We start from the raw sequence: 71126 nt of genomic DNA on the forward strand, positions 1-71126 counted from the left end.
GAATATCTGTTTCAATAAATCAGTGAACCAGGTTGCTCTAGCAAAGTCACAGAGGTCATGCTAGCTCTTTTGCGTGTAGGAATAACCCTCCTTAAGGATTCTCGTCAGCTGGAAGGGTCGTCTCCTCATGGCTGCTGGCCGTCGAGTTCTCATCAGATGCGTCCTCACAGCCATGCCCATGTTCACCATCATAATTCTTCATGCTCCAAAGAATTTTTTTCAAGGAGGTTGACAAGGCGCGTTGGCGGTTCCTATGGGATGGGGACAAGGAGCTTACTGGAGGCCACCGCAAGGAGAACTAGCGAAAGGTGTGCTCGCCGCTGCTATAGGGAGGTCTTGGCATACATGATCTGGCTAAGTTCAGCTGTGCGTTGCGCCTGCGGTGGCTTTGGCTTGCCTGGCGGCAACCAAACCGGTCCTAGGATGGGACTCTGGCACCGTGCGACGATGCTGATCACGCTCTCTTCGCCTCCGTCGCGCAGTCAATATCGACAATGGCACCATGACCCTGTTCTAGCATTGCTGCTACATTGGTGGGGTTATGCCCCGCACATCCCACCCCTGCCTTGTTCAAGCATGCTAGGAAGAAGAATAATGACGGTGGCGCAGCTCTACTGGACAACTCTTGGGTCAGTGACCTCTCTCACGGGAATGTTGTTGCCCTAGTTCACGAGTCCATTCACCGTTGGAGGGTGCTCAACAGTGCCATGATCACTTTGTAGACGGGAATGCAAGACACAATCATATGGAATGCGGCTGCCTTCGGCGAGTACTCTGCCCGATCTGCTTACACTATGTGATTCCCGCAAACAAATTAGTGCACCTACAAGACCATTCTCTGGAAAAAGCCTGGACGTCGGGGAAGACAAAAATATTCTCTTGGCTGCTTCACCAGGATCGCCTATGGTGCAATAACATCGACGCAGCTGGATCAATGAATATTTCCGCCGCTTCTGCATGAGAAAATCTTGAATCTTTAGTTCATTTGTTTTAGAGCTGCAACATGTCCGTGTCCATCTAGAACTAGGCAACTCTCTGGAAAGGATGTAGTGCGTTGCGTCAAGACATCTAGGCTGCATCAAGCAACACCACTACATAGTATGAACCATCACCAAGCAAAGCGATCTATGTAGCAAGACAAGGGATCAAATCCATGGTCATCCTAATTTGCTGGGACATAATACTGGAGTTAAACAACGACATTTATAGAGGAAATGTCCCCTCTATCACAAACGTGATTAGGGCTTTCAGGTCAAATCTAGAGCGTTGGTGCCTTGCGCGCGTCAAATGCATTAAGAGTTCATTCAGAGATTTGCTGTCAGATTATCCATTTAGCAGTCGGTCTAATGGCTTCTTTCATCACTTGTTTCATGCTATTCTCCTAAATCAATGAATGTGGATAGGATGCTGGATCTTCCAAAAAAATATGCCATTTTTCTCTCTTCGTAGAAAAAAAATGAAGGCTAAGAGCATCTCCAACAACATTTCTATTTTTGGCCACATGGCGTATTTAGGCACAGGAGGGCAAAAATCGGCCTCCAACAACTGCCCAATCATGAAAGAAATTCAATTTTTTTGGGCTGCCCAAAAAAGAGGCTCCTCGTGCAACAAATATAGGGCAGTCGGGCGGCTGCCCAGAAACGCGAGGCTACTTCCGAACACCCGCCCGTGGCCAGAAACCCTCAGATCCACCCGCCCGGGCGGCCTCGCGCCATGGTTGGCTCCTCCTACCCCGCTGCCGACCTCGATATACTCGTCGCGACTCCCGCCCTATTTTAGGGCAACGGTTGGAGCAACTTTGCCCTATTTCGTGCCAAAAAAACATTCTTGTGCTCTATTACAGGGCTGCTCTCGGAGACGGCACTTGCTCGTGCAAAAAAAAAGCGTTTTATGCCCTTATTTTTTTACTCTATCATGTTTCTTTTTCAAGAAAAAAAAAGAGATTGGTGTTGGAGGTGCTCTGAATTCCACTTCCACTCCCCCTGTGGAGAGCGAGACAGAGCTAGGGTCCGACTCGACCACAGGTCCCCGAACGGGCCGGCCCTTTTCCCTTCTTCTTGCGGCAGAAGGCAGCGCCAATAAACGCATCGGCGCCGTCAAGTCCCCCAGCCGAGGTCACACAAGCCCGCACCTGCACCCGCACAACAGAGACCCAGAGCAGGCGACACACCGCCCAGGCCCAGCTCCAGCTCCGGCGAGATCTCCGGCGACCCTTCGAGATGAGCCGCGGATCGGGCGCGGGCTACGACCGCCACATCACCATCTTCTCCCCCGAGGGCCGCCTCTACCAAGTCGGTGCGTGCCTCCCCAAACCCTAGCTTTCCTCCCCCCTAGTAGATCTGCGGGGGCGCCTGGCCCTCGATTCGTGCGGCGTCTGATCCGTCCGCCTGGTGTGCGCAGAGTACGCGTTCAAGGCGGTCAAGTCGGCGGGGGTCACCTCGATCGGCGTCCGCGGCAAGGACTCCGTCTGCGTCGTCACCCAGAAGAAAGTCCCGGTGAGTCGCCGTCCGCCCCCCCGGCCGATCCCAGCTCTCGCGCCGCCGTTGCTGGCCCGAGGAGCTTGCGAATTCGACCGCGCCCGATTTGTTTACTGCCGATACCTGAGAGGTTTACCTGTATGTATACCTGATGAAAGGCTGAATTTTTTTTGCCCCTGTGATGTGCTTCTGGTTGCAGGACAAGTTGCTGGATGACACCAGCATCACGCACCTCTTCTCGATTACCAAGTACACCGGCTTGCTTGCCACCGGCCTCACAGGTTTGGTCACTGTGCCTTGTTTTAGTATATATGCACTGTGTGATACTGATGTATTGTGACAGTAAACTGAATTCGTTTTAGATAACGGCGATGAATGGTTTGTTCTTTGCGAGTTGGTGATGGATGCTTGCTTTTGTGTGTGTTAGCTTTTGGTGATTTGATAATCTCTAGTACTAGCATTTTTGACACTTTGGAAGTAGACCACCATCATACTGTGACTGTCTGTGTTTTACTGTGCTTTCTTTTAGTACCGATGTACTGTAAGTAAATTCAATTATAGTCTTGTAGATAACGATGATGGATGTGTTTTTCTTTGTAAATTGATGAGTGAGGTTTGCTTTTCTGCTTGTTGGGCTTTCTGATTTGGTGATCTCGAATAGTATTTGCGAGTTGGCCAAAATAGACTCACCCCCAACTGTGGTTGTAGCTACGATATGAGCGCAGATAATCTGATGCTCTAGTGAAATTAAACTAAGCTTATGTAGGATTCTGTATTGGATTGTAGTAATCTGTATTTGTGAGAGCTGATGGTCAAATGTGGGACCATTTTACATGTGTCATGATAGGCTGGAAACAGTTTTCATTCTTGCAGGATCTGGACATGTTTTACTCTTAAGAGATAATCCCAAATCTTCTTGATTTCTTGTGTAAAGAATGGGACTTAAGGTTATTTTCCAGTGTCATATTGCTTGCTCTTGCCCAAAGGGCTATTAATAATAACCAGAGAAACAGTGGAGGGCTTTGCTAGTTGTTTATATTTTGGACGAGATACTGGATAGTGTATACTTATATTGGTATGTCTACTCTGTTCTAATTTCTACCCTTGAAAAATCTGGTATTTGTTTGACAGCCAATATTTTGGCATGTCAAGTCGCAGTGTTGTAGCATCAGATATCACCCACTACCCTTTCTTTCCTTGTGAGTGTGATGTAATTAGGGTTCTTTCTTCCTTGTTAGTGTGATATGATATGGGCCCTTTCTTTCCTTGCTAGTGTGATATGATTAGGGTTAGGCCTTCAGATTACTGTATTTACTTACACTCATTCCTTCTGCTGTTCATTGATGTTGAATATCCTTTTTTTTTTGTTTCCCAGCTGATGCGAGGTCCTTGGTCTCCCAAGCAAGAAATGAAGCAGCTGAGTTCCGTAAAAAATGGGGATACGAGATGCCTGTGGATGTATTAGCAAAATGGTATCACACCTTATCCTTATCTGAGTTCCTTTTTGAGTTACCGAAGTGGCAGCTATAACACTGCATGTTTGATTAATATTTCAGGATAGCAGACAAAGCACAAATATACACGCAGCATGCGTACATGAGACCCCTTGGTGTAGGTTAGTACTATCACATTTACATCTGTTAGTACTATGATGTTGTAGTGTTAGACCAATTAGCTTAATGCCTATTGCCCACCATAATCATTTTCTTTGGTATGTTCTTCAGTTGCCATGGTCTTGGGTTATGATGAAGAGAAAAATGCTCAGCTCTTCAAGTGTGACCCCGCAGGTCACTTCTTTGGACACAAGGTATACAGTAATTTTCTGCACTGCACTATATTATTCCTCAATTCTATACCCAGCCAAATGCTTAATCTTTGTCTTATGTGTAGCAAACCACTAACAAGTTCTTGTTTTTCAGGCAACTAGTGCCGGACTGAAGGAGCAGGAAGCAATAAATTTTCTGGAGAAGAAAATGAAGGATAGCCCACAGTTCACATATGACGAAACTGTTCAGGTAAATGCACTTCTCCTCTCAGGCAAACAACAGGCTCTGAACTAGGGTGTTCTTATATTACTGAAGCTGATTCATTCTTAGCTTGAAGAGATATTTTGTGCTCTTTCCTTTTGGTACTCTCCACTAATATTTTATCATGTGCTCTCAGATTGCAATTTCTGCATTGCAATCTGTTCTGCAGGAAGATTTCAAGGCTACCGAGATCGAGGTAAATTCACAAGTCCCCTTTTTTCAAGTTAAAATTTCTGTTCTGCAATGTGTGGTGTTTATATCAATACCTTGTGATCGGCAGGTCGGTGTTGTGAGGAAAGAAGACCGTGTCTTCCGGTCGCTCACGACAGAGGAGATTGATCAGCACCTAACAGCCATTAGCGAGCGCGACTGAGCTATGAGACTGTAGCTGTCAATGCACCATAAACTGTTATTTTGTTTCATAGCCAGCTAAGAAACATTCAGTGAATCATTTCATGTGTAGCAAGAAAGACGGGCATCCACTCTGCCATGTATTAGTTGGATCATCCTTTGTGTGGTTGAATTTGCTACGGTTTAATTTGATGTTGCTGGCAGTTGCATGTTTGGGCTATTTCTATCGTCTTAACCTGTCTCAGATTATGTGGTGCCGCAACGGATTTTGAGATTCAAGTTTGGTCATCAATTTAGCCAAGGAAATAACCGTTATGGTCTTGCAATCTTTATTTACTTAGATTAGAAAACACTGCCACCTGCCGAGGTATAATATGGTTATATTTATAAGTCACTATTATCCTAAGCCCAAACTTCCATTTTTCTACTACTTTTCCCTCTGTGATTGTTGTGTAACAAGTGAGTTTCTATAATGTTTGTTTGGCATACCCCCACCAAACCCAGTGACCTTTCAAGTTGTGGTTTTGCACTGTTTACTTATAGGTGAGTTTCAGGTTTTGCGATGTGTACTTATAGTTGAGACTGTTACCCAAGTTGTGGTTTTGCAATCTTCGCTTAGAAAAGAAGTGAATAAACGTCCCAACCTGCAAATATACAAATGCATCTACAAAGACAAGCAAGTGGACGCTTTATCCAGCTCCACTCCCCGGAGCACTCCCTCCACACCTCCCTGATGGGTTGGTGGTCCGTGGTGGCTTGGTCCGGCAGGGTCTTCAGGATGCTCTGGGCTTGCGCGCTGGCGGTGCTTCGGCTAGTTACTGGGAGGTGTAGCAAGTGGCAACTGCTGCTCCGGTTTGGTGGTGGTGTGTTGGAGACGCCGTCTCCGGCATAGGTGCTCGGCTCCCCGACGAAAGTCATGCTTGACCTCGGTCTGGGCTGGTGGCGAATGACGCCTTTGGGTGTGATTTTTTCTTGTTGGAGGCGCCATCGAGGGGATCCGACACTTCTCCCCGCTTCAAGTTCTTATCTCCCGGCGAAAACCGTGTGCAATGGTGGCGTCATTGGTGTCATTACTTTGTTGGAAGCATTGCCTTGGAGTCAAGTCTGATACAGAGAGCACTTGGTTAGTGGTGGTGCGGTGGATCTGAAGTGGGCAATGTTTGGTGAGCTTGGAGCCGTTGGTGGTGCATCCGTCTGGGGCCGGTCGTTCGGTCGACGGGAGTGCAGCAGGTGCACCCCTTGGTGGCATGTCCGTCGGGGGCGATGGTGGTGGGCACTTGGACCACACACGACTTGCATGCAGCGCCAGGCGAGTCACATTGGGCGCCCTCTTGTGATCGGAGAGGCACATGTTCGCTCCTCTTTCGTCGGACATGTCGTCTCTCTCCGGTGACGGTGATGTTGTCTAACGTGCTCGTGGCGGCCTTGTCCAAGACGACTGAGCAGTGCTCTCTGGCGAGATTGAAGCGAAGTCGAAGTCATCGAGCCGTGTGCCCGATGGGATGTACGATGACGCTGCTTTTGTCTCTCAGTTCGTGTTGTGTCGGCCATTAGGCGTTCGTGTATGTCCTGTTGTGCTCTTTGTAAAGGTTTTAGCTCGGTTTTCCTTAATTAACCGAGCATCGGTTTCTTTACCGCTTCCTCTTAATGAATCATAGCAGCTCTCCTGCTATCCCTAAAAAAACAAGAGAAGCATCTCCCTCCCCCGGCGGACGGCGAGCCGGCCGGTGATTGCAAGAACACACGGCATGAACAATGCTTACTTAGGATTGAGTTGAAACTGTTACCCAAAACAACTGAACAAACGTCGTACAAGCCAAACGACTCAAAAGAAACTTGCAGGGGCTCGCTCCCCGGCGACCAGCATCTCCTTCATCGCCTCGGCGGACCTACCTAACCCTCCGGCGACGGGCGGCCCGCCGGTGTAGTCCATGAGACAGTCAAGGTGAAGAAGCACATCGTAGGCGCGCATGGCCAGCCGCCCCTCCCTCGGCCTCGGCTCCTCGATGCTCCGCTGGCCCGTGAGAGGAAGCTCTCGAAGTCGTCCATCCACACCCACACTCCTGTGTTTTGATTTTCGGCCAAAAAAGTGGATTTCGGCCGAATTTCGGCCATCTCGGCCTGGGGTGAAAAGTATATTAGGCCGAAATTGCTTAAATTTGGCAAATTTTGGTCAAATTTAAGTCAAATTGCAGTCAAATTTTGGTCAAATTTCAGCCGAAATTTTTGAAATTGGCCGAAATTCGGCCATCTCGGCCTAGGGCGAAAAAAAGCTCAAACCGAAAATCAAAACACAGCCACACTCTCATGCACGCCGCGTCCTTGGCCGAGTCCGCCGAGTCGTCCCTGCGCTCAACAATGGCGGACGGGCCGAAGAGGCCGGCCACCGTCCCCGCCCGCCACGCGCGTCTCGGCACCCCCTCCAAGCAGACCCGCACCCTGTGGAACAGCCTCTCCGCCCTCGCCCGCCGGAGCCGAGTCCACGGGGAGAGCATGAAGGAGGCGCGCCCGAGCAGGAGCGGCCCTTGCAGCCCCATCGCCTCATTGCGGGTGGACGCGTCCCGGAAGACCACCAGGAACTCGCCGGGTCCCAGGGCCGACGCCTCGACCGCCCCTTCTTCCACCCCGAAGCGCGCGGCCCAGGCGCGCGCCACCTTCGACGGCTCCGGCTCCGGCTCCGATTGGAACCCGACGATGACCGCCACAGCCCTGCGGCGAACCAGGTCCCGCTCTTCCGTCGCCATGGCCGCGGCGCGCGGTGCCAGTGTAACACCCCGGATATGATTTGCCCAATATGTACTCCAACTCTTGCCGTTTCCGGCGTTAAGTTATTTTATTTTCTCGGGTTCGGGTTTTTGTCTCCGTGTGTTGTTGTCGTTGTCATGCATCTCATATCATGTCATCATGTGCATTGCATTTGCATACGTGTTCATCTCATGCATTCGAGCATTTTCCCTGTTGTCCGTTTTGCATTCCGGCGCTTCATTCTCCTCCGGTGGTCATTTCTACCTTTCTTTCGTGTATGGGGATTAAACATGTCCGGATTGGACCGAGACTTGCCAAGCGGCCTTGGTTTACTACCGGTAGACCGCCTGTCAAATTTCGTACCATTTGGACTTTCGTTTGATGCTCCAATGGTTAACCGAGGGACCGAAAAGGCCTCGTGTGTGTTGCAGCCCAACACCCCTCCAAGTTGGCTCAAAACCCACCAAAACCCTCTCCATCATCTAGAGCGTTCGATCAGGATCGCGTGGCCGAAAACCGCACTTCATTTGGACTCTCCTAGCTCCCTCTATGCCTATATAAAGACCCTCTCCTCAAAATTCGCGGATCCCCTCTTCCAAACCCTAGCCCCGCTCCATCCGCGCGGCCGGACAACGTCCGGGCCGCACCGGACACGTCCGCCCGATCCGTCGCCGCCAATCCCGCGCTGCCACATGGCGGGAACCGCCCCACATCGCCGCCAGCGCCGCCGGCCCGCGAGGCCCGCCGCGGGCCCCCGAGCCCACTCCCTCCGCGCCGCCCGAGCCTGCCCCGTCCCCGCCCGAGCCGGCAGGCTCCTCTGCCCAATGCCGCCGTGCGCCATTGCCGGCCTCACCGCGCCGGCGAGGCTCCGCCGCCCGAACCGGCCACTGCTCCGCCGCCCGACGCCCCGTGGCCTGCGTCCCTCACCGCCGCTGTCCGCCTCCTCTCCATCCTCGTCCGACTCCGCTGGCCACCGTGGCCACGAACTCCGGCCACCTCGCCCACCGGCGTCATCCCCGCTCCGGCGACCTCCGATTCCGGCAAACCTCGTAAAACGCGCCCGGCCAGATCTGGATCCGGATCTTGCCTCGGTTGACTTTTCGTCCCTAACCCTAAATATTTGGCTATGTTCATCGCATCGTAACTTTGCATCCGTAGCTCCGTTTTGGGCATATAGCATATCGAAATGTTCGCCTCAGAGAGCATATCATTTCATCTCACTGCATTATTTTCATTTGAGTTTATCTTGATGCCCGAAATGCTGTTAGAAGAATGCTATTTGAGATAATTGTCAGATCTGCTGCTCCAATTAGATATTTGTCATTTTTGCCATGATTATTGTGTGCATGATATGTCCCTGAGCTCTACATGAGTTTTGTTATATGTTTTGCCATCTATCCAGAGGTGCAACCCATGTATTTTTGTGATGTGTGTGGTGACTAGCACAAGCTTGCAAAGTGGAGCATTCGTTAATGCTGATTTCAGGGACTTAGCATTTCCACTAAGTCCTTGGACTGTTTATCTCATTATGCCATACGTTCATGTTGTTTGAGTTTGCACGTGGTTGATTGTGTCCTTGTTGCTTGTTCGTCTTGTTTGGGTAGAGCCGGGAGATGAGTTTGCTAACGAGGAGCCCATTGAGTTTGCTTTCGAGGGTCCAGTCAACTCTGACAACTTTGCAGGCAAGATGATCATACCTCAAAATTACTACTATCTTTGCTTTGCTAGATGCTCGCTCTTTTGCTATGCCTATGCTACGATGCCTACCACTTGCTTATCATGCCCCTCAAATTGCCATGTCAAACCTCTAACCCACCATGTCCTAGCAAATCGTTGATTGGCTATGTTACCGCTTTGCTCAGCCCCTCTTATAGCGTTGCTAGTTGCAGGTGAAGATTGGAGGACGTTCCTTGTTGGAACATTATTTACTTGTTGGGATATCATTATATTATCTTGTTATCTTCATGCATCTATGTACTTGGTAAAGGGTGGAAAGCTCGGCCTCTCGCCTGGTGTTTTGTTCCACTCTTGCCGCCCTAGTTTCCGTCATACCGGTGTTATGTTCCCGGATTTTGTGTTCCTTACGCGGTTGGGTGATAATGGGAACTCCTTGATAGTTCGCCTTGATTAAAGCTTTTCCAGCAATTCCCATCCTTGGTTTTACCATTTGCCACCTAGCCTATTTTTCCCTTGGGTTTCCGGAGCCCGAGGGTCATCTTATTTTAGCCCCCCCTGGGCCAGTGCTCCTCTGAGTGTTGGTCCAACCGAGCGATGTCCGGGGCTACCAGGGGCAACTCTGGGCTAGCCTACCCGACGTCTGGCTCATCTGAGTGTGCCCTGAGAACGAGATATGTGCAGCTCCTATCGGGATTTGTCGGCACATTCGGGCGGTGTTGCTGGATTTGTTTTAACTTGTCGAAGTGTCTTGTAGAACCGAGATACCGAGCCTGATCGGAATGTCTCGGGAGGAGGTTTATTCCTTCGTTGACCGTGAGAGCTTGTCATGGGCTAAGTTGGGACTCCCCTGCAGGGATTTGAACTTTCGAAAGCCGTGACCACGGTTATGGGCAGATGGGAATTTGTTAATGTCCGGTTGTAGATAACTTGAACCTTAACTTAATTAAAATGAATCAACAGTGTGAGTTACCGTGATGGTCTCTTCTCGGCGGAGTCTGGGAAGTGAACACGGTGTTGGAGTAATGCTTGCCGCAAGTTGCTCTCTAGTTATTCGTTCGCGCTTTGCCTCCTCTTCTCGCTCTTTTTTGCGAACAGATTAGCCACCATATATGCCTCACATATTTACCTTACCTTACCCATATTTACCTTACCTTACCCATAAGCTTAAATAGTCTTGATCGCGAGGGTGCGAGATTGCTGAGTCCCTGTGGCTCACAGATTACTTCCAAACCAGATGCAGGGCCTGATGATTCCGTTCCAGATGACGCGCTTGAGCTCAAGTGGGAGTTCGACGAGGACTCACGCCGTTACTACGTGTCTTTGCCTGATGATCATTAGTGGTGCCCAGTTGGGATGATCGGGACCGTGTCGCATGTTGGGTTGTTCATTTATTTTGGTGCCGTAGTCGGGCCATGAGTGTTTGAATGTTGTAATGCTATTTATGTACTTGATTGACGTGGCGAGTGTAAGCCAACTATGTATCTCCCCTTTTATTATCTATATTACATGGGATGTTGTGAAGATTGCCTAACTTGCGACATTGCTTTCAATGCGGTTATGCCTCTAAGTCGTGCCTCGACACGTGGGAGCTATAGCCGCATCGAGGACGTAGAGTTTTGACTCTTCTCTTCTGAAATTTCACTAAAAAAAATTTTTAGGATCACGCGGGTATCTTGGAATCGTTCCGATGGTTTTGTGACGAGAACATTGTTCTTGGTGCCTCCTGTCTTTAGGGGTTGTGGAAGTGTCCTGGGGAGTTGAGCTCTGAGGTGTTGTCGTCACAAATTTATCGTTGCAGTTCTGGAATACCTGAGTTTAGTACGTCGACATCGAAAATCTCTTTTATGCAGTTCGTTGGTGAGATAACCTCGACGCCACCCAGTACTGGGGCGGGAGTTCGGGACTATCGCCATAACTTGTATAATGGATGCTTTTCGAAGGTTGAGGTAGATGGTTTCCGAAGTTTTTCTCGGTTATGTGTTGAAGGATGGATACAGCTGTATGTAGGATTGCTAGATTTGGGTGAGATATTATGCTTCCCCTGTATCCCCAACACCTGATTGCATAACCGGAAAGGTTCAGGAGTTTCATAGGTGGGAATTCTTGTAGCTCTAGTTCTTCTTCCACAGATATTTGGTTTGAGATTGGGATTTCTTACCGAGTATTCGTTCTTGATCCGTACCTTGTTGATTTATTCCTCTACCTAAATTCTAAGTGGCTTCTCAATTTATGGATATGTGACCATTTCAAGTGGAATGCATTCGTTCTTATGTTCGGATGTGAAGACTTTATGTTGCAATTTCAACCCGTTTGGTTCAGCTTCATTTTATCTGTCAATGTGCTAACGGTTGTCACCCTCTTCAGGATGGCTCCCGCTAAGAGCACCAATCAGAATCAGAATCAGGATCCGCCACCACCTCCACCTCCTCCGGAGGCATGGCAAGCTGTGATGGCCGCAACCAATGCAAACACGCAGTTGATCATGCAAATTCTTCAAGAGCGCAATCATGCGAACCAAGGCAACCAAGGCAACAATTAGAATCACTTTGCTACACTCAACCAGTTCCTTGCTAACGGGCCAAAGACTTTCAGCAATTGTGTTGAGGCAACTGATGCTGACGATTGGCTCATGGATCTGTGCAAGCATTTTGAGTGCAGTAACGTCAGGCCTGAGGACTTCGTCAAGTTCGCTTCCTTCCAACTCAAAGACCAAGCTGCAGAATGGTTCCAGCAGTACAAGGATTCCAGAGGAGGCCGTGTGATTACCTGGGATGAATTCCGTCAAGACTTCAAAGCTCATCATATTCCTCAGAGCGTGGTTGAGAGCAAGCGTGAGGAATTCCGCAACCTGAAGCAAGGCTCTTTGTCTGTCTATGACTACAACAAGTTGTTTCAGAAGCTCGCCCGCTTTGCTAAGTAGGACGTCCCTGACGAGAAGAGCATGATATACCAGTTCAGGGGTGGTCTCAGAGAAGAAATCCAGCAAGCTCTTGTTCTCTTTGAGCCCTTGAGATACGATGAGTTCTACAACATTGCATTGAAGCAAGAGGCCGCTCAACTGAGGTGTGATGCTTCCAAGAAGCGAGTCAGAGATGCTACTCCTTCTTCCTCTACTCAAGTGGCCAAGCAGCAGAAGTATTGGCTTCCTCCTCCTCCGTTCCGTCAGCCGTATCAGCAGAAGAGCAAAGGTGGCAGTGGATCTTCCCACCCACCCAACCCTGGCTTTCAGAACAAGACTTCGTCTCAAGCTCCAAGATCGAGTGCTCCGTATCACCGTCCGCTTTCAGAGGTCACGTGCAACAAGTGCCAACAGAAGGGTCACTATGCCAACAAATGCTTCAATCAGAGGCGTCTCCCTCCTCCTCCTCCTGTGAGATCGGCAAGTACAGCTATGGTTAAGCATAACACCAAGTCCGCCAAGGTCAACTTGATGAATGCAGCTCAGGCAGAGGACTCGTCAGATGTCATCATGGGTAACCTTCCTGTTAATGATATTCCTGCAAAAGTTCTTTTTGACACTGGTGCATCACATTGTTTCATCTCGAGACCATTTGTTTCTAAGCATGAGTTGCCTTTACAAGATTTGCCTAGACAGTTATCTGTTGTTTCTCCGGGTAAATTCATGAATGCAAGCGCTATCGCCCCGGATGTTACTATCACGTTGGGCGACTACAAGTTTCTTTATTCTCTGGTGGTTCTTGGCAACTCGGATATTGATCTTATTCTCAGAATGGATTGGCTTTCTAAGCACAAGGCGCATCTTGATTGTGCTGCCAGGCAGATTCAATTGAATCATTCGTCTGAGGATGTAATTGTCTTTGGCACTCGTGATAATACAATCCGTCTGTTTTCTCTCAATGAGAAGGGTGAACTGGATGCTATCTCGCAAATTCCAGTCGTTTGCGAGTATCAAGACGTCTTTCCAGAAGAGCTTCCAGGAATGCCTCCGCACCGGCCAGTTGAATTCGTCATCGATCTTGAGCCTGGCACGGAACCGGTTTGCAAGCGTCCTTATAAGCTCGGACCTGAAGAGTTGAAGGAGCTGAAGAAGCAACTCGATGTTCAAGAGAGAATGGGCCTCATCCGACCTAGTTCTTCTCCGTGGGGTTGTGGTGTTCTTTTTGTGAAGAAGAAGGATGGAACGGACCGAATTTGTGTTGACTACCATCCATTGAACAAGAAGACTATCAAGAACAAATACCCACTTCCCAACATCAACGAGCTGTTCGAACAACTCAAAGGTGCCCAAGTATTCTCCAAGCTTGATCTCGGTATGGGTTATCATCAGATTCGAATCCGTGAGAAAGATATTCCCAAGACGGCTTTCAAGACAAGCTTTGGTTCATATGAATACACTGTCATGTCTTTTGGCCTCGTCAACGCTCCTCCGACTTTCTCTCGCATGATGAACTTCATCTTCAACGCCTACACCAATGACTTCGTTTTGGTCTATCTCGACGACATTCAGGTCTTTTCGAAGAACAAGAAAGATCATGCCAAGCACTTGCGTTTGGTACTCGATAAGCTAAGGGAACACCAGTTCTACGCCAAGTTCTCCAAGTGCGAATTTTGGCTCGATGAGGTTCTTTATCTTGGTCATATCATCTCTGCCAAGGGCATTGCGGTGAATCCTGAGAAGGTGTCTGCAATTGTGAATTGGGAACCACCTCAGAACGTCAAGCAACTCCGTAGCTTCCTCGGTCTCGCAAGCTACTGTCGAAGATTCGTTGAAAACTTTTCTAAGATCGCGAAGCCTCTCTCAAATCTTCTCCAGAAGCACGTCAAGTACGTTTGGTCTCCGGAGTGTGACATTGCTTTCAACACTTTGAAAGAGAAATTGGTCACTGCTCCAGTTCTGACTCCGCCTGATGAATCCAAACCGTACGAGGTCTTTTGCGATGCCTCTCTCCAAGGTCTTGGCGCAGTGTTGATGCAAGAGAAGAAAGTTGTGGCTTATACCTCTCGCCAGTTGAAGCCCAATGAGAAGAACTACCCCACTCATGACCTCGAGTTGGCGGCAGTTGTGCATGCTCCTTTGACTTGGAGACATCTCTTATTGGGAAGAAAAGTGGACATCTTCACAGACCACAAGAGTCTCAAGTACATCTTCACTCAGCCTAATCTCAACCTCAGGCAAACTCGATGGGTCGAAATGATTCAAGAGTATAATCCGAGTATCGAGTATACTCCAGGCAAGGCCAATGTGATTGCTGATGCATTGAGCAGAAAGGCTTATTGCAACAGTCTGATTCTCAAGCCTTATCAACCCGAGCTTTGTGAAGCTTTCCGCAAACTTAATCTGCAAGTTGTTCCTCAAGGTTTCCTCGCCAACCTTCAAGTATCTCCTACCTTGCAAGACCAGATTCGCCAAGCTCAGCTTCTTGATGCTATGGTGAAAAAGGTGAAGATTGGGATTGCCAAGAGTCAACCCAAGTACAAGTGCTACCGCCTTGATGACAAGGATACTCTCTTCTTCGAGGATCGTATTGTTGTGCCCAAAGGTGACCTTCGTAAAGTGATCATGAACGAGGCTCACAATTCTCTCCTCTCCATCCACCCTGGGAGCACGAAGATGTATCAGGACCTCAAGCAGGCTTATTGGTGGACTCGAATGAAGCGCGAGATCGCTCAGTTCGTGAATGAATGTGATGTCTGCAGAAGAGTGAAGGCAGAACACAAAAGGACAGCTGGTCTCCTCCAACCTCTTGCCATTCCAGAATGGAAGTTTGACCACATTGAGATGGACTTGGTGACTGGATTTCCAAAGTACAAACGTGGCAATGATGCTATATTCGTTGTCATCGACAAACTCACTAAAGTGGCTCATTTTCTGCCTATCAAAGAGTCAATCACTGCAGCTCAATTGGCAGAGCTCTATACTTCTCGAATTGTCTCTCTGCACGGTATTCCTCAAGTGATCTCTTCAGACCGTGGCAGCATCTTTACCTCCAAGTTTTGGGATTCTTTTCAGAAGGCCATGGGCACCAACATCCGCTTCAGCACAGCTTTCCATCCTCAAACTAGCGGTCAAGTCGAGCGTGTCAACCAGATTCTTGAAGATATGCTCAGGGCTTGTGTGATCTCCTTCGGCATGAAGTGGGAGGATTGTCTCCCTTATGCTGAATTCTCCTACAACAACAATTTTCAAGCAAGTTCGTGCAAGGCCCCATTTGAAATTCTGTATGGCAGGAAGTGCCGTATCCCTCTCAACTGGTCTGAAACCGGTGAACGTCAGCTTTTGGGTAATGACTTAATCACAGAAGCAGAGGAAATGTGCAAAGTCATTCGAGATAACCTCAAAGCAGCCCAATCCCGCCAGAAGAGCTACTATGATAGTAACCACCGTGATTTGGCTTTCGAGATCGGAGATCATGTTTACCTCCGCGTCTCTCCAATGAAAGGTACTCGTCGCTTTGGTATCAAAGGGAAGCTTGCCCCTAGATACGTGGGACCTTTCAAGATTGTCAGCAAGAGAGGCGATCTCGCCTATCAACTCGAGCTTCCTTCAAACTTTGCAAATGTGCATGACGTGTTCCATGTCTCTCAGCTTCGAAAGTGCTTCAAGATTCCTGACCGCACCGTCAACTTCGAGGGCATTGAGCTCCAAGAAGATCTCTCTTATCGTGAGCACCCCGTTGCTATTCTTGAAGAGACTGAACGCAAGACTCGCAACAAGTCAATCAAATTCCTCAAAGTCAAGTGGTCACACCATTCCGACCATGAAGCTACCTGGGAACGCGAGGATCACCTCCGTTCCGAGTACCCGGCGTTTTTTCAGTCCTAGATCTCGGGACGAGATCCTTTCGTAGTGGTGGAGTGTTGTAACACCCCGGATATGATCTACCCAATATGTACTCCAACTCTTGCCGTTTTCGGCGTTAAGTTATTTTATTTTCTCGGTTTTGGGTTTTTGTCTCCGTGTGTTGTTGTCGTTGTCATGCATATCATATCATGTCATCATGTGCATTGCATTTGCATACGTGTTCATCTCATGCATTCGAGCATTTTCCCCATTGTCCGTTTTGCATTCCGGCGCTTCGTTCTCCTCCGGTGGTCATTTCTACCTTTCTTTCATGTGTGGGGATTAAACATTTCCGGATTGGACCGAGACTTGCCAAGCGACCTTGGTTTACTACCGGTAGACCGCCTGTCAAGTTTCGTACCATTTGGACTTCGTTTGATGCTCTAAGGGTTAACCGAGGGACCGAAAAGGCCTCGTGTGTGTTGCAGCCCAACACCCCTCCAAGTTGGGTCAAAACCCACCAAAACCCTCTCCATCATCAAGAGCGTTCGATCACGATCACGTGGCCGAGAACCGCACCTCATTTGGATTCTCCTAGCTCCCTCTATGCCTATATAAAGACCCCCTCCTCAAAATTCGCGGATCCCCTCTTCCAAACCCTAGCCCCGCTCCATCCGTGCGGCCGGACAATGTCCGGGCCGCACCGGACACGTCCGCCCGATCCGCCGCCGCCAATCCCGCGCTGCCACATGGTGGGAACCGCCCCACATCGCCGCCAGCACCGCCGGCCCGCGAGGCCCGCCGCGGGCCCCCGAGCCCACTCCCTCCGCGCCGCCCGAGCCTGCCCCGTCCCCGCCCGAGCCGGCAGGCTCCTCTGCCCGACGCCGCCGCGCGCCATTGCCGGCCCCGCCGCGCCGGCGAGGCTCCGCCGCCCGAACCGGCCACTGCTCCGCCGCCCGACGCCCCGTGGCCGGCGTCCCTCACCGCCGCCGTCCGCCTCCTCTCCGTCCTCGTCCGACTCCGGCCGGCCACCGCGGCCACGAACTTCGGCCACCTCGCCCACCGGTGTCATCCCCGCTCCGGCGACCTCCGATTCCGGCGAACCTCGTAAAACGCGCCCGGCCAGATCTGGATCCGGATCTTGCCTCGGTTGACTTTCCGTCCCTAACCCTAAATATTTGGCTATGTTCATCGCATTGTAATTTTGCATCAGTAGCTCTGTTTTGGGCATATAGCATACCGAAATGTTCGTCTCAGAGAGCACATCATTTCATCTCACTGCATCATTTTCATTTGAGTTCATCTTGATGCCCGAAATGCTGTTAGAAGAATTCTATTTGAGATAATTGTCAGATCTGCTGCTCCAATTAGATATTTGTCATTTTTGCCATGATTATTGTGTGCATGATATGTCCCTGAGCTCTACATGAGTTTTGTTATATGTTTTGCCATCTATCCAGAGGTGCAACCCATGTATTTTTGTGATGTGTGTGGTGACTAGCACAAGCTTGCAAAGTGGAGCATTCGTTAATGCTGATTTCAGGGACTTAGCATTTCCACTAAGTCCTTGAATTGTTTATCTCAAATTGCCATATGTTCATGTTGATTCCTAGTGATCCGTGCCTCTTTTGAGGATGATCATTAAGGATGTTTTGTTAATCTTGTAGTGCTCTATCCATCCATGTTTTTTTTGCAATTATGGAGCACCCTAGCTTGAGTCAATCGAGCTCTACTTTTCTCATTTCGTGAATCTGGGCAGATTGTCTACTTGTTAGCAATTTTGCCGAGGATGTTGTAGTTGATCCGTGCATGCTATGTTATTGTTCTTGCCATGTCTAACTTGTATTTTGTGTATTCTTGATGGGTGTATGCTTAAATTGTCATGACTTGCTCTGTAGTGAGTGCATCGAGCTCGTAAACATGCCCACTTGATATCTGTTTTGCATGCTCCAGTTTTTCACCAAGTCTGTGATCTGATTATGGTTTTGCCATGTTCACATTCTTGCAAATGTATTTTCCGATCCCTTTTGGCTCAAGGTAACTAAGGTACTTTTGTTAAGCTCTTTGAGTAGCTCCATGCCATGCTTTACTTGGCCATGTTCAGGTCCTCTAGCATATAGTTTTCATACTCCAAAGTGTGCTACCTAATCTGAGATTCCAGACAAGTGTTAATTTCACTAAGTCTGAAATCTGTTTACCAAATACATTTTTGCCATGCTTGTTTGAACCTGTTAATGGATGAATTGGCCGTAGCTCAGTGCTAGTATTTTGTTAAGCATCGATCTCTGCCATGTATTTTGTTACCATGTTTGAGTGCTGTAGCATGTTCATCTTGTTGCATCTAGTCGACTACTTGCTGTAAATCGCAGAACGTGGTCATATTTGAATTGCTTGCCATTTTCAAACCGTAACTCCGATTCCGGCGTTCTTTATATCGTTTTTGAGCGATTTCATCTCATCTTTCCAGTGGCACACTTGGATTTCCAAGTTGAGGCCAGGTTCATTCATTCCTTGTCAAATCTTGCATATGCATCATATATTGCATCCCGCATAGCATACCATCTTTGCATCATGTTGTTTGAGTTTGCACGTGGTTGATTGTGTCCTTGTTGCTTGTTTGTCTTGTTTGGGTAGAGCCGGGAGACGAGTTCGCTAACGGGGAGCCCGTTGAGTTTGCTTTCGAGGGTCCAGTCAACTCTGACAACTTTGCAGGCAAGATGATCATACCCTCGAAATCACTACTATCTTTGCTTTGCTAGATGCTCGCTCTTTTGCTATGCCTATGCTACGATGACTACCACTTGCTTATCATGCCTCTCAAATTGCCATGTCAAACCTCTAACCCACCATGTCCTAGCAAACCGTTGATTGGCTATGTTACCGGTTTGCTCAGCCCCTCTTATAGCGTTGCTAGTTGCAGGTGAAGATTGGAGACCGTTCTTTGTTGGAACATTATTTACTTGTTGGGATATCATTATATTATCTTGTTATCTTCATGCATTTATATACTTGGTAAAGGGTGGAAGGCTCGGCCTCTCACCTGGTGTTTTGTTCCACTCTTGCCGCCCTAGTTTCCGTCATACCGGTGTTATGTTCCCGGATTTTGCGTTCCTTACGCGGTTGGGTGATAATGGGAACCCCTTGATAATTCGCCTTTATTAAAGCTTTTCTAGCAATGCCCAACCTTGGTTTTACCATTTGCCACCTAGCCTATTTTTCCCTTGGGTTTCCGGAGCCCGAGGGTCATCTTATTTTAGCCCCCCCCTGGGCCAGTTCTCCTCTGAGTGTTGGTCCAACCGAGCGATGTCCGGAGCTACCAGGGGCAACTCTGGGCTGGCCTACCCGACGTCTGGCTCATCTGAGTGTGCTCTGAGAACGAGATATGTGCAGCTCCTATCGGGATTTGTCGGCACATTCGGGCGGTGTTGCTGGATTTGTTTTAACTTGTCGAAGTGTCTTGTAGAACCGAGATATCGAGCCTGATCGGAATGTCTCGGGAGGAGGTCTATTCCTTCGTTGACCGTGAGAGCTTGTCATGGGCTAAGTTGGGACTCCCCTGCAGGGATTTGAACTTTCGAAAGCCGTGCCCGTGGTTATGGGCAGATGGGAATTTGTTAATGTCCGGTTGTAGATAACTTGAACCTTAACTTAATTAAAATGAATCAACAGTGTAAGTTACCGTGATGGTCTCTTCTCGGCGGAGTCCGGAAAGTGAACACGGTGTTGGAGTAATGCTTGCCGCAGGTTGCTCTCTAGTTATTCGTTCGCGCTTTGCCTCCTCTTCTCGCTCTCTTTTGCGAACAGGTTAGCCACCATATATGCTAGTCGCTTGCTGCAGCTCCACATATTTACCTTACCTTACCCATAAGCTTAAATAGTCTTGATCGTGAGGGTGCGAGATTGCTGAGTCCCTGTGGCTCACAGATTACTTCCAAACCAGATGCAGGGCCTGATGATTCCGTTCCAGATGACGCGCTTGAGTTCAAGTGGGAGTTCGACGAGGACTCACGCCGTTACTACGTGTCTTTCCCTGATGATCAGTAGTGGTGCCCAGTTGGGATGATCGGGACCGTGTCGCATGTTGGGTTGTTCTTTTATTTTGGCGCTGTAGTCGGGCCATTAGTGTTTGAATGTTGTAATGCTATTTATGTACTTGATTGACGTGGCGAGTGTAAGCCAACTATGTATCTCCCCTTTTATTATCTATATTACATGGGATGTTGTGAAGATTGCCTAACTTGCTACATTGCTTTCAATGCGGTTATGCCTCTAAGTCGTGCCTCGACACGTGGGAGCTATAGCCGCATCGAGGGCGTTACAGCCAGTGCCGGGCACGCTCCCGGAAAGCTGCTCGGGGCCTCCATCTTCCTTGCAAGCACCGAGAGAGCGGTAGAGAGGCGGGGTGGAGCAGGCGGCCGGCGAGCACTCAGCGACCCGGTGAGCCGGGGGAATACACTTGAAGCATTTGCTTTGACGGAAGCGCGAGTTTGTGCCACCAACCAGCTGCCATTGCCAACCACCGCCATTAGGGCATCTCCAGCCGTTGGCCCCCCAGGGGGCGCCTAAAATCGCCGTCTGGGGGTGAGCCGACGCAAAAATTGGGCCTGGGGCGAGTTGGTCCCCAGCCGCCGGCTCCAGGGCCGCCCCAGGCACGTTTTAAAATAAAAGAAGTTCGGCGAAGTTCGGCTTAAACACGATAAAATTCGGCCAAATACGATAAATTTCGGCACATTTCGGCGAAGTTCGCAGATTTTCATTACATAGCACATATACATAAACTAATCTAAAGGAAAAACTGGCTGAAGTCGCCGCCGTCGCCGCCATCGTCGTCGTCGGCCTTCTCCTCCTTGACGCGGGCGCCCCTGCTGGACCCCTGCCCGGCGTCGCCATGGCGGACTGGTGGCGGTGCATCGTCGTCGTCGTCGTCGTCGCTGTCGCAGATGACGACGACTCCGCCTTCATCGCGGCCGCGTCGACGCTCCGCGAAGCGAAGCAGGGCGGCGCACTGGCGCTCCTTCGCCTTCTCCAGGCGCTCCTTCTCCATCGCTATGGAGTCCCTGCGCGCCCATTCCAGGGCCGCGTCGTCGTCGTCGAGCTCCGTCGTCACCGGCGCGGCCGGCTCCTTCTTCACCGGCGCGAGCCCCGGCTCCGTCTTCACCGGCGCGAGCCCCGGCTCCATCTTCACCGGCGCGAGCCCCGGCTCCGTCTTTGGCTTGACGAAGCGCGGAGGAGGAGCCGACGAGTAGGCGCGCCGGCCGCCCTCGTTGATGACGATGCCGGCGCTGCGAGTGTGCCGGCCGAGCGGCGTCTCCGCCGCGGGCTCGGCCTTGACGCCGAGTAGGGCCGGAGTGCCGGAGGAGTGCGATGAAGATCGGGAGGAGAAAGAAGAGGAGGAGGACCCGAACCTCCTTGGCGCCCATGGCCCGGCGCGTCGGTGCTGCGCCGGGGCGGCCGCCCTCGCCGGGTACGCCAACGGCGGGTCGTTGCCGCCCTCAAGGTACGTCAGCACGCCCTCGAGTGTGCGGCCGGGGACGCCCCACCACAGGTGGCGCCCCTCGCTGTTCTGCCGGCCACCAACCACCGGCGCGTCGTTGATGGACGCCAAGCGCTGCTGCTGGCGGCGCTCGAAATACGCCGCCCAAGCCGCGTGGTTGTCGGCGGCGTACTGGGGGAGGGAGAGTTGGGCGTCGGTGAGGGAGGCGCGCACGACCTCGACTTCCTCGGCGAAGTACTTCGGCTTCGCCACGGCGTCGGGCAATGGGGAAGTGGGCACTCCCCCGGCGCTGAGCCTCCACCCCGTCGGCCCGGCGCGCATGTCCGGCGGCGCCGGGATGTTCGCCTGGAACAGGAGACAGGACTCCTGTTCGCGGAGCGAACGGCGGCCGAAGCCGTTGGTCGCCGCCTCGTCTCCGGGGAAGCGTTCCGCCATGGCGACGGGCTCGGGAGAGGTAGAGAGATAGAGGGAGGGGCTGGGCGGCGACGCTCGGGAGAGGTAGGGAGAGGGAGGAGCTGGGCGGCGGCGGGGGCGGGGCTGATGTGGGCACAGCCGAGTGCAGGCCACCGGCTATATAGCCGCGCCGCACCCGTGTGTACGCGTGCGAGGGAGGGGAGGCGTCGACGTGCCGTCCCATGACGCGCCGCCCGTGAGGAATCAATGGCAAGGCTGACCGGCGGCAGCCTTGGCATTGATTCCTCGCGGGAACCGAGACCGTTGGCTGAAGACGAGGCGCCGTGTCGCTGACGCGGCGGGCCCGCGGCTGTTTCGCGCCAAAACAGTTCGCCCCGGCGCCCCCGGGCGTCCCCCAGCGCGCCGGGTTCGGCCTGAGTCCGCCGGCGCTGTTTTCGGCCCAGACCGGCGAAAATCGGACTCCTGGGGACGCGACTGGGCCTTGTTTTGGCGCCGGCGCGAAAAAATCATTTGAGGAGACCTTACCGGAGGCGCGGCTGGAGATGGCCTTACTTACTCTCGTCCGACTCCTAGCGGCAGGGGCAGGGGCAGTTACCACGGACCCGAGCCGCGGACGCGGAAGCCCGGGAGAAAGCGTTCTGACCCCTCTCCCAGAGGCTGCAGCCGCCACTATCAACAGTTTGCAGTGATCTAGACAGTCTCCCCTCACCCTGAACCAGTTCACAGTGGATCCATCCAGCAGCAGGTGATGTCCAGTGAGAAACCTGATAACTGGCCCGGGATAAACTGCTCGCACATCTGTAAACCGCAGACCAGTTTCGTCAATAGATCCATTACAGTAGCAGTAGTATTACATCAACCCGCTGACACAGTACAAACAACAATCAAAAGGTAAACACCGGCCATCATCGGCCCACTTCACAGTCCACACACACACACACGCGCGTAGGTCATGCCACCATGCATGCCGGCTACTCCTGCTTGTTGTTTGATGAAGTTGAAGCTGCGGCGGCTTGTCCGTGCCTGATCTTGGCGAGCTCGACCACCCTGCCGACGTCCGGCAGGACCGCCCTGGCCGCATCAAGCGCGCCGAAACGCTCCATCCACGCCGCCAGCAGCGGGGTCCTGGCGGGGTCGAACACCTTGGCGCCGGACATGGCCTCGATCGCCATCAGCCACGAGTGCATGCTCCCCAGCGCGATGTCCACCAGCCCGACGCCGTCGCCGCCGAAGAAGCCCTTCCCCTTGGAGCACTCCCTCAGGGCCCCCTCCAGGGCCTCCACGGCCACCACCATCTCCTTCATCGCCTCGGCGGATCTGCCCTCCCCCGCCTTGGCCCTGGACGAGTTCGTCCACTGGGACACCAGCTTGTCGTCGACGTAGGCCGCCCAGAAACGGGCCACGGCGCGCTCGTGGGGGTCGGCGGGGAGGATCGGCGGCCCGGTGCCCGCGAACGCCTCGTCGATGTACTGCACGATGATCATGGACTCGCAGACGGGGACGCCGTTGTGGATGAGCACGGGGATCTTCTTGTGCACGGGGTTGGAGGCGAGGAGGAGGCCGCTCTTGTTGTGGACGTCCTCGTCGACGTTCTCGTAGCTCAGGCCCTTGACGGCGAGGGCAAGCTTCGCTCTCGTGACATACGGACTCGACCATGACCCCAGCAGCTTCAGCTCATCTCCTCCTTCGGCCATCTCTGACTGGATCGTGTCTGTGTAGCTCGTAAGATTTACCTTGTGTTTTGTTTGGGAACTTGAGCTGGGAGGAAGTGTATATATGGTGCTTGGGTTGGGATCGGGGAGGCGCGAATCACTCCATCCGTCATCCGTGATGCTTTTTAAAATGTGTGCGTACCGTCAAATCAGTAAAACTTCACAAATGTGCACACATCGCATGCTCATTTGATTATATTTTTACGAGGAGTTGACTTGACTAATCTCCAGATTACTTCGTAGTGAAGTGTTTTTTTAGCTGATTATATACATAAAAATGTATGGCCGGCTACCTTGGAAGCGAAGGCGAGCTAGGCAAGTTTTTTTTTTTTTTGAGAACTAGCTAGGCAAGTTATTAAACTCACACGCATGTGATTTTCCGTTCTTCATTATCCACATTATGTTGTTATTCAAATTCAGTATAAAGATAAAGATAAAGGCTAACTTAGGCGACGGGTCGGAGCGAAGCGTACAGGGCACCCATGGCCCCGGGCATTTTAAAGTGGGCCTGCTCATACTAGCATCTTCACCTGCAACGGTTTTTTGTGGCTCTTTTCTTTTGGTTTGTCCGGAACCGGATTTTTCTTGGTTTTCTTCACTTTTTCCTTTTTCTCATTTTTATTTATTTCCTTTTTCCTTTTTTCTCATGCTCCTTTTTAGATTAATGAACATTTTTTGAATCCATGATTTTTTTTCGAATCCATGATTGTTCTTTAAATTCTTGAACTTTTTCGAATCAACAAACTTTTCTATTGAATCGGCGAACTTTTTTGAATTCACAAACTTTCTCAAATTCATAGCATTTTCCAAATTCGCAACCTTTTTTGAATTCGTGGTGTACGTGCTTGAAAAGGTACACCATGAGTTCCTCAAATCTAGAACTCTATTCCTCATCCATAGACGCTTCGCCTTCAAATCAGACTTGCTCCTTCTCAAAACCGCGATTCTTCCTCGGAGATGATTCAGTTTCTAAGCATTGTATGCCGTAACTTTTGCAAAACTTTCTCAGATTTTAATTGCATACTCTAGGGATCATATATTGATGCCATGCCGAGTTTCATGTTTTGGGACTTTGTTTGCAGTTTTTGGAATTAAAAAACCAATAAGTTCCATGTTCAGGGTCGACTCTTGACACCCTTATGTTTGAAATTCCTTTCCTTTTCTCGGATAGGCCTAACCTTGAGCTCAAGAACACAAATATGATTTATAACCCATTTTTTTCAGCTTTCTCATGCACTTGCAGTTCAGTTTTTTAATATTATATTCATCTAATGGCTTAGATATAGCAAACAGAGCCCCAAAAATGCCAAATTTTGACATGGATCATGTAAGGTGTATCTCGATTCTCGAGTGTAGAGAAAAAAGTGAAGTCTAGTAGATGAAGCAATAGCTGTACCGCCTTCAAACCTGACCTGTTTCCTCTCAAACCTACATTTCTTCCCCGGGGATACTCCAGTTTCTAAGCAGTCCACATCACCATTGTTGTGAAAGGCTTCTCAATTTTTTACCACAACATGTAGGTGTCATATGTGGGGACCATGCTCTGTTTCATGCGTTTTCGGACAAAATTTGCATTTTCATAATAAAAAAATCAGTAAACTCCAAGTTTTGGGTCTAGTCTTGACACTCATGTTCACGATTTCCTTTTCTTGGATAAGGCCTAAACATGGGCTGCAGAACACAAATATGATTTTTCAACCCAATTCAAAAATTTCATGTACATGCATTTTTTATTATATTAACTAAATGCCTAGACATGCACTTAGTTTCTTAAATATAGCACACAAATCCCAAAAGATGTCAAATTTTGACATGGATCATGCAATGGTGTATCTTCGGTGTATAAGAAGATTTCAAAGCCAACAAATTATACACTGGCAGCGTCACCTTCAAACCTGACTCTTTCCCTCTCAAAACCAAGTTTCTTTCTCGAAGATGGGTCGGTGTCTAAGCAGTGTACGACACAAATTTTATGAAACATTCTAAAATTTTACTACAACCTACATGTGTCATATGAGGATACCATGCCACGTTTCATCCTTTTCAGACATCGTTTGCATTTTTTTAAATTAAACACTAATAAACTTCATGTTCGGGGTCGAGTCTTGGCCCCCTAATGTTCAAAATTCCTTTTATTTTCTTTAAACATGGACTCAAGAACACAAATATGATAACGCCTAAACATGGACTCGAGTAAATAGAGTGGGAGGAAGAGAAAAACGTCGAAAATAATAGACCATACATGGAAAAAAGAAAACAAATAATGTACAGAAGAAAACCAAAAGGTGATAGCCGAGTGCACTAAAAAGGCACTTGTTAAAGAGAAAGGAGAAATAATAATAATAAAGTGTTTGTCGAGTGCTCCAAAAAGCAGTTGGCAAAAAGAAAGGTGAAGAAAAAAATAAAAATAAAATTCTTGCCCAGTTCCAAAAAATGTCACCCGACAAAGAATTCTTTGGCCAGCAAAAAAATACACTCGGCAAAGAGTTGTTTGCCGAGTCCAAAAAAAGTACTTGACTAAGATAATGTTTACCTAGTACCCGATGAAATGTACTCGGAAAACAACCTGGCACTGGGCAAAGTTCCAGATTCTAGTACTGAGCCTCTTTATGTGCCATTTAGCTGATTTGGCTGGAATTTGCCATAGCCGCTAATTTTAACATTGGTTTATTGTGAAATGAACAAAAGGTTTTGCTATCTCTTAGGCTGGTTGTAACGGTGAGTATCATATACTAGTATTATGCATATGATACTAGTGTATGATACTACCTCTCTAATGCATAGTATCACATATTAGTATCATGCAGTACTCTATTTATTACCATGCATGACACAAAGTAGCATAACATTTATTATGATACGGTATCATGATATGATACTCCACCCTCTTTTTCTTCATTTAATACTATGACACCTCATCAAAATTGCCTAGTTGGCATGCATAATACTAGTTATGATACTACCATTACGACCAGTCTTAAGGAAACTTAGGGGAACAATTTCTAATGAAGTCATTATTACTGAGAACCATGCGTAGCTACTTTAGGATTAGTGCACAAAAGGGATGCGAATCTCCTGCTCTAATGACTCAGCATTTTCGTGCAAAAAAAAACACAATTGACAGTTGAACCGTTTCTATGCTGAATGAGCCATACCCACTTTCTAAAATTAGGCATTATCGCTAGAAAATCCCAAATTTTAATATTGATATTTCATTATTACATTAAGATGGTTTTGTAGCGAAAACTGTATGGTTCTCTCAGATAATTGTCGATCATCTATTTTGGATGGTGCAGGAGTTTGCATTCACCTTATTTCATAGAAGGCGATCATGTCTTAGTACATATAGACCATTCGTTCACCAAGAAAACACCAGCTATCATTCTAGGGCGAATAGAGTCAATCACTACATAGTAAAGTAGGAAGAAACCATTCGTTAGTGAGAATCAGGCACCATTCCAGAGCAAATAGAATCAACTACTGCATATGATAAATAACTACGATGCTTTGTATATAAATAACCACAATAAACTAAGTATTTAATTGTGAGAATCTTCCTATCAAGGGAAATAACTGATGTAATCATACATGATGCAAAAAAATATTAGTCGAATCATACACACTAAACATTTCATATCCAGAACATAAAAACGTTGAATCCTAAAGGAAAAAGTTTAATTTTTACTCAACTCCTATTGTTCATAGTATGGTCTGTGACCCTCAATTTACAGACATGAAGTTTACATGGAAATGTAAATGCTATAATCTTTTTTTTTGGCAAAAAAAAACACCTAGATCTATTAACCAAACCGACCGTGCAAACATTCTGGAAAAATAAAGAAATTACATCAAAATCCCGGAGCCGACCATTTTCTTCCTCCCGAACGGGCTGATGACATGGTACCACAGACTCTCCATCACTGGATGTTGCAGTATAAGTGCATAGCCTACCTTGTCAATCAGCTTGTGCATGCAACTCTACATGATTTTGGTGTTACGAGTTCAAGTTCCAGCCCGGCACAATTAACATAAAAAAAATTGCCGCCCACCCTTGGTCAACGTTTAGGCCCGCCGTGGGAGCCAACACTTGAGGGTGAGTCCACCTTACTCCATTAGCTTTGGTTTTTGGGGTAAACTGGCTATAATGCAGGCAATTCTACATACCAGGTTGACAATTGTTATCATTTGAATTCGTTATACTCATGAATGGTTTATGAATTCGTTTGGACAAAACACTAAATGAATACAAACAACTAGAAGTACACAGGAATGAAATTTGTCTACATTTCTTTTGTTTGTCATCTCAAAGATCTCTTCTCGGAATTTAAAAATAAGACTGCTTTGTCTTTGACTTTGCATCCATGATTGTTTCAAGCTTATCCTCGCTAGCTAATAAGCTACTTCCTTGTGATTCTTCCGATAAAATCAGGCTGACTCAGTCTCTTCGAAATAAGATGGTTGACTTCGCATACATGTTATTCGAGCTTATAATCGCTAATAAGCTCATTTCGGCGTGGTTATTCTTCCGATCAATGATAGTTTGTGAGGCCAAAGCTTCAAGAGCGGCTTCATAAATCCAAACGAAGTTACCAAAGTTGTCTAAGCATTCAGGTACTTTACCAAACTCGACTCACACGTTATGTAATTTTCCATCATATTGACTGTCAAATGTCCAACTCTGCACACTGATAGTTGCACCAGTCCCTAGCAGATTAAAACCATCAAATTTGGAAAGGCCATCTCATCAAATAACAGTTGCTATGGCGTCTACGGAGGTATGCGAAATGAGGGCTGAGCAACTGTTGAAGCTAGCCAACTGCACAAGCCCACGTCCATGTTCGTAAGAGCATCTCCAACCATTGGCCCTCAGATCGCCGCATGAGGGTGAGCCGACGCAAAAATTGGGTCTGGTGATGAGTTGGTCCCCAGCCGCCGGCCCCAGGGCCGCCCACAGGCCTGTTTGAAAATAAAACTTGTTTAGCAAAGTTCAGCACAGTTCGGCGAAACACGATAAATTTCGGCAAATTTGGGCATATATTAGACATGTTCGCCGGTTTTCATTACATAGGAAAATAGAAAACTAATAAACTAAAAGAGAAACTGGCTGAACGCCGAGTAGTTGCCGTCGTCGCCGCTGTCGTCGGACTTCTCTTTCTTGACGCGGCCGTCCCTGGTGGACCCCTGACCGGCCTCGCCAACGCGGGCGGGTGGCGGTGGCGCGTCGTCTTCGTCGCTGTCGCAGATGACGACGACCCCGCCTTCGTAGCGGCCGCGTCTGCGCTCCGTGAAGCGGCGCAGGGCGACGCACTGGCGCTCCTTCGCCTTCTTCAGGCGCTCCTTCTCCATCGCTATGGAGTCCCTGCGCGCCCATTCCAGGGCCGCGTCGTCGTCGTCGAGCTCCGTCTTCACCGGCGCGGCCGGCTCCTTCTTCACCGGCGCGAGCCCCGGCTGCGTCTTCACCGGCGCGAGCCCCGGCTCCGTCTTTGGCTTGACGAAGAGCGGAGGAGGAGCCGACGAGGAGGCGTGCCAGCCGCCCTCGTTGAGGACGATGCCGGCGCTACGAGTGCGCCGGTCGAGCGGCGTCTCCGCCGCGGGCTCGGCCTTGACGCCGAGCAGCGCCAGGGCACCGGAGGAGTGCGAGGAAGATCGAGAGGAGGAAGAAGAGGAGGAGGACCCGAACCTCCTTGGCGCCCATGGCCCAGCGCATCGGTGGTGCGACGGGGTGGCCGCCCTCGCCGGGTACGCCAACGGCGGGTTGTTGCCGCCCTCGAGGTGCGTCAGCACGCCCTCGAGTGTGTGGCCGGGGATGCCCCACCACAGGTGGCACCCCTCGCTGTGTTGGAAATATGCCCTAGAGGCAATAATAAATTAGTTATTATTATATTTCCTTGTTCATGATAATAGTTTATTACCCATGCTAGAATTGTATTGATAGGAAACTCAGATACATGTGTGGATACATAGACAACACCATGTCCCTAGTAAGCCTCTAGTTGACTAGCTCGCTGATCAATAGATGGTTACGGTTTCCTGACCATGGACATTGGATGTCATTGATAACGGGATCACATCATTAGGAGAATGATGTGATGGACAAGACCCAATCCTAAGCATAGCACAAGATCATGTAGTTCGTATGCTAAAGCTTTTCTAATGTCAAGTATCATTTCCTTAGACCATGAGATTGTGCAACTCCCGGATACCGTAGGAATGCTTTGGGTGTACCAAACGTCACAACGTAACTGGGTGACTATAAAGGTACACTACAGGTATCTCCGAAAGTGTCTGTTGGGTTGGCACGAATCGAGACTGGGATTTGTCACTCCGTGTAAACGGAGAGGTATCTCTGGGCCCACTCGGTAGGACATCATCATAATGTGCACAATGTGATCAAGGAGTTGATCACGGGATGATGTGTTACGGAACGAGTAAAAGAGACTTGCCGGTAACGAGATTGAACAAGGTATCGGGATACCGACGATCGAATCTCGGGCAAGTATCGTACCGCTAGACAAAGGGAATTGTATACGGGATTGATTAAGTCCTTGACATCGTGGTTCATCCGATGAGATCATCGTGGAACATGTGGGAGCCAACATGGGTATCCAGATCCCGCTGTTGGTTATTGACCGGAGAACGTCTCGGTCATGTCTGCATGTCTCCCGAACCCGTAGGGTCTACACACTTAAGGTTCGATGACGCTAGGGTTATAAAGGAAGTTTGTATGTGGTAACCGAATGTTGTTCGGAGTCCCGGATGAGATCCCGGACGTCACAAGGAGTTCCGGAATGGTCCGGAGGTAAAGATTTATATATGGGAAGTCCTGTTTTGGTCACCGAAAGAGTTTCAGGGTTTATTGGTAACGTACCGGGACCACCGGGAGGGTCCCGGGGGTCCACCAAGTGGGGCCACCAACCCCAGAAGGTTGCGTGGGCCAAGAGTGGTGAGGGACCAGCCCCTTAGTGGGCTGGTGCGCCTCCCACCAAGGCCCAAGGCGCAGGGAGAGTGGGAGGGGGCAAACCCTAGGTCCAGATGGGCCTTAAGGCCCACCCTAGGGGCGCCTCCCCCTCTCCCCTCTCTTGGCCGCCACCCAAGACCCATCTAGGGCTGCCGCCCCTCTAGGGGTGGGAACCCTAGAGGGGGCGCAGCCTCCTCCCCTTTCCCTATATATATGAGGCCTAGGGGCTGCCCATAACACATGTGATTTTGATCTCTGCCTGATGGTGCAGCCCTCCCTCTCTTTCTCCTCATATCCCGTGGTGCTTGGTGAAGCCCTGCAGGATTGCCACGCTCCTTCATCACCACCACGCCGTTGTGCTGCTGCTGGATGGAGTCTTCCTCAACCTCTCCCTCTCTCCTTGCTTGATCAAGGCTTGGGAGACGTCACCGGACTGTACGTGTGTTGAACGCGGAGGTGACGTCCGTTCGACACTTGGTCATCGGTGATTTGAATCACGACGAGTACGACTCCATCAACCCCGTTCACTTGAACGCTTCCGCTTAGCGATCTACAAGGGTATGTAGATGCACTCTCCTTCCCCTCGTTGCTGGTCTCTCCATAGATAGATCTTGGTGACACATAGGAAAATTTTGAATTTCTGCTACGTTCCCCAACACGCTGTTCTTCTGGCCGCCGACCACCGGCCCGTCGTTAGTGGATGCCAACCGCTGCCGCTGGTGGCGCTCGAAGTACGCCGCCCAAGCCGCGTGGTTGTCGGCGGCGTATTAGGAGAGGGAGAGCTGGGCGTCGGTGAGGGAGGCGCGGACGACCTCGACCTCCTCGGTGAAGTAATTTGGCTTGGCCACGGCGTCGGGCAACGGGGGAACGGGCACTCCCCCGTCGCTGAGCCTCCACCCCGTCAGCCCGACGCGCATGTCCGGCGGCGCCGGGATGTTCGCCTGGAACAGGAGTCAGGACTCCTGTTCGCGCAGCGAACGGCGGCCGAAGCCGTTGGCCGCCTCCTTGTCTCCGGGGAAACGCTCTGCCATGGCGACGGGCTCGGGAGAGGTAGAGAGGGAGAGGGAGGGGCTGGGCGGCGGCGCTCGGGAGAGGTAGAGGGAGGGGCTGGGCGGCGGCGAGGGGCGGGGCTGGTGTGGGCACAGGCAAGTGAGGCCGCCGGCTATACAGCCGCGCCGCGCCCATGTGAACGCGTGCGAGGGAGGGGAGGCGTCGACGCGCCGTCCCGTGACACGCTGCCCGTGAGGAATCAATGGCAAAGCTGACCGGCGGCAGCCTTGCCATTGATTCCCAGCGGGAACCGAGGCCGTTGGGGGAAGACGAGGCGCCGTGTCGCTGACGCGGCTGGCCCGCGGTTTTTTCGCGCCAAAACAGCTCGCCCCGGCGCCCCCGGGCGCCCCCCAGCGCGCCGGGTTCGGCCTGGGGTCCGCCGGCGCTGTTTTCGGCCCAGACCGACGAAAATCGGGCTTCTGTGGGCGCGATTGTACCGTTTCTTCGGCGTCGGCGTGAGAAAATTGTCTGAAGAGGCCTTCCTAGGACGCGGCTGAAGATGCTCTAAGGTTAGTGCGTATATTCTTTCCATATAAAGTCTAGCATTATTGCTTTTAGCAGCCCTTCAGTGCCAACTCCAACTAAACATGTTGACTTTGCAATTTGCGTGTACATGATTATTCAAGCTAGCACGTGATTCTGCTGATCGATGATATTTTGCATGCGGACCCGAAGCTTCAAGAGCGGCTTCATAAATCTAACAGCGCCGCCCGAGGTCTTTGACATCGGAGAGCCACAACCAACGACAAGCGCGGAGAAACAGTCGCAAAACCCCACGCGCGCACATGGAGATGGAGGCTCCGGCGGACCAAGCTAGCGGCAAGCACATCGTTCTGGTGCACGGCGCATGCGTCGGCGGCTGGGCCTGGTTCAAGGTGGCCACGCGGCTCAGGGACGCCGGCCACCGCGTCAGCGCGCCTGACCTCGCGGCGTCGGGCGTCGACCCCACGCCGCTGCGCGAGGTGCCGACGTTCCGCGACTACACCAAGCCGCTGCTGGACCTCCTGGAGTCCCTCCCGCCCGGGGAGAAGGTGGTGCTCGTCGGCCACAGCCTCGGCGGCGTGAACATCGCCCTCGCCTGCGAGCTGTTCCCGGAGAAGGTCGCCGCCGCGGTCTTCCTCTCCGCCTTCATGCCGGACCACCGGTCGCCGCCGTCGTACGTGCTTGAAAAGGTACAGCATCGAATCTGCAAAGGTACACCAGCTACCAGCTTAATAGCTTATTGCCTTTTGTACGACTGAATGTTTTCTCGATCTAAACAGTTCGTCGAAGGAGGAACGCTGGACTGGATGGACACGGAGTTTAAGCCTCAAGATCCTGAGGGCAAGCTTCCTACTGCCATGCAGTTCGGGCCGCTGGTCACGCGAGCAAAGTTCCTCCAGCTGTGCTCGCCGGAGGTACGCGAAATCATAAACCTGTCGCTCTGTTAATCAATCTGTTTGAACATCGGTGAAATGCTCCTACTAGGAAGCTGTACACCGACTGATATTTGAAATTGACCAAATACTAGAAATTAATCCTAGAGCTGCATGTTGTTTGGAATCATATGTATGGCAGGATCTGACGCTGGGAAGATCCCTGATGAGGGTCGGTTCGATGTTCGTGGAGGACCTGAGTGTGCAGCCACCATACACGGAGGCCCGCTACGGGTCGGTGCGCAGGGTGTTCATCGTCCTCAAGGACGACAACGCCATCGTCGAGGGCTTCCAACGGTGGATGGTGCAGAACTACCCCGTGGAGGAGGTCAAGGAAATCGACGGCGCCGACCACATGGCGTTGTTCTCGACGCCGGCCGAGCTAGCGCACTGCCTCGCCGACATCGCCGTCAAGTATGCCGCCTGACGATATGGTACGGTGTGGCGCACGCTGCGCTTGCTGGTCTATCTCTTTACCTTTGATGACACGGTCTCGTTGCCGGCAATAATTTGTGATTTGTCAGTGCTGTCTGTGTCCTTTCCGACCTTTGTTAGTAGTACTATTGTTCTATCTACTGCTCTTGTTACCTCATGGTCGGACCGGGTGTTTTGTCCCTTTAATTATGTTTCCTTGACAATTTTTTGTTGTTGATTGGATAGGTTTCGAGATGTTTCCGAGACTTTATATCGCACTAAATTTCAGAAAGATGATGTTTCAACGTCACATCGCATGGTGGTGCCAAAGTGAATTTCCGGTGGGTGACTCGTTGTTGTGATGCACTCAGCTTGCCTACTCGGATTTACAGAGGAGTGAGAAGATCAGGGGAGGGAGAGATACGGAGAGATGGGGGAAATGGTCTAGTTCTATCTGAAAACTCGACATTCTTCAAAATAACCTTTTTTGTAGCTTGTGCAAAAAAGACAAAATTTTATGCCATGAAACGCTATTTAGAAGCAGTAAAATTTGTTTTTTTACTGAGACAAAACAAAAATACTTTTTCACACAAAACTTTGTGTCTTGGACATACCTTTGCCAACATGTATGCATATTTTTTTTTTACAATTTTTGAAGATTACAAAACGTGTAAAAAGCACATTTTTTGAAAAATGGGTGCAGATGCCCCCGTGTGCAGATCGTGCATGGATGAACCCGGGTACATACGAACCCACTTTGGAAAACACATTTTGCAATATTAAAAAATTCTGAAAAAAGGTGCGCGCGGACATCTCCATATTCTATGTGTGTGCAGAAAGTTTCACAGAAAAATAACCTTTTTTGTAGATCGTCCACACTCCCGTCTTCACGCTCTTTTATCCCGTTGCGCTCTTGCTCTGCGCCATCTTCTGGGCCTCCGGTTCCTGGGCCAGGCATCTGTTCCTTCTGGTGGCCTTGGGCCGATGTCCAGGAGTAGGCCAGGTCATGACACTCCCCACCCCTTGAAATGAAAGAGTTTATATTTAAATCTAGTTCTTTTTTCAGTTGCCTAGTTACTTTTGAAGGTAGAGCTTCGAATACCGAAGCACATAATCTTGCCAAACACGCTGCTATGCTTGATCAGGGTCGCCATGTGTGGCTTATTTCTCCTCATAACCCAACTTGTATTCCCTTAAACATTATCGGTGATCAATAAAGTGTTGGCAAAATCTCAACAAAAAAAAAACCTGTCCCCAAATCGGCAGAGCAGGAAATTTTGCACGGTTTGTCTCAAAAAAAAGGAAATTTTTCACGGAGAGTGTACGCATCCTTCCAAGAATCATGTTGTTGGGAGCGTCCCTGCCAGCGTACCTTGAGTCACGGAATGACTCCGCCGCCCTTCCAAATCGGCTTGGACTGCATAATTGTTGCAGGTTGAAGGAGGCTCATATCCCGAGGAGCTGTCATGGTCGGATCAAGGTGATCCACTGTCTAATGGGGAGGCAGGTGTTTCTTCAGCTAAGATACATGTCTGACGCCATGAATCTTGGATGAAGGAGGCAGAGCAAACAGGTACGAGACAACCCCCACGCGACGAAGAACTTGATAAGGCCATAAAAGTTGACGGCAAGTTTATGATTACGACGCGACCCAGGCGAATTCTGCAAGTAAGGCTGCAGTTTGAGATAAACCCAATCACCCACTTCAAACGATCTTTCACTCCGGTGTTTGTCGGCCTATCGCTTCATGCGCAACAGAGCTTCTTGTAGACAACGAAGCAGTTTAGTCATAGCCTCCCGTCCATTTTTTTACTGTCTGCAACTCCACCAACTTCCCCCAAACTCGATTCTCCACACAGTGTGCTCTATCACGCTATGTGAAGCTTTTCACTGCTGTGAGCCGCACTTCGACTTGTGGTGAAACTTTTTCTTTATCAAGCTGCAAATAAACGTTAGCGAGACGTGCGAATGCAGCAGTGCCGCCATCGGCGGGGTCACCGGCCCCAGGTACCAACCCGGGGAGTTCATGGAGACAAACAAAAGGTGGCAGGAGGAGCGGTGCTACATCCCGAATGTAGAGCTGCCAGATCCATCTCGGGTCGGCATCGTCAGGCCATTCACACGGACCCCGCCGACGAGGCACAACCCCTAGACCCCAAGGAAAAATCCTAAGGAATCGGCGACATTTCAGAAACTGGCGCACAAGGTAGACGAGCTGCACGGTCAAGGGCTGATGCTTGTGCATGTGATGCACGTGGCTCTCATCCGAGGAATCCAACCACTGCAAGCTTAGTCTCACCAATGTGGGAGTATACTGGTGAGAATGACCCAACCCGGGTCATCCGAGGTAAATTCTTCGAGGGGAAGTCCATAGAGGATATGTTATCCCTCATGTCCAAAGGCAACGCGATGGACTTCCCAAACAGTGTGTCTGACGCCGGCTTCCATCCCCAAGAAAGGATAATCGAGGTAAGCACTCGCTCCTACTGCTTCTGTTTTGTCAATTTTCGCAAACCTTGGTTGATTCTTCACTCGTTGCAACAGCCGTGGCACTCATGGGTAGCCGTCCTCCGCTCACCGGCCCCACATCCAGGCGGCCCTCAACTAGAAGAGTTGAACTGGCTCTGGTTCGAGGACACCACCCAGACCCGATGCGTCAAACGCAACAAGGGGCATGTGATCTAACTCTGCGACCATGTCGGCGTGTTCGTGGAGGAGTCGAGAAGTGAGACCGATGAGGCCGAGCTGCGCTACTATTGTTAGGGAACGTAGTAATTTTAAAAAAATTCCTGCGTACACGCAAAATCATGGTGATGCATAGCAACAAGAGGGGAGAGTGTTGTCCACGTACCCTTGTAGACCGAAAGCGGAAGCGTTAGCATAACGCGGTTCATGTAGTCGTACGTCTTCACGATCTGACCGATCAAGTACCGAACGCACGGCACCTCCGAGTTCAGCACACGTTCAGCCCGATGACGTCCCTCTAACTCCGATCCAGCCGAGTATTGAGGAAGAGTTTTTGTCAGCACGACGGCGTGGTGACGATGTTGATGTTCTACCGACGCAGGGCTTCGCCTAAGCACCGCTACAGTATTATCGAGGTGGACTATAGTGGAAGGGGGCACCGCACACGGCTAAGAGACGATCAACTTGATCAACTTGTGTGTCTAGAGGTGCCTCCCTGCCACTGTATATAAAGGAGCAAGGGGGAGACGGCCGTCCTAGGAGGAGGGCGCGCCAAGGGGGAGCAGGACTCCTCCTTTCCTTGTTGGAGTAGGAGAGAAGGAAAGAGGAGGAGAGGGAGAAGGAAAAGGGGGCTGCACCCCTTGTCCAATTCGGACCAGAGGGGGGCGGGGCGCAGACCTCCTTCCTTTTGGCCTCTCTCCTCTATTCCCGTATGGCCCAATAAGGCCCGTATACTCCTCGGCGAATTCCCGTAACTCTTCGGTACTCCGAAAAATACCTGAATCACTCGGAACCTTTCCGAAGTCCGAATATAGTCGTCTAATATATCGATCTTTACGTCTCGACCATTTCGAGACTCCTCGTCATGTCCCCAATCTCATTCGGGACTCCGAACTCCTTCGGTACATCAAAACATATAAACTCATAATATAACTGTCATCGTAGCGTTAAGCGTGCGGACCCTACGGGTTCGAGAACTATGTAGACATGACCGAGACATGTCTCCGGTCAATAACCAATAGCGGAACCTGGATGCTCATATTGGCTCCTACATATTCTACGAAGATCTTTATCGGTCAGACCGCATAACAACATACGTTGTTCCCTTTGTCATCGGTATGTTACTTGCCCGAGATTCGATCGTCGGCATCTCAATACCTAGTTCAATTTCGTTACCGGCAAGTCTCTTTACTCGTTCTGTAATACATCATCTCGCAACTAACTCATTAGTTGCAATGCTTGCAAGGCTTAGGTGATGTGCATTACCGAGAGGGCCCAGAGATACCTCTCCGACAATCGGAGTGACAAATCCTAATCTCGAAATACGCCAACCCAACAAGTACCTTCAGAGACACCTGTAGAGCACCTTCATAATCACCCAGTTACGTTGTGACGTTTGGTAGCACACAAAGTGTTCCTCCGGTAAACGGGAGTTGCATAATCTCATAGTCATAGGAACATGTATAAGTCATGAAGAAAGCAATAGCAACAAACTAAACGATCAAGTGCTAAGCTAACGGAATGGGTCAAGTCAATCACATCATTCTCCTAATGATGTGATCCCGTTAATCAAATGACAACTCATGTCTATGGTTAGGAAACATAACCATCTTTGATCAACGAGCTAGTCAAGTAGAGGCATACTAGTGACACTCTGTTTGTCTATGTATTCACACATGTATTATGTTTCCGGTTAATACAATTCTAGCATGAATAATAAACATTTATCATGATATAAGGAAATAAATAATAACTTTATTATTGCCTCTAGGGCATATTTTCTTCATTCTCCCACTTGCACTAGAGTCAATAATCTAGTTCACATCGCCATGTGATTTAATACCAATAGTTCACATCACCATGTGATTAACACCCATAATTCACATCGACATGTGACCAACACCCAAAGGGTTTACTAGAGTCAATAATCTAGTTCATATCGCTATGTGATTAATACCCAAAGAGTACTAAGGTGTGATCATGTTTTGCTTGTGAGAGAAGTTCAGTCAACGGGTCTGCCACATTCAGATCCGTAAGTATTTTGCAAATTTCTATGTCAACAATGCTCTGCACGGAGCTACTCTAACTAATTGCTCCCACTTTCAATATGTATCCAGATTGAGATTTAGAGTCATCTGGATCAGTGTCAAAATTTGCATCGACGTAACCCTTTACGACGAACCTTTTTGTCGCCTCCATAATCGAGAAACATATCCTTATTCCACTAAGGATAATTTTGACCGCTGTCCAGTGATCTACTCCTAGATCACTATTGTACTCCCTTGCCAAAAACAGTGTAGGGTATACAATAGATCTGGTACACAACATGGCATATTTTATAGAACCTATGGCCAAGGCATAGGGAATGACTGTAACGCCCCGAGACCGATGTGTCAGGTGTCTTCCAGTTATTCGTTGTCGTTGCCATGTCATTCGTTTGCGTGTTGCATCTTGTCATGTCATCAAGTGCATTGCCTCATCATGTTTTCGAAACTTGCATCTGTACCGGTCTCCTCGTTCCTTCTGTTGTCCGTTCTGAGTCCAGACACACTCGCACGCGCCCGCGGCACGTCCAAATTATTATTTTATAAGTGGTCGGAATATGTTCTCGGATTGGGTTGAAAGTTGGCGTGCGGTGTTGTTATGTTGTCAGTAGACCGCCTGCCAAGTTTCATCGCATTCAGAGTCCGTTTGACGCCCCAATGGATAACTATAGCGGCAGTATAGCTGGTCACACGTCGGACGTTTTCGGTCTCCGAAAACCCTGCCGGGATGCATCTCTCCCCTCTTCTCTCAGACCAACCCGCTCTCCACAGTCCACCTAGGCCCAGCCTACCCCTCTTTGCGACGTGCATAGATCTCTCGTGCGCGTCCGAAACTTCCCCGGACCCGACCCGGGCAGTCGTCACCGTTGGGTCCGGATCATCATCAAACATCTACAAAACATCACCGTTTTCGTATTTGGACTCCCTAGCTATTTTATTCGTGATCGTCCGATTGCGGTCGGAGGGTCCTAATAGCCCCTAACCAAAAATCTAGTGCTATACTCCCTCCTTTCCGGTTTATAAGGCTCAATTCAAAAATCTCACCAACCAAAGTAGATGATAAGTGGTGGAATATTTTTTGTAGCTTGCAAAAGCACCCAATTAATGCTCTTGTTTTCCTCAAAAAATTATGTTTACGAATGCATTAATTGCAATGCATGCATGCATAAAGTGCATGCATTGGTCAGTTTTCTCTTAATACTTGCATGCAATGATTTAATGCACCTTGAAGTCTGAACAAGTGATGGGGAACAACCAAATTGAGCCTTATAAAATGGAAAAACTAAAATTTTGACATAAGCCCTATAAACCGGAAAGGAGGGAGTATATATAGACCAATCCCCTAGGCAGCAACCCTAAAACTTAGGAGCCTTGTCCCATCGAGCCGCCGCCGGCCAGTTTCCCCTCGGGATCCATTCCCCACCTACCACAGCCAGATGCCCGATCCAAAAATCCAGCCAGATCGATCCATCCGCAGCTTCCCTGCCTCCTGTGTCCTCCCGTCCCCGAGCACGCAACCGCCGGAGAGCTCCGGTGAGCAACAGACCAGCCGCGACGCCGCCCCGAGCCACTTCCACGCCATCTCTCGTCGCGCCGACCAGCAGCAAGGAACCAGCCCAGCCCGCACCGCCCATCTCTCCTTCCTCCTCCCCGCGGCTCTCACTCTTTTCTCTAATCTTCTGTCAATCGTTCCACATCCATCGCCATGGGAACCAAGCTCCGAGTACATCTCCGCCCTGCGCCAAATCCCTGTCTCCTCTGCTTCGAGCTCCATCCGACGAGCCGCGACGAAGCCGTCTCCTCCCGAACTGCCATGGCGCCTGAGACCTCCTTGCAGCACCTCCTCGCCGACCCGCCCTGGACCCGCTTGTCTCTGCTGCCGCCGTGCCCGCCTGGATCCAGCTTGGATCCGTCGCTGGCGACCAACTCCGTCCCGTTCCGGCCAGTTTTTTGACAGGTCCCCGTCGAGGACGTCTCGCCAAGTCCCTGCCGCCGTTGCAGGACGTCCCCTGTTTTACCTGTCGCCGGAGCCGCCGCCTCCGCCGCTCTTCGCCGCCTCGGCGTCCGCACTGCGCCGCCCCGCGCCTGCTGACCCTGCCGCGAGTCCCCAGCGCCGCCTCCTTCTGTTCGAGCGAGGGAGGCGAGCGAAGAGTTTTCTGCATCGTGCTGCTCTGCCCGAGCGCTTGCGTTGACCAGTCCAACGCCATCCTGGACGAGTGCCACTCGCCGCGCGAGGCCTTCCTCTGCTTCGCTCGCAGCCCAGATGCCCAGCGCCTCCTCAAGCCCAATGTGAGCAGCCCAGTCTGCCCAGTTTCAGCCCGTTGACGTTTTTTTTTCAGGGTCTGTGAATTTATCTTTTATTCCAGAGAACCCAGTTTTGCAGAGAACCCCCTAGACATCATGCATTTTATAAATCTCCAACCGTGCATCGGATTAAAACAAACTTAATATGAAACTTGCTTAGATTTTCATCTAGTTTAATAATATGCAACTTTGACCCATGTTCAAAATGTTTAAACTCCTGTTTGGTTAAATTTTCTCCTATGCCATGTTAAAATGGTTTATTTCATAACTAAATAACCGTAGCTCCAAATTTAATAAAATTTATATGTAAATGGAGTGGAAAAATGCCTAGTTTAACATGGTGGCATCACTTTGCATGTTTAACAACTATAAAATTGTGTTTAGGCCAGAACAGTACCAAACCTTAAAATATGCACATGAGGAGTTTCCGGACTTGTTGTTTGTTGTTCCGGCCTCATTTAAACTTGCCTAGATAGGTAGTTTTCATTCGCTTCACCCTCTTGCCATGTTTAACAACATTTAATATTCTTGGGTGCATAAACAAGATCAATCTAAATAACTTGTTGTGGTGTTTCGTCAATATGCAACTCGTTTCATATTGATCTCCACTTAATTTGTAAGATTGTTTGTGCACTTTGCCATGCCATGCTTCATTAAACCGGACATGCATCATAATCAATTGTGCATCATGCCATGTTGATGTGTTGGTTGTTTACTATGTTGTTTGTTTCTTTCCGGTGTAGCTTCTTCGGGTTGGTTCCGATAACGTCGTGTGTGTGAGGATCCGTTCGACTATGTCCGTTTATCTTCTTCATGGACTCCTTCTTCTTCCTTGCGGGATTTCAGGCAAGATGACCATACCTCGAAATCACTTCTATCTTTGCTTGCTAGTTGCTCGCTCTTTTGCTATGCCTATGCTACGATATCTACCACTTGCTTATCATGCCTCCCATATTGTTGAGCCAAGCCTCTAACCCACCTTGTCCTAGCAAACCGTTGTTTGGCTATGTTACCGCTTTGCTCAGCCCCTTTTATAGCGTTGTTAGTTGCAGGTGAACATTGGAGTTTGTTCCATGTTGGAACATGGTTATTTTGTTGGGATATCACAATATCTCTTATTTAATTAATGCATCTATATACTTGGTAAAGGGTGGAAGGCTCGGCCTTATGCCTGGTGTTTTGTTCCACTCTTGCTGCCCTAGTTTCCGTCATATCAGTGTTATGTTCCCGGATTTTGCGTTCCTTACGCGGTTGGGTTATAATGGGAACCCCTTGACAGTTCGCTTTGAATAAAACTCCTCCAGCAAGGCCCAACCTTGGTTTTACCATTCGCCACCTAGCCTTTTTCCCTTGGGAGTCGCGCATCCCGAGGGTCATATTTATTTTAACCCCCCGGGCCAGTGCTTGTCTAAGTGTTGGTCCGAACTAGAGCCACTTGCGGCGCCACCTCGGGGAAACTTGAGGGCTGGTTTTAGTTGTACGTAGTGTTCATCCGGTGTTGCCCTGAGAACGAGATATGTGCAGCTCCTATCAGGATGTCGGCGCATCGGGCGGTCTTGCTGGACTTGTTTTACCATTGTCGAGGATGTCTTGTAACCGGGATGCCGAGTCTGATCGGATTGTCTTGGGAGAACGAATATCCTTCGTTGACCGTGAGAGCTTGTGATGGGCTAAGTTGGGACACCCCTGAAGGAAATATGCCCTAGAGGCAATAATAAAGTTATTATTTATTTCCTTATATCATGATAAATGTTTATTATTCATGCTAGAATTGTATTAACCGGAAACATAATACATGTGTGAATACATAGACAAACAGAGTGTCACTAGTATGCCTCTACTTGACTAGCTCGTTAATCAGAGATGGTTATGTTTCCTAACCATGAACAAAGAGTTGTTATTTGATTAACGGGATCACATCATTAGGTGAATGATCTGATTGACATGACCCATTCCATTGGCTTAGCACCCGATCGTTTAGTATGTTGCTATTGCTTTCTTCATGACTTATACATGTTCCTATAACTATGAGATTATGCAACTCCCGTTTGCCGGAGGAACACTTTGTGTGCTACCAAACGTCACAACGTAAATGGGTGATTATAAAGGTGCTCTACAGGCGTCTCCAAAGGTACATGTTGGGTTGGCGTATTTCGAGACTGGGATTTGTCACTCCGATTGTCGGAGAGGTATCTCTGGGCCCTCTCGGTAATACACATCACATAAGCCTTGCAAGCAATGCAACTAATGAGTTAGTTGTGAGATGATGTATTACGAAACGAGTAAAGAGACTTGACGGTAACAAGATTGAACTAGGTATGGGATACCGACGATCGAATCTCGGGCAAGTAACATACCGATGACAAAGGGAACAATGTATGTTGTTGTGCGGTCTGACCGATAAAAGATCTTCGTAGAATATGTAGGAGCCAATATGAGCATCCAGGTTCCTCTATTGGTTATTGTCCTGAGACGTGTCTCGGTCATGTCTACATTGTTCTCGAACCCGTAGGGTCCGCACGCTTAAGGTTTCGATGACAGCTATATTATGAGTTTATGAGTTTTGATGTACCGAAGTTAGTTTGGAGTCCCGGATGTGATCACGGACATAACGAGGAGTTTCGAAATGGTCGAGACATAAAGATTGATATATTGGACGGCTATATTCGGACACCGGAAGTGTTCCAGGAAAGTTTCGAATAAAACCGGAGCACCGGGGGGTTACCGGAACCCCCCGGGGGTTAATGGGCCTCATGGGCCTAAAGTGGAGAAGAGGAGGGGCTGCCAGGCAGGCCGCGCGCCCCCTCTCCCCCTAGTCCGAATTGGACAAGGAGGGAGGGGCGGCGCCCCCCCTTTTTCCTTCTCTCCTTCCCCCTCTCCTACTTGGACAAGGAAAGGGAGGGGAGTCCTACCCCCGGTAGGAGTAGGACTCCTCCTGCGCGCCTCCTACTAGGGCCGGCCGCACCCCCCCTTGGATCCTTTGTATACGGAGGCAAGGGGCACCCCTAGACACACAAGTTGATCCACATGATCATATTCTTAGCCATGTGCGGTGCCCCCTTCCACCATAATCCTCGATAATATTGTAGCGGTGCTTAGGCGAAGCCCTGCGACGATAGTACATCAAGATCGTCACCACGCCGTCGTGCTGACGGAACTCTTCCCCGACACTTTGCTGGATCGGAGTCCGGGGATCGTCATCGAGCTGAACGTGTGCTAAAACTCGGAGGTGCTGTAGTTTCGGTGCTTGATTGATCGGGCCGTGAAGACGTACGACTACATCAACCGCGTTGTGCTAACGCTTCCGCTGTCGGTCTACAAGGGTACGTAGATCACACTCTCCCCTCTCGTTGCTATGCATCACCATGATCTTGCGTGTGCATAGGAATTTTTTTGAAATTACTACGTTCCCCAACAGTGGTATCAGAGCCTAGGTTTTATATGTTGATGTTATATGCACGAGTAGAACACAAGTGAGTTGTGGGCGATATAAGTCATACTGCTTACCAGCATGTCATACTTTGGTTCGGCGGTATTGTTGGACGAAGCGGCCCGGACCGACATTACGCGTACGCTTACGCGAGACCGGTTCTCCCGACGTGCTTTGCACATAGGTGGCTTGCGGGTGACAGTTTCTCCAACTTTAGTTGAACCGAGTGTGGCGACGCCCGGTCCTTGCGAAGGTTAAAACAACACCAACTTGACAAACTATCGTTGTGGTTTTGATGCGTAGGTAAGATTGGTTCTTGCTTAAGCCCGTAGTAGCCACGTAAAACATGCAACAACAAAGTAGAGGACGTCTAACTTGTTTTTGCAGGGCATGTTGTGATGTGATATGGTCAAGACATGATGCTAAATTTTATTGTATGAGATGATCATGTTTTGTAACCGAGTTATCGGCAACTGGCAGGAGCCATATGGTTGTCACTTTATTGTATGCAATGCAATCGCACTGTAATGCTTTACTTTATCACTAAGCGGTAGCGATAGTCGTGGAAGCATAAGATTGGCGAGACGACAACGATGCTACGATGGAGATCAAGGTGTCGCGTCGGTGACGATGGTGATCACGACGGTGCTTCGAAGATGGAGATCACAAGCACAAGATGATGATGGCCATATCATATCACTTATATTGATTGCATGTGATGTTTATCTTTTATGCATCTTATCTTGCTTTGATTGACGGTAGCATTATAAGATGATCTCTCACTAAATTATCAAGAAGTGTTCTCCCTGAGTATGCACCGTTGCGAAAGTTCTTCGTGCTGAGACACCACGTGATGATCGGGTGTGATAGGCTCTACGTTCAAATACAACGGGTGCAAAACAGTTGCACACGCGGAATACTCAGGTTATACTTGACGAGTCAATCATATACAGATATGGCCTCGGAACACGGAGACCGAAAGGTCGAGCGTGAATCATATAGTAGATATGATCAACATAGTGATGTTCACCAATGAAACTACTCCATCTCACGTGATGATCGGACATGGTTTAGTTGATTTGGATCACGTAATCACTTAGAGGATTAGAGGGATGTCTATCTAAGTGGGAGTTCTTTAAGTAAATTAATTGAACCTAAATTTATCATGAAACTTAGTACCTGATAGTATATTGCTTGTTTATGCTTGATTGTAGATAGATGGCTCGTGCTGTTGTTCTGTTGAATTTTAATGCGTTCCTTGAGAAAGCAAAGTTGAAAGATGATGGTAGCAATTACACGGACTGGGTCCGTAACCTGAGGATTATCCTCATTGTTGCACAGAAGAATTACGTCCTGGAAGCACCGCTGGGTGCCAGGCCTGCTGCTGGAGCAACACCAGATGTTATGAACGTCTGGCAGATCAAAGCTGATGACTACTCGATAGTTCAGTGTGCCATGCTTTACGGCTTAGAATCGGGACTTCAACGACGTTTCGAACGTCATGGAGCATATGAGATGTTCCAGGAGTTGAAGTTAATATTTCAAGCAAATGCCCGGATTGAGAGATATGAAGTCTCCAATAAGTTCTATAGCTGCAAGATGGAGGAGAATAGTTCTGTCAGTGAGCATATACTCAAAATGTCTGGGTATAATAATCACTTGATTCAATTGGGAGTTAATCTTCCAGATGACTGCATCATTGACAGAATTCTCCAATCACTGCCACCAAGCTACAAGAGCTTCGTGATGAACTATAAATATGCAAGGGATGAATAAGACTATTCCCGAGCTCTTCGCAATGCTGAAAGCTGCGGAGGTAGAAATCAAGAAGGAGCATCAAGTGTTGATGGTCAACAAGACCACTAGTTTCAAGCAAAAGGGCAAAGGGAAGAAGAAGGGGAACTTCAAAAAGAACAGCAAGCAAGTTGCTACTCAAGAGAAGAAACCCAAACCTGGACCTAAGCCTGAAACTGAGTGCTTCTACTACAAGCAGACTGGTCACTGGAAGCGGAACTGCCCCAAGTATTTGGCGGATAAGAAGGATGGCAAGGTGAACAAAGGTATATGTGATATACATGTTATTGGTGTGTACCTTACTAATGCTCGTAGTAGCACCTGGGTATTTGATACTGGTTCTGTTGCTAATATTTGCAACTCGAAACAGGGACTATGGATTAAGCGAAGATTGGCTAAGGACGAGGTGACGATGCGCGTGGGAAACGGTTCCAAAGTCAATGTGATCGCAGTCGGCACGCTACCTCTACATCTACCTTCGGGATTGATATTAGACCTAAATAATTGTTATTTGGTGCCATCGTTAAGCATGAACATTATATCTGGATCTTGTTTGATGCGAGACGGTTATTCATTTAAATCCGAGAATAATGGTTGTTCTATTTATATGAGTAATATCTTTTATGGTCATGCACCCTTAAAGAGTGGTCTATTTTTATTGAATCTCGATAGTAGTGACACACATATTCATAGTGTTGAAACCAAAAGATGCAGAGTTAATAATGATAGTGCAACTTATTTGTGGCATTGCCGTTTAGGTCATATCGGTGTAAAGCGCATGAAGAAACTCCATACTGATGGACTTTTGGAACCACTTGATTATGAATCACTTGGTACTTGCGAACTGTGCCTCATGGGTAAGATGACTAAAACACCATTCTCCGGTACTATGGAGAGAGCAACAGATTTGTTGGAAATCATACATACAGATGTATGTGGTCTGATGAATATTGAGGCTCGTGGCGGATATCGTTATTTTCTCACCTTCACAGATGACTTAAGCAGATATGGGCATATCTACTTAATGAAACATAAGTCTAAAACGTTTGAAAAGTTCAAAGAATTTCAGAGTGAAGTTGAAAATCATTGTAACAAGAAAATAAAGTTTCTACGATCTGATCGTGGAGGAGAATATTTGAGTTACGAGTTTGGTGTACATTTGAAACAATGCGGAATAGTTTAGCAACTCACGCCACCCGGAACACCACAGCGTAATGGTGTGTCCGAACGTCGTAATCGTACTTTACTAGATATGGTGTGATCTACGATGTCTCTTACTGATTTACCGCTATCGTTTTGGGGTTATGCTTTGGAGACGGCCGCATTCACGTTAAATAGGGCACCATCAAAATCCGTTGAGACGACGCCTTATGAACTATGGTTTGGCAAGAAACCAAAGTTGTCGTTTCTGAAAGTTTGGGGCTGCGATGCTTATGTGAAAAAGCTTCAACCTGATAAGCTCGAACCCAAATCGAAGAAATGTGTCTTCATAGGATATCCAAAGGAGACTATTGGATACACCTTCTATCACAGATCCGAAGGCAAGACTTGTGTTGCTAAGTTCGGAAACTTTCTGGAGAAGGAGTTTCTCTCGAAAGAAGTGAGTGGGAGGAAAGTAGAACTTGACGAGGTAACTGTACCTGCTCCCTTATTGGAAAGTAGTGCATCACAGAAAAATGTTTCTGTGACACCTACACAAGTTAGTGAGGAAGCTAATGATGATGATCATGAAACTTCAGAACAAGATACTACTGAACCTCGTAGATCAACCAGAGTGAGATCCGTGCCAGAGTGGTACGGTAATCCTGTTCTGGAAGTCATGCTACTAGATCATGATGAACCTACAAACTATGAAGAAGCGACGGTGAGCCCAGATTCCGCAAAATGGCTTGAAGCCATGAAATCTGAGATGGGATCCATGTATGAGAACAAAGTATGGACTTTGGTTGACTTGCCCGATGATCGGCAAGCAATTGAGAATAAATGGATCTTCAAGAAGAAGACTAACGCTGACGGTAATATTACTGTCTACAAAGCTCGACTTGTCGCAAAAGGTTTTCGGCAAGTTCAAGGGATTGACTACGATGAGACCTTCTCACCCGTAGCGATGCTTAAGTATGTCCGAATCATGTTAGCAATCGCCGCATTTTATGATTATGAAATTTGGCAGATGGATGTCAAAACTGCATTCCTGAATGGATTTCTGGAAGAAGAGTTGTATATGATGCAACCAGAAGGTTTTGTCGATCCAAAGGGAGCTAACAAAGTGTGCAAGCTCCAGCGATCCATTTATGGACTGGTGCAAGCCTCTTGGAGTTGGAATAAACGCTTTGATAGTGTGATCAAAGCATTTGGTTTTATACAGACTTTTGGAGAAGCCTGTATTTACAAGAAAGTGAGTGGGAGCTCTGTAGCATTTCTGATATTATATGTGGATGACATATTACTAATTGGAAATGATATAGAATTTCTGGATAGCATAAAGGGATACTTGAATAAGAGTTTTTCAATGAAAGACCTCGGTGAAGCTGCTTACATATTAGGCATTGAGATCTATAGAGATAGATCAAGACGCTTAATTGGACTTTCACAAAGCACATACCTTGACAAAGTTTTGAAAAAGTTCAAAAATGGATCAAGCAAAGAAAGGGTTCTTGCCTGTGTTACAAGGTGTAAAGTTGAGTAAGACTCAATGCCCGACAACTGCAGAAGATAGAGAGAAAATGAAAGATGTTCCCTATGCTTCAGCCATAGGCTCTATCATGTATGCAATGCTGTGTACCAGACCTGATGTGTGCCTTGCTATAAGTCTAGCAGGGAGGTACCAAAGTGATCCAGGAGTGGATCACTGGACAGCGGTCAAGAACATCCTGAAATACCTGAAAAGGACTAAGGATATGTTTCTCATATATGGAGGTGACAAAGAGCTCATCGTAAAAGGTTACGTTGATGCAAGCTTTGACACTGATCCGGACGATTCTAAATCGCAAACCGGATACGTGTTTACATTAAACGGTGGAGCTGTCAGTTGGTGCAGTTCTAAACAAAGCATTGTAGCGGGGGATCTACATGTGAAGCGGAGTACATAGCTGCTTCGGAAGCAGCAAAAGAAGGAGTCTGGATGAAGGAGTTCATATCCGATCTAGGTGTCATACCTAGTGCATCGGGTCCAATAAAATCTTTTGTGACAATACTGGTGCAATTGCCTTGGCAAAGGAATCCAGATTTCACAAGAGAACCAAGCACATCAAGAGACGCTTCAATTCCATCCGGGATCTAGTCCAGGTGGGAGACATAGAGATTTGCAAAATACATACGGATCTGAATGTTGCAGACCCGTGACTAAGCCTCTTCCACGAGCAAAACATGATCAGCCAAAGGCTCCATGGGTGTTAGAATCATTACTGTGTAATCTAGATTATTGACTCTAGTGCAAGTGGGAGACTGAAGGAAATATGCCCTAGAGGCAATAATAAAGTTATTATTTATTTCCTTATATCATGATAAATGTTTATTATTCATGCTAGAATTGTATTAACCGGAAACATAATACATGTATGAATACATAGACAAACAGAGTGTCACTAGTATGCCTCTACTTGACTAGCTCGTTAATCAAAGATGGTTATGTTTCCTAACCATGAACAAAGAGTTGTTATTTGATTAACGGGATCACATCATTAGGTGAATGATCTGATTGACATGACCCATTCCATTAGCTTAGCACCCGATCGTTTAGTATGTTGCTATTGCTTTATTGCTTTCTTCATGACTTATACATGTTCCTATGACTATGAGATTATGCAACTCCCGTTTGCCGGAGGAACACTTTGTGTGCTACCAAACGTCACAACGTAAATGGGTGATTATAAAGGTGCTCTACAGGTGTCTCCAAAGGTACATGTTGGGTTGGCGTATTTCGAGATTAGGATTTGTCACTCCGATTGTCGGAGAGGTATCTCTGGGCCCTCTCGGTAATACACATCACATAAGCCTTGCAAGCAATGCAACTAATGAGTTAGTTGTGAGATGATGTATTACGGAACGAGTAAAGAGACTTGCCGGTAACGAGATTGAACTAGGTATGGGATACCAACGATCGAATCTTGGGCAAGTAACATACCGATGACAAAGGGAACAACGTATGTTGTTATGCAGTCTGAACGATAAAAGATCTTCGTAGAATATGTAGGAGCCAATATGAGCATCCAGGTTCCGCTATTGGTTATTGACCGGAGACGTGTCTCGATCATGTCTACATTGTTCTCGAACCCGTAGGGTCCGGACGCTTAAGGTTTCGATGACAGTTATATTATGAGTTTATGAGTTTTGATGTACCAAAGTTAGTTCGGAGTCCCGGATGTGATCAGGGACATAACGAGGAGTCTCAAAATGGTCGAGACATAAAGATTGATATATTGGATGGCTATATTCGGACACCGGAAGTGTTCCAGGGAAGTTTCGGATAAAACCGGAGCACCGGGGGGTTACCGGAACCCCCCGGGGGTTAATGGGCCTCATGGGCCTAAAGTGGAGAAGAGGAGGGGCTGCCAGGGCAGGCCGCGCGCCCCCTCTCCCCCTAGTCCGAATTGGACAAGGAGGGAGGGGTGGCGCCCCCCCTTTTTCCTTCTCTCCTTCCCCCTCTCCTACTTGGACAAGGAAAGGGAGGGGAGTCCTACTCCCGGTAGGAGTAGGACTCCTCCTGCGCGCCTCCTACTAGGGCCAGTCGCACCCCCCTTGGATCCTTTATATACGGAGGCAAGGGGCACCCCTAGACACACAAGTTGATCCACGTGATCATATTCTTAGTCGTGTGCGGTGCCCCCTTCCACCATAATCCTCGATAATATTGTAGCGGTGCTTAGGCGAAGCCCTGCGACGATAGTACATCAAGATCGTCACCACGCCGTCGTGCTGACGGAACTCTTCCCCGACACTTTGCTGGATTGGAGTCCGGGGATCGTCATCGAGCTGAATGTGTGCTAAAACTCGGAGGTGCCGTAGTTTCGGTGCTTGATCGGTCGGGCCGTGAAGACGTACGACTACATCAACCGCGTTGTGCTAACGCTTCCGCTGTCGGTCTACAAGGGTACGTAGATCACACTCTCCCCTCTCATTGCTATGCATCACCATGATCTTGCGTGTGCGTAGGAATTTTTTTGAAATTACTATGTTCCCCAACAACCCCTGCAGGGATTTGAACTTTCGAAAGCTGTGCCCGCGGTTATGGGCAGATGGGAATTTGTTAATGTCCGGTTGTAGAAAACCTGAAGTTGACCTTAATTAAAATACATCAACCGCGTGTGTTACCATGATGGTCTCTTCTCGGCGGGGTCCGGGAAGTGAACACGGTGTTGGAGTAATGCTTGACGTAGGTTGTTCTAGGATCACTTCTTGATCATAGTTGCTCGTCTATGCTTTGCTTTCTCTTCTCGCTCTCTTTTGCGAACATGTTAGCCACCATATATGCTAGTCGCTTGCTGCAACTCGACATCATACCTTACCTTACCTATAAGCTTAAATAGTCTTGATCGTGAGGGTGTGAGATTGCTGAGTCCCCGTGACTCACATATACTTCTAAAAACCAGCTTGCAGGTGCCGATGAGACCGTGCAGATGACGCAACCAAGCTCAAGGAGGAGCTCGATGAAGATCTTGTCCTTTGTCTTGTTTCGTTTCTAGTTGATCAGTAGTGGAGCCCAGTTGGGGTTGATCGGGGGACCTTGTCGCATTTGGGGTTGCTCTTTATTTTGGTTCCGTAGTCGGACCTTGATTATATTTGGATGTTGTAATGCTTTATTCATGTAATTGTGTGAAGTGGCGATTGTAAGCCAACTATGTATCTTTTTCCCTTATGTATTACATGGGTTGTGTGAAGATTACCTCACTTGCGACATTGCTTTCAATGCGGTTATGCCTCTAAGTCGTGCTTCGACACGTGGGAGATATAGCTGCATCGTGGGCGTTACAAGTTGGTATCAGAGCTTTCCCCGACCTTAGGAGCCCCCTGCTTGATCGAATCATTGGCGTTGTTGAGTCTAGAAAAATGTTTTGTGTCATTTAGGAATTATATATATCGGAGAGTTAGGAATTCTTTTTACTCCTCAGTCCCTTCATCGCTCTGGTAAGGCATCCTGACGTAGAGTTTTGACTCTTCTCTTCTCAAATTTCACTAAAAAAATTTAGGATCACGCGGGTATCTTGGAATCGTTCCGATCGATTTGTGACGAGAACATTGTTCTTGGTGCCTCCTGTCATTTAGGGGTTGTGGCAGTGTCCCGGGGAGTTGAGCTCCGAGGTGTTGTCGTCACAATTTTATCGTTGTAGTTCTGGAATGCCTGAGTTTAGTTTCACCGACATCGAAAATCTCTTCTATGCAGTTGTTGGTGAGATAACCTCGACGCCACCCAGTACTGGGGCGGGAGTTCGGGAGTATTGCCATAACTGGTATAACAAATGCTTTTCGAAGGTTGAGGTAAACGATTTCCGAAGGTTTCTTGGTTATGTGTTGAAGAATGGATACAGCTGGATGTAGGATTTGCTAGTTTTGGGTGAGATATTATGCTTCCCCTGTATCCCCAACACCTGATTGCATAACCGGAAAATTTCGGGAGTTTATAAGTGGGAATTCAAGTAGCTCTTAGGATATCTTTCCGACAGATGTATGATTTGAAATTGGGGTTCGACGTCTAGTGGTCCGCCTATCCACAGTTGGTTTTACAATGGTCTCGTTGTGTCTTAAAGAGTCCTTGGCTATGCCGACTCGGGGACGCTTCGTATGTCATGTGCACTGCCTTGTACATGATGGTGTTGTACGATCGAGCCCGTGTAGGCCCCACCACGAAAACTTCGGACGAAATCTCTATCATATGTTTGTTCCGGCTTATTTTGCAAGCCAATCCGTTTTGTTTTGTTTTGAGTTGTGGTATTCGAGTTGCTTCGAAGTCAAATGTTGATTCCATACCTTTTCAAAACGGTGTTCTCATACTCCGATGTGAATACTAATCCTTCCTAATAATCGAGATTGTCATGTCAATTCTTTTCAACCGGCGTGTCTCTCTTCAAGTGGATCCGTTCATTTCAACATCCGCAAGATCAACTCAAAGTCTTCTCAACGTTGTTTGTCTCATCCGTCCTAAGTTGTCTTTGTTTTTCCTGCCCTCCCTCCCTTGTTTTCTTCAAGGACTCGGATTTCTTTATCAAGTACCCATCTTATTGATATGAAGCCTCTCCATTCTTTTCCATCAATGTTCTTTCCGGTGATTCTCATGAAGATACTAACGGAGCTTCTAGTTCATCATTCTTCGTTTCTTTTATCTTCTCCGGTGGTTTCAAGTCAAGCTTTGTTGATCTTACCCTTTCCTCATTTCAATGCCTTCTCATACCGGTGCACCTCATAATAATTCACTTCTCACTATTCATTTGTTCTGGCGTGCTCAAGCTTTCTCAAAAGGCTCGTCTTGTCATTCAAGATCCGTTCAACCTATTTCGACGTTGTTATCTCATTCTAGTCATTTAATTCAACCGGTGAATTCTCTCTTTTAAATTGTTCTACGGTGTATCTTTTGAGTGGGCCCTAACCCACAGGTCTTTTCCCCAGGATCTTACCTGACTCTTCTAATTTCCGGATTTATTCTCATATTCATCTCAAAGTTTGACGTAAGAATGATTTATCATCAGTCAAATGACTTTCTCCAAGAACGGTTAAATTCTTTTCATTGTTGGCTCAACCTTTTCCATACTTCATTCCGGAGTGCCTCAACAATTCTTGGTGGTGTTTCTCGTCGTCATTCTCGGATTTTGAAGACCGAAGAAGAGTTTTTCCTCCATATCTTATCCGTTCTCTCAGAGATTCGTGATTCTAGTTTGAGGCCATCCTCTCATAATTGTTTTTGATTGTGGAAATTCTTTTCATCCTTCCGGAGCAATTCAAGAGTCTTTTCTATTTGATTCTCCGAAGCTCATCATTTCAGAAGATTTATTCATTCTCAGCTTTCAGCTATCATTCTCCAAATCTTACCGGTGCATCATTCAAGTATTCTCTTATCAGCTCGTGATCGCTTCGTTCTCATGTATCTAAATTCTCGCAAGCATCTTCGTTCATTTGCTAATTCTTCCCGGTGTTTCTTTATCTTTACTTCGTTCATTTTTGTTTCTTACGGTGGTTCGTTCAAGAGTTTTTCTCTTCCTTCTTTATCATATCAATTTATTCGTTGTTTCAACCCTTCTGGTGGTTCGTTCAATACCTCCCAAGTTTACGCTATATCTATCTTAATCCTTTCTACGAGAATAAGTAGTATGCCAAATCCGTTGCTTGTCATCAATTTAAATTGGTGAAGGATAAGCATAATGTAATTCTTATTCTTGTTTCATCGAGTAAATTCAATTATTCCGGAGGTTCTTCAAATTCTCTATTTCAATTGTTTCATCTTTCTTTTCTGGAGTTCCGAGGTTTTCCGTTTTATCATCACCACAAAGATCCATCTAAATCATTACAAGGCTTCACCTTGTGTTTTCAACTTCTATTTATTTTTATCATCATTTTGTTCCCGGAGTTCTTCATGGAGGCTACATCGTGTTTCGTCAAGGATTCTTTTCTTTCTTCAATTGTTCTTCAAGTTTTCTCCCGAAGCGATGATCCGTCAAGCTATAATTCAAGTATTCTTCATCTTGCATTTCGAAGTGCAATTCGTTATATCTCATCTTTTGAGGTGGTGTTATGTCATTGACGATAATTTCCCTTCGTGTTTCATGATGCACAAGTTTTTCAAGAGTGACATATCTAAATCCATTTTTTTCTCTTCGCTCAAGACATCTTTTCAACCAATCAATCTCTTCATTGGAGTTATATTGGGTTATATTTCACCTACAGTTTTCCCTAAGGATTGTTGATATTTATGGTGTTTATAAATGACCCAAGTTCTTCATTTATCCTTCCGGTGAAATAACTTTCTCGTCTCCTTGTTCATATCAATCCAATTCTTCTTCCCGTGAGTGGCAGGTTGTCACCTCATAATTTGAGATGTATTCCATAAGACCATATCAAGATTATTCTTTTCGTTGTTGGTTTTCCAACAACTCCGTTCTAGCATTTGTTGTAAGCGTGCTCTCTCAAGATCGTGTTTCCCTTCATTCATTCCATTCCATTCTTACTTTTGTTCCGGAGGCATTGTGATGTTGCTCTCTTCAACCCATCTTCTTTTTTTGTCAGGATCATGTTCTTTCGTGCTTATCCATTTAACCAGAGTGTTATGCCCTCTTTTCAAGTTCTTCCCATTATGTCAAGTTTTGGCTCCCTTCTCAACCGGAGTGCCGTCTGAAATCGTTCTTACCCTGTGTGCCATTCTTTCAATAATTCCGGAGGTAGTGTGTTGTTGATTTCATCAAGAATCCTTTCATCTTGTCAAGTTCTTGTTAATTCCTTCCATTTTCAGTCCGAGTGATGTCCAAATTATATCAGTCTTATTCCTTCTCTATCGGGTTTTAGCCGGAGTGTTATCGTAATTGATCCTTATTGTTCCTTGTACATCTCGTTTCTACCGGAGTGCTTGGATGTACTTCTTGTTCATTGCAACCCTTTTCTCATGTCTTTCAACCTTCAGGGTTCTCGTGATGTTCCTTGCTCCTTGTTTCTAACAGAGGTTTTCGACTTTATTCATCTTCGTTGTATTCTTTCTTACAAATTTGCTCAACCTCGCAAGGTTCTTTGGTTTCACTCATTTTTCAAAGAAGCAATTTGTTTTACTTCTTCTCTTTCTCGTTTGTTTTCCCTCCGGTGCCATTCTAGATCTCGGGACGAGATCCTCTCGTAGTGGTGGAGTGTTGTAACGCCCCGAGACCGATGTGCCAGGTGTCTTCCAGTTATTCGTTGTCATTGCCATGTCATTCGCTTGCGTGTTGCATCTTGTCATGTCATCAAGTGCATTGCATCATCATGTTTTCGAAACTTGCATCTGTACCGGTCTCCTCGTTCCTTCCGTTGTCCGTTCTGAGTCCAGACACACTCGCACGCGCCCGCGGCACGTCTGAATTATTATTTTATAAGTGGCCGGAAAATGTTCTCGGATTGGGTTGAAAGTTGGTGTGTGGTGTTGTTATGTTGTCAGTAGACCGCCTGCCAAGTTTCATCGCATTCGGAGTCCGTTTGACGCCCCAACGGATAACTATAGCGGCAGTATAGCCGGTCACACGTCGGACGTTTTCGGTCTCCGAAAACCCTGCCGGGCTGCATCTCTCCCCTCTTCTCTCAGACCAACCCGCTCTCCACAGTCCACCTAGGCCCAGCCTACCTGTCATGGTTTTGTCACGGCAGATGTCCTAGAGAAAGGACTTAGTCGTGGAGCCATCGCTACGGGTTAGCTTGAAGGGGTTAAAGCGGACACAAGGACGCAAGAGAGTTTATACTAGTTCGGCCCCTTCAATGAAGGTAAAAGCCTATGTCTAGTTGTGATGGAATTGATGGGTGTTTCGATGACTAGGGAGCAAATAAGCTTCGCCTATGTCTCGAGTTGTTGTCTCCCCTTGAACCGCCGCCGGGTCGTCCCCTTATATACATGGGGACGCCCGTCGGTTTACAGAGTCCCGATACCGGCTCATAGATGCGTCCGGTTCAGTCTCCACTATTCCTAACTTATAACACAAGTTACATACCGACGCCGGTTTATAGCTATAGGCCTTAAACCGATTATGGGCCTTTAGCCCTCATCTGCCCTCATGGGCTTTTATCACACTCAACTACTGATGAAGTTAACCCGGCTTGTCCTGGCCGGTTTACGCCCAGTAGTAATATCCCCAACATTAGGCCCCAAATTGATTTGAACAGGTTCATGTCAATCCTTAGCAAAAATCTCCATCTTCAACATCTTCTTGTATTTTGTTGAACCGCCGTGATGTCATCTTCTCTGCTCGCGGTAGACCGGTGTGACGTCACTGGTTATAAAGAACCTTATCCTGTTAACAAGCCTGCGACAATTAAGGCCGCAACTTTGTTTCCAAACTCGTGGCTCCTTGATTCTCGCGCCTAACGTATCCCTTTCTTTATAAATAGGACCGAAGGGTCATTTCCTTTCTCTTTCCCTCCGACCCCTTCTACTTCATCTTCCTCGCGTCGCCCAGCTTCGGAGCTCCGCCGCCACCGTCGACCTCTGCATCAACCTTGGCCGCTGCATCAACCTGAGCACACCAGAGCATCGCGGCAACCTTCCGCTTCTTCCTCAGCTCCGGTAAATCTTCTTTCCTTTCCCCCGCAGATCTGTTCTAGGGTTTCCTCGTTCGTCGAAGTTCATCGAGACTCTGGCGCTGTTCTTCCTTTGTTTCTTCTTTAGCCCATGAATAAAACTTCAAACCTGATGTATTCTCTGTAATGGCTTATCTTCTGTTACCAAAGCAAACCTTTATGCGCATAAAACACTGATCTGGTCCCTTGTGAATTGCTTTGAGATCAACCTTTTAGGTCTAAATCCTTTTATTTTCCTGTCTTACGGTAGATCCAAAATTTCACTGCGACCTTATGAAATCTGTTTTTACCTTCCTTAGTCATTCTTGCCTTAGATCTGTATCCTCTTTACCACATAGGCGGTTCACCTTTGAAAAAGCAATCTATCATATATCATTAGTCCCCTTGTTGAACCGCCGGTATGCTGTTGCTTCATAAACTCCGGTTTAGATAGATTTGCTTCCGGTTTAACATTGCACATATCAATGTACTTTGTAGATTTCATCATGGCCAAGCAAGTGTATGAGTGCAATTGGGTCCCTTCTCGCATCACAGAGGATCAACTGGATGATTTAGTCCTGATTGGCGCCTTGGGCAGCAAAGACACCGTCCATTGGAGGGCTCCTGGCAAAGAATGCCCCCCACACCTCGAGAAGGAGAGGTTGTTGTTTTCGTAGACCACTTAGCCCGGGGTTTTAAACCGCCCGGTTCTAAATTCTACCGGGATGTTCTAGATGATTTCCAACTCCATCCGCAAGACACTGGCCCCAACTCTGTTACAAATATGTGCCACTTCCAAGTGCTCTGTGAGGTGTTCTTTCAAGAGGAGCCCACAGTGGAATTATTTAGAGATCTTTTCCATCTAAACCGCCGTACTGAGTTTATTGATGTCTCTAATACGGAGTTGGGTGGCATGGCGATTCAAAAAAGGAAAGAGGTCACATACCCTCACGCCAAGCTGCACAGTCACCCCAAGGAGTGGAATCAGACATGGTTCTACTGCAAAGACACCTCCCCTGCTGGTGAGAATCCCTTGCCTGGCTTTCGTCCGGAGCGTCTCAGCAATACCCATCCTTTTCCTCAACGATTGACTGCCGAGGAGAGAAGCAAATATGCTTCTCAGCTGTCAAAGCTCAGGGCCTTTATGGCCAACGGTTTAACAGGGGTTGACCTTGCTCGCTGTTGGATATCATGGAGCATACTGCCCCTTAGTCAGCGCTCCGGTTTGATGTGCGAATATACTGATAGTGTGGATGACCCACTGCGACATTCAAGACTCCAGCTCTCCGGTGAAGAAATCACAGAGACTGTGCGTAAGATACTGAATGAACCGGAGCACATCTGCGCTAGAACCGGCCTGCTTCCCTTCTGTGCCACCAACAAACCGCCAGCTGTAAGACTTTGATTTTTCTCTTTGCTGAATCTGTTATTGATATGTCTGGTCATTGTTTTTAATATCAGTGTCTGCATAACCAGGGCGATGATCCGTTTTGGAGCAAAAAGCTGCTGCAGGAGAAACCAGAGAAAACAGATAAATCGGAAAGAGCAACCTGGCAAAAAACTAAAGCTGTGAAGAAGACTGCCCACCGGAAAAGAACCACTGCATCTTCTAATCTGGCCCCTGATGACGAGGTGGATAATCCGGACTTTGAGGTAGAGCTTGACTCACTTGGTTTATTTTTCATGCATCTTATTGATGATGATATTTGTCAGGATGATGCCGAAGCCAGCCATGCGAATGTTGCAGAGGTAATTATTCTCTCTTACGATTCAGAAACTTTGCCTTCACAAAAAATCCGTCAGGAAAACTGGAAAGTTAAATTTTCTCATCCTCTTGCTTATTTGGATCCTAAACTTCTTATGAAGACTCAACAACACGAAGCTCGCCGCACCACCCGGCACAGCGGCCAGGTAGTTACCTCCGCCGGTTTACCGAACAGTCCGGTTCGGAAACGTCATTCCGAGGTCTCTAATTCGCTTGTCAGTGCTTGTCCTAAAGCGGGCTGCTTTCGTCAACCTCTTAATCCGTCTGACTCCGATTATCAGGTTATTTCCCACTCATCTTCTAGCGAGTCGTCGGCTACTCAGCTCCCACCGCTCAAAACGGTGCTTGGGTAAGCTATATTTATTGTGATGTTTGTAGTATATTGCCTTAGAACATATGGTGTATTTAATTTTGTTATTCTTCTCAGGGCCAAACCTAGGCCGAGCAAGAAGGCCCGCCTGGATAAAGCGGCCGAAGAAGATGTCATTCTTGAACCAGGCACCACACCCAATCTTGAAGCGGCTATTCCTGAGGATATTCCCAATGATCCACTGCAGCCAGATGATGATCTTACTGCTGAGGAAATACCTACTGATACCTCAGGTCCTATCCATCAGCCCACAGGTTCCCTCCGGGTTGAAAGCTCCACCGGTCCCGCAAAACCTACTGACAAGCCAACAGCTCCAGTGCAAACCAGCGGTACCAATGATGATGAAGTTGTCATTACTGGCACTGGCCATACTGAGCCAAGCAATCCTGTCGCTTTATCCAAACATTCTGCCAAGGAAGAATTAGCTGCTTTTGGCAAAGGCAAGTGGAATGCTGATCTAACGGCTTACGCTGCTCTGAACGCCCAAGATATCCATTCCGGCTATCTGAACTGGCTGTATACCAGCCGTGACTATGAAGCCGGTCTGGTTAACATGATGAAGGATAAATATGAGGTAACTTCCATATGCTCCTTCCTGCTTGTATGCTTTCATTCTTGCTAACTCTCCTAGCCCCTAAGGGCCGATTTGAAATATTCTTTCAAACCGGGACTTAATAATATGAATCTTGATGCTTTGAAATTTGCTGATGTAGTCCCCAAGGGCCGGTTCAACTCAGCGTAGTTAAACCGGTACTTTAAGTAATTGAAACTGCCGCATCAGAATACATATGATCAAATAGCCATTAGCCCCCAAGTGCCAAGTTGAATACTTGTATTGAGCTTGGGACTTTGTAAACAATTGAAAGATGAAGATCGAATATGCATTAGCCCCCAAGTGCCAAGTTGAATACTTGTATTGAGCTTGGGACTTTGTAAACAATTGAAAGATGAAGATCGAATATGCATTAGCCCCCAAGTGCCAAGTTGAATACTTGTATTGAGCTTGGGACTTTGTAAACAATTGAAAGATGAAGATCGAATATGCATTAGCCCCCAAGTGCCAAGTTGAATACTTGTATTGAGCTTGGGACTTTGTAAACAATTGAAAGATGAAGATCGAATATGCATTAGCCCCCAAGTGCCAAGTTGAATACTTGTATTGAGCTTGGGACTTTGTAAACAATTGAAAGATGAAGATCGAATATGCATTAGCCCCCAAGTGCTAAGCATATAACTTGTTATGTGGTTGGTACTTGAATCCTTCTACTGATTTGTTGAAACATATATCTGTATGCCTGCAGGCGGAGCTGAAGGTGAAAGAAAGCCAAGTCATCGATCTGCGAGAAAACCTGAAAATCCAACAGGCTGAAACCTCCATGGCAAAAGAGGAATTGGCCAGTGCCTTAAGCGCCATGGAACAACTTAAGGAGAACTTCAAGAAGAAATGGGCGGATTGGGCCACTGAAAAGTCCGCTTTGATCAAACGAGCAGAGGATGCCGAGGCCACACTGAAACCAGTGACGGATGAACTGACCAGCATAAAGCGGCACGTTCATGCCATGACCACTGCTATCTTTGGTAAGCCAGCTTGCCTTCTGAATTGGTTCTGCCTTCTTACAGAGTCGCCGGTTTATTAACCTTTTATGGTATTTCAGGGACACGCATTGGTCACTTGGGGTCAGATGTGCGGAAGAAATTGAAAGCCGCCTATACCTTGGTTGAACAATTGTATACTGGTGCCCAGCGGATCATCTGTACCACGTCTCATAACAAACTGGCGCCCACTTTGATTCAAGATACTTTGATGAAACTGTCAGTGCTTCCTGCCCGGGTTGAAGAGCTAAAGAAATCTGCTGCTCGAACCAGTGCAATCAATGCTTTAATCCAGGCAAAAGCCTGGGTGCCGGATTTTGATCCTATTGAAGTGGCTCAGGGTTATCCCAGTTTGAAGGAAGACGGGTCAGAATTTGGTGAAGCGGATCTGCGAGCCATAAACCGGGAGGTACGTCCGCTAGCTTGTCAACTGGCTGAGGAAGCAGATTTGTCTCATTATCAAGCCCAATATGATAGCCAGAACAAGCGAATAGCTACACCAATCCATGAATCGGAAAACCTGATCCCTCCAATCCGTAAGCATACTTACGCTCCCGATATTGACCCGTCTTCGCTAATCCATGACGAAGCTGTTTTTCAAGCATTGATGGGAATCGACTGGACAACTGTGGATTTCCAGCCACTGGGTAGAGAAACAGAAGCTGAAGCGGCGCAGGATGACCCACAACCATCAGGCCAGGCTGGTGGCCAAGCTTAAACCGGAAGCCAGTTTTAAAACTGTCTCTCCTTTGTGAAAAACAATTATGTTATTATGGGCACCATGTTGCCTTGTAATAGGCTAGCTGATACCTTTGATGTTGATACGCCTTCGCGCATAACTTGTTATTCCTGTGGTAATGAACTTTCCAAAATACTGCCACCATTGAGTGTGAAGTTGGCTTGGCCAACCTTGAAGCGGAGCTTTTGCAAACCCACACTGTTGGAGGAAATAACAACTCCTGTATATGTATATGACACTGGTTAGCATGTAAACCGTGCCGGGTTATAATGGACACCGTGTTACTCCATAAGAGGATGTTAACAACAAGGATCAAACCGGACAAATAGTCTCCGTATTGACGTGAACTGTGTTCCGTCAATTGATTGGTTAAAAAACTTTGTCGGTTTAAAGAACACAATAAAAAGCAAAAACCCCCCTTCAAAGAAAAGTATGAAGCAAAAGCAACGACAAAAACGTTTGCCAAAAAAGATTTATTTAAGCTGATCAAATGGCGTAACCATGGCCAAACACGACCAAGCTCCCGTTAGGTGTAACTATGGTTCTAGTTAGCCAGGTCCCCAAGTGATTCTTGTGGCATTTATGCCGACCAAATGGCGTGGTCATGGTTCGGGTTCGACCAAGCCCCCAAGTGATTCTGTGGCCTTAGGCCGATCAAGAGGCATGACTGGTTCAGACATGACCAAGTCCCCAAGTGATCTGGTGGCTTTCGCCTATCAAGAGGCATGGTATTGGTTCGGACACGATCAATCCTCCAAGTGATATAACACGATGCTTTTAGCAAAGCGAACTCAAGGGGTAAACCGGAGGCCGCTTTAGAGCAACTCCGTGTAACCTCACATGATGTAAAAGAACAGATACCCCGCTTTAGGTGAGGTTCCGGTTTATTATACTTAATCATAATATATGCATTGTATGTACATAAGTATAGCCAATGGCTCAGGTATAGTAAGGCCGAAGATGAGCTATATTCCATGGCCTGTTAGTCTCTTCCTCTGATGTACGTGAGTCCTTATGCTCTCGAATATCGATCAGATAGTATGACCCGTTGTGCAGATTCTTGCTGACCACGAAAGGCCCCTCCCAAGGTGGGGATAGCTTATGCATATCAGTCTGATCTTGGATGAGCCGAAGCACCAAATCTCCTTCCTGGAAGGCTCTGGTTCTGACTCGGCGACTGTGATAACGACGAAGATCCTGCTGGTAAATCGCCGACCGGGCGGCTGCGATGTCACGCTCTTCATCCAACCGGTCCAAAGCATCTTGCCGTGCTGTCTCGTTGTCCGCTTCAACATAAGCCGTGACACGAGGTGAGTCATGACGGATATCGCTGGGGAGAACCGCCTCCGCTCCATAAACCATGAAGAACGGTGTGTATCCTGTTGATCTGTTGGGTGGTGTATTGATGCTCCATAACACAGATGGTAATTCTTCTACCCAACAACCTGGCGTTCTCTGCAAAGGAACCATGAGCCAGGGCTTGATGCCTCTCAAGATCTCTTGATTAGCTCTTTCTGCTTGACCATTGGACTGTGGATGTGCCACTGATGAAACGTCGAGCCGGATGTGCTCCCGTTCGCAGAACTCCTTCATAGCACCTTTGGATAAATTGGTACCATTATCTGTGATAATACTGTGCGGAAAGCCAAACCGGAAAATCACCTTTTTGATGAACTGAACCGCCGTGGCCGCATCACACTTGCTAACAGGTTCTGCCTCCACCCACTTTGTAAACTTGTCCACCGCCACCAGGAGGTGGGTCTTCTTATCTTTGGACCTTTTGAAAGGCCCAACCATATCTAGCCCCCAAGTCGCAAACGGCCAAGTAATTGGAATCATCCTCAATTCTTGAGCCGGTACATGAGCACGTCTTGAAAACCTTTGGCAACCATCACATCGTCTGACCAGATCCTTCGCATCAGCATGAGCAGTTAACCAATAGAAACCATGGCGAAACGCTTTAGCCACCAGAGACTTTGAACCGGCATGGTGACCACAATCTCCTTCGTGGATCTCCCGCAAAATTTCACGGCCTTCTTCAGGAGACACGCAACGTTGAAAAGCTCCTGATACACTGCAATGATGCAACTCACCGTTGATGACAGCCATGGACTTGGATCGCCGGATTATCTGCCGGGCCAGAATCTCATCTTCTGGCAACTCGCCCCGGTTCTTGTACGCCAGATAAGAAAGCGTCCAATCCGGAATAACATGAAGAACTGCCACCAATTGAGCCTCCGGATCAGGAATGGCCAAATCCTCTTCACCAGGGATCTTCACCGACGGGTTGTGCAGCACATCCAGAAAAACATTGGGTGGGACCGGTTTGTGCTGAGAGCCCAGCCGGCTTAAAGCGTCCGCCGCTTCATTTTTCTGCCGGTCCACGTGGTCCACCTGATAGCCTCTGAAATAACCTGCAACAATATCCACCTCACGATGATATGCTGCCATGAGTGGGTCCTTGGAGTCCCAAGTGCCAGACACTTGCTGAGCCACAAGGTCCGAATCACCAAAGCACTTAACTCGACTTAGATTCATCTCCTTAGCCATCCGAAGACCATGGAGCAAGGCTTCATACTCAGCTGCATTGTTAGTACAAGGGAACATTAAACGGAGAACATAACAAAACTTATCACCTCATGGGGAAGTTAATACGACTCCAGCCCCCGAGCCTTCCAACTGCCTGGATCCGTCAAAATGGATGGTCCAATACGTATGATCCGTCTTTTCTTCAGGTGCTTGCATTTCCGTCCAATCATTGATGAAATCAACAAGTTCTTGAGACTTAATCGCTGTCCGAGGCACATATTTCAAACCGTACGGCCCCAGCTCTATAGCCCACTTTGCAATCCGGCCAGTTGCTTCCCGGTTCTGGATGATATCTCCCAAAGGAGCAGAACTGACCACCGTAATTGGGTGCCCTTGGAAGTATTGCTTAGGCTTCCGGCTTGCCATAAAAACTCCGTACACCAGCTTCTGCCAATGCGGATACCTTTGCTTGGACTCAATGAGTACCTTGCTGATATAATAGACCGGACGTTAAACCGGATGCTCCTTACCTGCCTCCTTTCGTTCCACCACAATAGCCACGCTGACCGCACGAGCATTAGCAGCAACATATAGCAGTAACAGCTCCTTGTCAATGGGAGCGGCGAGCACAGGCGGATTGGCCAATTTCCGCTTTAAGTCCTCAAATGCTTCATCAGAAGCAGAACTCCAGACGAACTGATCCGTCTTCTTCAACATCTGATACAAAGGGATCGCCTTCTCACCAAGGCGGCTGATAAACCGGCTTAACGCGGCAATCCGGCCTGCCAGGCATTGAACATCATTGATACACTTCGGTTTAGCCAGGGAGGTGATGGCTGTGATCTTCTCCGGATTAGCCTCAATTCCCCTATTGGACACCAGAAAACCCAATAACTTGCCCGCCGGTACACCAAAGACACACTTGTCTGGATTAAGCATCATCTTGTACATCCTTAGGTTATCAAAGGTTTCCTTCAAATCATCAACCAGAGTCTCCTTCTACCTGGATTTAACCACGATATCATCCACGTAAGCATGTACATTACGGCCAATCTGCTTGTGAAGACAATTTTGTACACACCGTTGATAAGTTGCCTGGGCACTTTTGAGCCCAAAGGGCATAGACACATAGCAGAAGGCTCCAAAGGGAGTTATGAATGCCGTCTTCTCCTGGTCCTTAACTGCCATTTTGATCTGATGATAGCCAGAATATGCATCCAAAAAACTTAAACGCTCACAACCCGCCGTAGCATCAATGATTTGATCAATACGGGGGAGGGCAAAAGGATCTGCTGGACAAGCTTTATTAAGATCTGTGTAATCCACACACATACGCCAGGTGCCGTTTTTCTTAAGGACTAGCACCGGATTGGCAAGCCACTCAGGGTGAAAAACTTCAACAATAAAACCAGCTGCTAAGAGCCTGGCTACCTCTTCTCCAATCGCCTTGCGTCTTTCTTCGTTAAACCGGCGGAGGAACTGTTTCACCGGTTTGTATTTAGGATCCACATTAAGTGTGTGCTCAGCGAGTTGCCTCGGTACACCTGGCATGTCAGAGGGCTTCCATGCAAAAATGTCATGATTCTCACGGGTGAACTCGATGAGCGCGCTTTCCTATTTCGGATCCAAGTTGGCACTAATGCTGAACTGCTTGGACGAATCGCCAGGTACGAAGTCAACAAGCTTAGTTTCTGCTGCCGATTTGAACTTCAGGGCCGGATCATGCTCCGTAGTTGGCTTCTTTAACGGAGTCATGTCCGCCGGATCAACATTGTCTTTATAGTACTTCAACTCCTCGGTGGCACAAACCGACTCTGCATAAGACGCATCTCCTTCCTCGCATTCCAAAGCGATTTTGCGGCTTCCGCGAACCATTATTGTCCCCTTGTGACCCGGCATCTTGAGCTGCAAATACACATAACAGGGCCGAGCCATAAACTTGGCGTATGCCGGACGCCCAAACAGGGCATGATATGGACTTTGGATTTTCACCACTTCAAACGTTAATGTCTCCGACCTGGAATCATGATCATCCCCAAAGGCCACTTCAAGAGCTATCTTACCAACGAGATATGCTGATCTGCCAGGCACTACACCGTGGAATACTGTATTGGACGGTTTGAGATTCTTATCTGTAAGTCCCATACGACGGAAGGTCTCATACTATAGGATGTTAATGCTGCTCCCTCCATCCATGAGCACCTTGGTGAACTTATAACCTCCCACCTGAGGCGCCACCACCAGAGCCAACTGACCTGGATTATCGACCTGGAGTGGGTGATCCTCTCTGCTCCATATGATTGGCTGTTCAGACCAACGTAGATAACGGGGTGTGGCCGGTTCAACAGAGTTGACTGCCCGCCTCTGAACCTTCCGGTCTCGCTTGTCCAAGCTAGTGGTAAAGACATGGTACTGCCCATTACTCAACTGCTTTGGGTTGCTTTGGTAACCTGACTGTTGCAGCTGTTGGTTGTAACCACCCTGGTTGTTCTGACTATTTTGACCATTATGTCCGCCCGGATTACCATTAAATCCTGAACCGGAACTTCCTCCACCGTAACCAGATCCGTGATCATACCGGAAATTATTAGAATTCTTGAACTCCTGCATAATAAAGCAATCCTTCCAAAGGTGGTTTGCTGGCTCCTCCTTCGTCCCATGTCTTGGACAGGGCTGGCTTAGCAGATAGTTCAGGCGGTTTGGGTTGGGGTTGGGCGCTCCACTACGATTTTTCGGCCTACCCTTGCGCCGTTGGCCATTGTCCTGTACGTTGGTATTATCCACAAAATCCATGTTGCCATCCGCTTTACGCTTGCCTCCTCCGTCATTGCCTACCCAGTAATGCTGCTGACCTTTGGAGTTGCTATTCTTCTTCCCCTTCCCTGTCTTGTCATCATCAGATTCGGGATCCTTGGTACTATCAGAATCAGCATATATTACCAAAGCGGCCATGAGGGTCCCCATGTCGGTGCAATGACGCTTCATCCGTCCCAATTTCAACTTCAGGGGCCCAAACCGGCAGTTGCCTTCTAGGGTTAATACTGCGGTGTCAGCGTTGATGTGGTCTGAGGAGTGCAACACTTGTGAAACCCGGCGTACCCAATGAGTCGTTGACTCTCCTTCCTCCTGGACGCATGCAGCTAAGTCCACTATTGACATAGGCTGTTTACAGGTATCCTTGAAATTGTTGATAAACCGGGCTCGTAATTGGGACCATGAACTGATAGAATTAGCGGGCAAGCCTTTTAACCAAGTACGGGCCGTTCCTTCAAGCATCATGGTGAAGTATTTCGCACACGCCGTGTCATCCACATCAAGCATCTCCATGGCCATCTCATAGCTCTCTACCCATGTCTCTGGTGGTTGATCCGCCGTATAATTTGGTACCTTGTGTGGGCCTTTGAAATCCTTGGGCAAACGCACGTTGCGTAAAGCGGGGACGAGGCAAGGCACCCCCAAAGAACTAGAAGTAACACCAGGTTCGATCGAAATGGTTGGACGAACCGGCGTGAGCTGCCGAGCCTGATGCTGTGCGGCTAACTCGGCCTCCCTACGCGCTCGGGCCCGGTTCACCACTTCCTGAGCGTCATCAGCACCACCCGTCGGGTTGTTACCACGGGGTGCTCCACGTCGTTCATTACTTGACACTGCTGGTTCATCCATATGTCTGCTATAGCTCTGGCTTGGACGGGGGGTCGAGTGGATTCGGTCGCGGCTGTACGAGTACGCCTCCTGTTGGGCCAAAGCTGTCCTCAGAAGTTCCTTGACCCGTCGCGTCTCTACTGCTTGCGGCGAGTCACCTTCAACTGGAATGGCCTCCAGTCGTGCAGCAGCAGCAACAAGATTGTCCATTGGGTTGGAGTAGTGACCCGGAGGTGTTAAAGCATCCCGAGGTATAACGGTGTTTTGACGAGGCGGGTCCATCTGACGGGGCTGAACCGGTGCACCGGTCCCAGGGGCTTCTTCCCGGTTCCCCTCCAGCGGATTACCGGCTCTTGGTCCTGGAGTGTTGAAAAGGTCTCTGGCCTCGAAAACCGGAGGTAAGCGGGACCGGTGCTTCCTCCTCATGACTTCATGCGACGCGCTCTGATCCAACATAAGCCTGTAGGCCTGTGCATCTAAAGCGGCCCGCTCTGCGGCCATCCTGGTGTCCTCAGCCGCCAGATCCGTTTTGGCCTAGGTGATTTGTTCCTTTACCTTTGCAATCTCCGTGTTGTGAGCGTCCTGATCTGGCGGATTAACTTCTTCCATAAGCACAGCCAACGCATCAAATAGTTTTGATAGAACCTGAGCCGGTGGGCGCACAGGGCCTCCCGCCCCGGCAACCGTTGCCGCTGCTGAACCGGAGATCGCTGCCGCGGCTGTCGAAGAGTGAAGCACTGCTTGTGTTCCGATCATGAATATTCCAACCCATTTAGGCAGATCAGAGGGGTCCGGAATACTGTCATCATCGGAACAGCTCTCAATCCGGCCATCTTGTAGCTGATAAAGAGATTCGGTTTCTCCGGTCGAAGATTCGTCACCGGAACGAACGGCAGTCGCCCCACAAAGCTCCGATCCATCCTCATAACTCCCTCCATGGATCATTCCCACGAAGGCACGCTTCATGGCCGGTTTAACCCGGGCGGATCGCGTACGCCGAGCCGTCTCGACGAGGTCGGTGCAGATGTCCGGCTCAGGGCCCGGTTCACCGATCTTGCCAATGAAAACGTGAATGCTACCAAAGGGGACCCGGTACCTGTACTCAATTGAGCCGGCCTCGGGGCCCCAGCCTGCGTCGTCGATGTAGAGTTTGCCGCGATGACTCTTAGTCATCCGGCCTATAGCGTAGCCCTCGAGTCCTTCAAAGCGGCCCTCCAAGAACCGGAAACCATCGTGCAATAGCCCCACGGTGGGCGCCAACTGTCGTGGTTTTGTCACGGCAGATGTCCTAGAGAAAGGACTTAGTCGTGGAGCCATCGCTATGGGTTAGCTTGAAGGGGTTAAAGCGGACACAAGGACGCAAGAGAGTTTATACTAGTTCGGCCCCTTCAATGAAGGTAAAAGCCTACGTCTAGTTGTGATGGAATTGTGGGTGTTTCGACGACTAGGGAGCAAATAAGCTTCGCCTATGTCTCGAGTTGTTGTCTCCCCTTGAACCACCGCCGGGTCGTCCCCTTATATACATGGGGACGCCCGTCGGTTTACAGAGTCCCGATACCGGCTCATAGATGCGTCCGGTTCGGTCTCCACTATTCCTAACTTATAACACAAGTTACATACCGACGCCGGTTTATAGCTATAGGCCTTAAACCGATTATGGGCCTTTAGCCCTCATCTACCCTCATGGGATTTTATCACACTCAACTACTGATGAAGTTAACCCGGCTTGTCCTGGCCGGTTTACGCCCAGTAGTAATATCCCCAACACTACCCCTCTTTGCGCCGTGCATAGATCTCTCGTGCGCGTCCGAAACTTCCCCGGACCCGACCCGGGCAGTCGTCACCGTTGGGTCCGGATCATCCTCAAACATCTACAAAACATCACCGTTTTCGTATTTGGACTCCCTAGCTATTTTATTCGTGATCGTCCGATTATGGTCGGAGGGTCCTAATAGCCCCTAACCAAAAATCTAGCTCTATATGTATAGACCAATCCCCTAGGCAGCAACCCTAAAACTTAGGAGCCTTGTCCCATCGAGCCGCCGCCATCCAGTTTCCCCTCGGGATCCATTCCCCACCTACCACAGCCAGATGCCCGATCCAAAAATCCAGCCAGATCGATCCATCCGCAGCTTCCCTGCCTCCTGTGTCCTCCCGTCCCCGAGCACGCAACTGCCGGAGAGCTCCGGTGAGCAACAGACCAGCCGCGACGCCGCCCCGAGCCACTTCCGCGCCATCTCTCGTCGCGCCGACCAGCAGCAAGGAACCAGGCCAGCCCCACACCGCCCATCTCTCCTTCCTCCTCCCCGCGGCTCTCTCTCTTTTCTCTAATCTTCTGTGATTCGTTCCACAGCCATCACCATGGGAACCAAGCTCCGAGTACATCTCCGCCCTGCGCCAAGTCCCTGTCTCCTCTGCTTCGAGCTCCATCCGACGAGCTGCGATGAAGCCGTCTCCTCCCGAACTTCCATGGCGCCCGAGACCTCCTTGCAGCACCTCCTCGCCGACCCGCCCTGGACCCGCTTGTCTCTGCTGCCGCCGCGCCCGCCTGGATCCGGCTTGGATCCGTCGCCGGCGACCTAATCCATCCCGTTCCGGCCAGTTTTCCGACAGGTCCCCGTCGAGGACGTCTTGCCAAGTCCCTGCCGCCGTTGCAGGGCGTCCCCTGTTTTACCTGTCGCCGGAGCCGCCGCCTCCGCCGCTCTTTGCCGCCTCGGCGTCCGCACTGCGCCGCCCCGCGCCTGCTGACCCTGCCGCGAGTCCCCAGCGCCGCCTCCTTCTGTTCGAGTGAGGGAGGCGAGCGAAGACTTTTCTGCATCGTGTTGCTCTGCCCGAGCGCTTGCGTTGACCAGTCCAGAGCCATCCTAGACGAGTGCCACTCGCCGCGCGAGGCCTTCCTCTGCTTCGCTCGCAGCCCAGATGCCTAGCGCCTCCTCAAGCCCAATGTGAGCAGCCCAGTCTGCCCAGTTTCAGCCCGTTGACGTTTTTTTTTCAGGGTCTATGAATTTATCTTTTATTCCAGAGAACCTAGTTTTGCAGAGAACCCCCTAGACATCATGCATTTTATAACTCTCCAACCGTGCATCGGATTAAAACAAACTTAATATGAAACTTTCTTAGATTTTAATCTAGTTTAATAATATGCAACTTTCACCCATGTTCAAAATGTTTAAACTCCTGTTTGGTTAAATTTGCTCCTATGCCATGTTAAAATGGTTTATTTCATAACTAAATAACCGTAGCTCCAAATTTAATAAACTTTATATGTAAATGGAGTGGAAAAATGCCTAGTTTAACATGGTGGCATCACTTTGCATGTTTAACAACTATAAAATTGTGTTTAGGGCAGAACAGTACCAAACCTTAAAATATGCACATGAGGAGTTTCCGGACTTGTTGTTTGTTGTTCCGGCCTCATTTAAACTTGCCTAGATAGGTAGTTTTCATTCGCTTCACCCTCTTGCCATGTTTAACAACATTTAATATTGTTTGGTACATAAACGAGATCAATCTAAATAACTTGTTGTGGTGTTTCGTCAA

General features: G+C 48.4%; 3 protein-coding genes across 4 annotated transcripts; 2 read left to right on the plus strand and 1 right to left on the minus strand.

Moving 5' to 3' along the window:
- Positions 1 to 2031: 2031 nt before the first annotated feature.
- Positions 2032 to 5075, plus strand: LOC125552848 (proteasome subunit alpha type-6). The gene is made up of 9 exons (XM_048716542.1): positions 2032 to 2295; positions 2401 to 2495; positions 2677 to 2758; positions 3853 to 3949; positions 4034 to 4092; positions 4202 to 4284; positions 4397 to 4492; positions 4641 to 4700; positions 4785 to 5075. Exons 1-9 carry the CDS (start codon positions 2220 to 2222, stop codon positions 4875 to 4877), a joined length of 741 nt encoding a protein of 246 aa, XP_048572499.1. The 5' UTR covers positions 2032 to 2219; the 3' UTR covers positions 4878 to 5075.
- A 17668-nt stretch (positions 5076 to 22743) lies between these two features.
- LOC125552850 (probable glutathione S-transferase GSTU6) lies at positions 22744 to 23689 on the minus strand. Its single transcript, XM_048716546.1, has one exon. It carries the CDS (start codon positions 23619 to 23621, stop codon positions 22899 to 22901), a length of 723 nt encoding a protein of 240 aa, XP_048572503.1. The 5' UTR covers positions 23622 to 23689; the 3' UTR covers positions 22744 to 22898.
- An 8648-nt stretch (positions 23690 to 32337) lies between these two features.
- On the plus strand, positions 32338 to 34071 carry LOC125552849 (salicylic acid-binding protein 2-like). Of its 2 annotated transcripts, XM_048716544.1 has the most exons (4): positions 32338 to 32819; positions 32910 to 33044; positions 33205 to 33496; positions 33723 to 34071. In XM_048716544.1, the coding sequence occupies exons 1-3, from the start codon at positions 32433 to 32435 to the stop codon at positions 33487 to 33489; spliced, it is 807 nt and encodes a 268-aa protein (XP_048572501.1). In that variant the 5' UTR covers positions 32338 to 32432; the 3' UTR covers positions 33490 to 33496; positions 33723 to 34071. The 2 variants fall into 2 exon arrangements, with proteins under 2 accessions (XP_048572501.1, XP_048572500.1); XM_048716543.1 differs by lacking the exon at positions 33723 to 34071 and having other exon boundaries at positions 33205 to 33654.
- The last annotated feature ends 37055 nt before the right edge of the window (positions 34072 to 71126 follow it).

Source organism: Triticum urartu, chromosome 4 (assembly GCF_003073215.2).
Source record: "Triticum urartu cultivar G1812 chromosome 4, Tu2.1, whole genome shotgun sequence".
Lineage (NCBI taxonomy): Eukaryota > Viridiplantae > Streptophyta > Magnoliopsida > Poales > Poaceae > Triticum > Triticum urartu.

Excerpts from the sequence above, each read along its gene's own strand:
- LOC125552848 (XM_048716542.1), top strand. The coding sequence starts at position 2,220 with ATGAGCCGCGGATCGGGCGCGGGCTACGACCGCCACATCACCATCTTC. Across the intron at positions 2,296-2,400 it reads GGGCCGCCTCTACCAAGTCG|AGTACGCGTTCAAGGCGGTC; the intron begins GTGCGTGCCTCC and ends TGGTGTGCGCAG. Across the intron at positions 2,759-3,852 it reads GCTTGCCACCGGCCTCACAG|CTGATGCGAGGTCCTTGGTC; the intron begins GTTTGGTCACTG and ends TTTGTTTCCCAG.
- LOC125552850 (XM_048716546.1), bottom strand. The coding sequence starts at position 23,621 with ATGGCCGAAGGAGGAGATGAGCTGAAGCTGCTGGGGTCATGGTCGAGT.
- LOC125552849 (XM_048716544.1), top strand. The coding sequence starts at position 32,433 with ATGGAGATGGAGGCTCCGGCGGACCAAGCTAGCGGCAAGCACATCGTT. Across the intron at positions 32,820-32,909 it reads CGTCGTACGTGCTTGAAAAG|TTCGTCGAAGGAGGAACGCT; the intron begins GTACAGCATCGA and ends CGATCTAAACAG. Across the intron at positions 33,045-33,204 it reads TCCAGCTGTGCTCGCCGGAG|GATCTGACGCTGGGAAGATC; the intron begins GTACGCGAAATC and ends TATGTATGGCAG.